The sequence below is a fragment of the Rattus rattus genome, chromosome 2, assembly GCF_011064425.1.
Source record: "Rattus rattus isolate New Zealand chromosome 2, Rrattus_CSIRO_v1, whole genome shotgun sequence".
Lineage (NCBI taxonomy): Eukaryota > Metazoa > Chordata > Mammalia > Rodentia > Muridae > Rattus > Rattus rattus.
In genome coordinates, this window is record NC_046155.1 from 119,133,308 (window position 1) to 119,198,673 (window position 65,366).

The following is a 65,366-nucleotide window of genomic DNA, read 5'->3' on the forward strand; positions in this document are numbered from 1 at the left end:
CATTTTGAACCTCCTGCCTTCAGTGCCCTAAGGCTGGGATTATAGGTCGCCACCACGCCGGCCTTGTGAGGTGCAGGGGCTCAAACTCAGCCTCATCCACGTGAGGCAAGCACTCTACCAAATCACGTGGCCCGTTTGTACACACTGCCATATTCCACATTGTCATATCTCATCACCCAATTCCCTCAGTCCCATGACTAGGAGAGCATGTAGGTGAACCTGGCCACCTCAGGACTAAGCGCTGGCTTGACTTACAGGTCAGCAGGCTCCTGCAGCTCTTCCGTTAGGACAGAGCCAACTGCTTCCTCCCAGACAGACGAGAGCTGGAAAATCAATGTTCAGGATCAGGGACAGAGAAGTTTTGTTAGTTGCTGTCCTACAGGAACTGAAGAACCGGTGTATGTGTTTGGGGGTGGGGGTGGGGAGTGGACAGGGTGGTCCTGAAACAGATCCAGGAGATACTGACAACCTCAGAGCTCTGCCTGCAGTGTCAATGAACCCTCAGTCACAATCACTCAGTGAAGCAAGCGTTGGCCACCGTCTTTCCGGCTATCCTCCACAAAGGTGTGACAGTCAACGAGTACACCAGTCACCAGTGGACTGACTGGTTGGAAGGGAAACAGCCTGAGGTGCACTGAGCAGGCAGCTCAGCTGGGATTCGGGGAATCTGATCTCCTGAGGTATCTCCCCTGGTTCCGTTTTGTCTGCTGCTTAGGGGAGGGCAGGATGGATTCTGGGCCCAAACTTGGTGAGTTACAGTGCCTGCTCACGATCTGTACTGTGAAGGACATTGTGTCCTGGAATGTCTCTCCAAGCGAGCCCCAGTGTGAGTTCTACAAGGCATGACTGTACTGGGCAGTCAGCCTAATATCCTGAGTAAGAACTCAGCTACTCCAAGAAAACAGTTCGCCTGGATGACCTGTATGACATTTCTGTTCCCGAGAGAATCAGTGTAGCACCATGCCAGCCAGGTCTGAGGTGTGCTCTGTAGCCTGGGATGGGGAACTGAGTGGCGCACTGGGGGGTGCTCTTGGAAGACTGGGGAGGGGTGCAGAATCTGGGGAGGATGAGAAGCCAAAATGTACTCTCAGCTGGAGCCTGGCCCTGGTCAGACTACTCAGGGGAAATGTAGAACACATCCTGCTGCCTGTCAGACCCTCTGACAGCCATTGGCCAGCAGTAGGGGGCGGGGGTGGAACTGATATTGTCTCCCATGTGACTTTGCCTCCAGACAGTTTCAGTGTATGCTTCAGAGAGGGGCAGATGGGAGCCACCACCTTCCCTGTCACGGTTGAGCACAGCAAAGGGGTTTGGGTTGTATGACAGCAGCTCAGACAAATGGGAACTAATTGCTTCTTTGGCATTTCTGGCTCCCTAGGAGCAAGAAGCAGAGTACAGGCTCCCATAGCATAGGCCAAGATCAGACAGTCTCTTCCCACAGGGAATCTCAGAGAAGACCTGAATCCCGTCTGCTCCTTTCAGAATCTTTATCAGGAATTTGGTGGGACCAGGGCATTTAATTTGGTCAGAACTGTCAGCTGATTGAATTCATAGAAACATATTTCACTATAGGCCTGGATATATTCTACCATTATTGTTATTATTATTATTATTATTATTATTATTATTATTTATCATCATCATCATCATCATCATCATCATCATCATCATCATCATCATCATCATCATCATCATCATTGGTTTTTCAAGACAGGGTTTCTCTGTGTAGCCCTGGCTGTCCACTCCAATTCAGAGATCCATCTGCCTCTGTCTCCCGAGTGCTGGGGAGATGTGTACCACCACTGCCCAGCTTACTGCTAAATTCCTAAAAGGCAGAATGGAGCAGTGGACGAGACCACTACCTCAGCTCAGAAATCTATATAATCTTCTCCTATTATAATTCCACCATCTACTGCAGGCCTCAGTTCCAGGGTAAGGGTCCTTCCTCATGTGCAGTGCATCCCTGAGGCTGTGTGGGAGGGAGTAGCCACTACCTCCGTCGCCATTCAGAAACTATCTGTAAACTCTAGTGATTCCAGAATCTCCAGTACCAATAGAAGGCTCTTCCTGCCCAGAGACAGTGGCAACCGTGAAGCCACAAAAGGCCAGGTGACCTCAGCATGCTGCACAACAGAGCTCTCTTAATTTTATAATTGTGACGGTTGTCTGGGTTTCTGGGGGTGTGCACACACATGTATGCCCCTGCGCATGTGCATGCAGAGGCCAGAGGATGGTGTTGGGCTACCTGTTCCATCACTGCCCCATCTTATTCCCCTGAGACAGGGCCTCTCACTGAATCTGGAGTAGGGCTGGAAGCCAATGAGCCCCAGTGATTCCTGTCTCTGCACCCCTCAAGAACTGGGGTTACAGGTGGGTGCTTTTGACCACACCCAACTTTTTTTGAGATTATAATTTAATTACAACATTCCTCCTGTCTTTTCCCCTTCTCCAAACCCTCCCCGTTCTCCTTCAAATCCATGGCCTCTTTTCTCATAAATTGTTATTGCATGCATATATGTGTATGTATGTATATGTGCATATGCGTATGTATATATGTGTGTGTATATATGTATATGTGTATATGTATATGTGTGTATGTATATGTGTATATGTATATGTGTGTATATGTATATGTGTGTATGTGTATGTGTGTATGTGTATATGTGTATATGTGTATATATATATATATATATATATGTATTCTTAAATAAAACCTGTGTATCCATATAGTGTTAGTTGTATGTTTTTTTGGGCTGACCATTGGGCACTAGACCATCAATTGGTGTGCTCTTCCCTGAGGAAGATCACCTCTCTCAGTCCCAGCTTTCCTTGGTAGCCTCAGATGCATGGCCTACAGTTCTCTGTGCAGGGTTGAGGTCTCACGGGCTTTTCCCATCCAGTTTGACACATCCACTGGTGTCATGCCTGCTCAGCTCACCTTTGGGCTGTCCTGTTAGTGAGACTTAAGGGTGTAGTTGCTGGTGTTACTAGGAGACACAATCTCATAGCAACCTCCCTGATCCCCTCTCTCTCTCTCTCTGCCACATCTTCTCTGCCACAGCGATCCCTGTGCCTTAGACTTGGGAGCGTTTTGTAGGTGCATCCATTGGGACTGGGCTCCACAACTCTGCCCTTTGATTGGCTGTGGTTTTCTGTAGTGCTCTCGTCTGTTGCAAAGAGAATTTTCCTTGAGGGGTGAAGACACTGATCTATGGGTCTAAGGACAAATGTTTATAGATTGTCATTAGGGAGTATGCACATTAGTGGCTGTAGATTCTCCTCCAATGACCATGGTGTCTCTAACTCTGAGTAGTTGGCTGGGGTTCCAGTACCAGGCATGGTTGCCCTCTCGTTGGGTTGGTCTTAAGTCCAATTAGGAAGTCGTTGGTTACCTCCAAGGTGTAACCATGCCATTTTTTTTTTTACATGTATGCTGGGGATTCAAACTTAGGTCCTCATGATTACACATCGAGTGCTCCTTCCTGCTGAGCCAAACCATGTGCTTAGCCCCAGATGGCTTCGTCGTATGAGATAAGCTCTTGCTCTGCAGCCTCACTATGTGTTTTAAGGTGACCTTGAAGAGTGCTCTGCTGTCTCATCCCCCTGCGTGTTGAGGCTGCAGGCGTGTACCACCACGTCACTACTCTCCAATGCTAGACAGCTTTGTTACCATGTTTAGTTCTTCCCATGATGCCACATGTGAAACCCCTTCTTTCTTGGGACCAGCAGGACAAGCAGAAAACTGAAGAAGCCTCGGTCTCAAGGACAGCATAGGCTGCTTTGCCAGCTCTGGGTGGACCACATACAGATCTCCTCCCTCCTACAGACTCTTTTCTGAGGAGAAAGATCTTAAGACTGCCATCACCAGTGTTAGTTACAGCCCGTTGTTGTAGCAGGTCCTAAGGGAAGCGTGCTGCTCCTAGGATCATGTCTGTCTAAGCCTTAGTCTTGGCTCTTTCTGAGCCTCTCACTGCAACACCACAGCCTTTTGATGACCATGTCCTTGACAAATGAGCTGTCACTCCATCCCATCCTTATGTGGTCATGTGCCACATAACCACATTTCCGCCATCAAGGGAACCAAATACCTGGCAGTATGTAACATTACAGTAGAAATGGAAAGTTCTTACCATCCAGTTACATCACAGCTGCTGGGCTGTAACACACCTCATGCTGTGTGTGTGGCAACGCTGGTGTCAGTCACTGTCAGTTGTATGAGAACATAGCACATGCATGTCCCATACATAATACATGATGACGACTACTAAGGACCACGTGAGAATAACTGCAAAACAGCATGCTGTCTGTCACGCCAGCCACAAACCTCTGTGCCTCATATGTAGTCAAGAGGCCCCAGTGAGCCAGGCATGGTGACACATGCTTTTAATCCCAGCTCTCGGGAGGCAGAGGCATGCAAATCAGTGAATTAGAAGCCAACCTGGGCTACCCAGGGAGCTCTGGGACAGCCAGGATCACATATGAGACCTCTGATGTCCTTGTTGTTAAGAGGCCACTGCAAGGGGCTGACATACACTAAGTTCTTTGGAGAGATGGCTGGAGATTAAGATTGCCTGATGTTCTTCCAGGGGACCCAGGAAAAAGAAAAGCAAAACAAAACAAAAAAGCCCCACCAACCGTGACATCATCTAACAACACATGTGTCAGAACATGTCCCCTGTCAATCAAAGTGAAGCTGCAGTTCTCCCAGTGTTTACCCCTGCTCTGTTTCTTCATTGCACTTCTTAGTGTGTTTGGTAATACATGCTCTGTGATATTTTCTTTTCCTTTGAGACAGAGTATCGTGTAGCCCATAGTAGCCTCAAAGTTCTAGGTAGCCAAGGATAACTTTGAACTTCTGATCTTCCTTCCATGTTCTGAGACCTTGGGCAGAGCCATCTTACTAGATTATTGTGCTGTGGCTTTGATTCTTCCCTCCCTTATGGGACTTAAACTTATAAACCCCTTGAGGGAGAAATTTGTATCTTTCTTGAATGCTATCATAAATGCAGCACATACAATTACCACATAGTGTAGAGAATCGAGAGGCTAACAAAGACCCAAAGTCAGCAGAGCCAGGAAAGCAGGGTCTAAAGCCAGGCTTGTCTGTGTTGCTCTGAGCCCACTGGGTCTCCCAGTCATTTGGCTTCTCTCTGTAGGGGAGAGCTCGCCTTCTGGGTAAGCACGGCGCATGACCGGCTTCACCCTTCTCACTTTTGAGAACAACTGAGGGGAGTTCACCATGTGGAGGTTCTACTTCCTGGGAAACTGAATGGATGTGGCAGCCTCCTTAAGTCTGAGTTACTACTGGGACTCATCTCTTCCGGACCAAACTCCTTGCTATGAAGCCCCAGCTTTTGACTGATGGATCAGGAAGGCCCCAGGTCCCGGCTGAGAAAGTGTAAGTGCAAGGTCTCTGTCTGGAAAGCTACTCGTGTAACTAGCTCTGCCACTAGGTTTCCAGATCCAACACTACTTGAGGTGACTACCTGTGGCACATTGGGAAATTACATGGAGCCTGTGCTAGGCAGCCCTAGAGAGCTTATGGTGAAGCCTTATCAAGAAAAATGTGGTAGGAGTGTCCGGAATTTGAAGCCAAGAGATGTTTTGGCCAACAGATAAATCTTATGCTTCTGAGAAAATCCTCTGTGGATGGCCACTGGGTCCCCAAGGAAGATACTAATCCTCAAAGATACAGTAATAGCTCGACTGAGAGCTAAGGCAGCCACCTGCCATTCAGGGCCCTTATACCCTGGGCACTGGGTAAAAAGCCGCAGCTAGCAGAGCTTTAAAGCGGAAGAAAGCTTGCTACCATGTCACGCAGGGCAGGACTAGGGGCGAAGCCCTTTCATGTCCACTGGCACACAGGCAAGACTTCTAAGGGGCAAGACTTGAAAACCAAGTCCACGAGACCGAAGGAGATATATAATTATGGTTGAATTTGGTTAATCTTACCAGTTAGTTCACAGGGTACAGGATTTCAAAGTGAGATTACGACTAAACTGAAAACCTTAGTTGTGGCTCCTGACTTCAGCAAAAGGCAGCCTCTTTGTTACCATTGGACTTAGTAGTTGGGTATGGCCTTTTTTTTTTTTTTTTTTTTTTTTTTTTTATTAACTTGAGTATTTTTTTTTACGTTTCTAGTGTTATTCCCTTTCCCGTTTCCGGGCAAACATCCCCCTAATGCCTCCCCTTCCCCTTCTATGTGGGTGTTCCCCTCCACATCCTCCCTCCATTACTGCCCTTCCCGAAAAAATCACGTTCACTGGGGGTTCAGTCTTGGCAGGACCAAGGGCTTCCCCTTCCACTGGTGCCCTTACTAGGCGATTCATTGCTATGTATGCAGTTGGAGCCCAGGGTCAGTCCATGTATAGTCTTGGGGTAGTGGCTTAGTCCCTGGAAGCTCTGGTTGCTTGGCATTGTTGTTCATAAGGGTCTAGCTCCTTCAAGCTCTTCGAAGTTCTTTCTCTGATTCCTTCAAACCTTAGTTCAGTGGTTTGCTGCTGGCATTCGCCATGTATTTGCTGTATTCTGTCTTCAGGAGCGACTACAGCTCCTGTCAGCCTGCACTTTGCTTCATCCATCTTGTCTAATTGGATGGCTGTATATGTATGGGCCCATGTGGGGCAGGCTCTGAATGGGTGTTCCTTCTGTGTCTGTTTTAATCTTTGCCTCTCTATTCCCTGCCAAGGGTATTCTTGTTCCCCTTTTAAAGAAGGAGTGAAGCATTCACATTTCGATCATCCATCTTGAGTTTCATTTGTTCTAGGCATCTAGGGTAATTCAAGCATTTGGGCTAATAGCCACTTATCAATGAGTGCATACCATGTGTGTTTTTCTGTGATTGGGTTACCTCACTCAGGATGATATTTTCCAGTTCCATCCATTTGCCTATGAATTTCATAAAGGCATTGTTTTTGATAGTTGAGTAGTATTCCATTGTGTAGATGTACCACATTTTCTTCATCCATTCCTCTATTGAAGGGCATCTGGGTTCTTTCCAGCTTCTGGCTATTATAAATAAGGCTGCTATGAACATAGTTGAGCACGTGTCTTTTTTATATGTTGGGGCATCTTTTGGGTATATGGGTATGGCCCTTTCTAAGCAGGGAATTTGGTTTGGGCCGAATGTGGGCATCCTAAACAGAATGGACGGGAAGAAGCCTTTGTGTCTGTATCTATCAGGGTGTATCTCTCAGCTTTGTCCACCCAATCCTTTATGCCCTTCTGGTCTCCATTTCTCTGAGAAGAATCACCCTGTTAGCCTGGGTGTGGGAGTATAGACTTCTGATACCAGTACATTCGAGGTTGGGGCAAGAGGATCAGGAGCTCAGAGCTAGCCTCTCAACTATCACATCTAGTGAGTTTGAAGCTAGCCTGGGCTATCTGAGATGCCATTTCCCCAACTTTCGGAATACTGCCTCTCACACCCTGTGAGTCCCTGAGCCCCGCTAGGAGTAATAGCAACACCTACTGGGAGCTGCCCAGGCTTCCGCCTTCCCCATGGCTGTTTGACTATTCTTTTGGCTCTGTGAGCGAGCTACCAACATCCTTTCCAGGAAACCATTTTCTTGATTAAGTTGGTCCAAGTTATAGTTTCTGTTGCTTAGAATCCGCATCCCTGATGATGCACATTCTCTCCCTGAATGATGGGTATTGTCTTTCAAAAGCTGCCAGTCTGGGGTCTGGCATACAGTGGGTGCTTACTATATATTGGCTGAATGATTAATGCACAAGAACGACCCAACTCTCACTGGATACATAGGCTGGTATAAGTGGGGGCTCACTGAGAGAAGAGGAAAAAGTGAGAGGTCACCTGAGCAGAGAAAGTAGTAGAAGCATCCACCTAAAGGGTCACTTTCCCTGGAAGGGGAAGTGTCAATCAAGGGAAGGGGCGGGTTGGGGTAGAAAGGGGAGGTCAGGACACTTGCTGAGGAGGAGGAAAGGACCAGCAGGTAGGTGGAAGAAAGATGTTCTCCTGCTGGGCTCCTTGTGCTGTGGCAGTGGCAGTGACAAGGGAGTTTCTGCTTCGCCCCTAGTTCTGCTCTTCCTTCTTGGATCCTTCTTCCTTCCTCCCAGTTCCTCTTCCAAATCGGAGGCTTAATTCCAAAGGGGCTGAGTTCCTGGCCACCCTGCTGCAGGACAAGAGCCTTGAGCTCAGCTGCAGGAAGCACTGACTTTCCAGTTGTGACCACAGACAACTGAGACTGAACCTCAGGCTGGAGCCAAAATCAGATCCACGTTACCCTAGGCCCAGGGACCACAGACAGCCTGCTTGACCCTTCTTAATCAATAATCACACCATGTGAGGGCAACAAACAGGACACACAGCTGCTGCCTTTATTGCATAGCAAGGGGAGCAGGCTAGCTCCAGACCAACCCCATCCCATGTCTCAAGGAAGGGTATCTGGAAAGGGTCCAGGGTGCTGGACCCAGCACAGAGATTCCCTGGGAACTCACACCGGAGCATCTGGAGTTGAGCCCCAGGACCAAGAGCAAATGGTTGGAGGTAGGCATCAAGATAATCTTTTTCTACACAAGCATGTGAATGGATCGCAACCCTCTAGGAACACCTGTGCCCCACCTTCCCCCCTCCCCTGCATGAGGAAGAGTCCCAGTCTTCTAGTCCTTGAGGACAGAGCTGTGACATTTACTGCAACCTCACTTCTTTCAGAACAGAGGACAAGGCACCTCAAGGTCAATCCCCAGCCCCAACAGCTGCTCACAGGTTCTCATGCTGTCTTTCTCCTCCTGAGCTGAGAACCTGAGAGAACCAGGGGAGTGGGCACTAGGGTAGCGTGAAGCCAGAGAGGCTGTTCCTCACCCAGCATTGGTGGGTAGGGTGCAAGGTCAAGATGGAAGGAGCCCTTGGACAAAGAGACAAGCACAAGCCAGTGAAGGGCAGGCAGCAGGCTGAATTGGGCTCAAAGCCTGTGGGGTGGGGGGATGGGCATGTGTGCAAGGCAGCATGGGAAACAAGTAAGTGCAAAGTGACAAGAACATGTACCATCAAAAAACACTGCACAAAGACGTGACGGGCTCCCGAGGGCTCTGGGGCCCGGGGACTCAGGACAGGTTAGTGGCAGGATAAACTGTGATGAATGAAGCTGAATGGAGATGAAACCCTGAGAGTCACAAGGCTAGACCCCACAGGAAGTCTAGGGCCCTGAGGACAGGGAGAGGGGCAGGATAAAAAAGCAAGGGTAAAAAGGTAAATGCCCCAGAGTGCAACATTTGCTTGTGTGGTGACTGGGGCAAGGGCAGAGTGCAGAACTCATGCAGAGGACTCAGGAGCCCCCAGCAGTGGCTAGTGTAAACTTAAATGAGGGCCTAGGCCACCAGGCACTTGGAGGTGGGCCCCGCTTGGGGCCTGGGAGCCCTGGGTGATAAGGGAAGAAGAGGAGGCCAACAGGTCATGTGCCCAAAGCCTTCCAATGAGGTAACTACTCAGAGAGGTCCCCCAAGATAGGCCTCCTTCGGGCACCTTCTCTGGTTAGTCCTGAACTGAAACCGTCTCCATCTGGTTGAAGCTGCTTCCTGGTTGGTCTGCTCTTGGGTAGAGGCCCCCAGCCTCCTGTTGGGGCTACCGCATGCCCTGGGCCTTAGAGCTCCCCTCTTGGGCAGGGGGCTGTCCCAGTAACTGAAGAGTGGCCTCCTGGGAGGCCTGAGGCGTGGCCCTGGAGCTTGGAGCGCTCTTCCTGGAGCCCTGAGGACTGGGAAGACCTTTCTTCTGGGGCTGAGGACTCAGCTGGGAGCCTTTTCTGCCAGCAGATGGACTTTTGGAGCCTTTGGCCTTGGTTTGAGGGTGGGCAGCCTCAGGGCCCTTGAGGGGTTTCAGCCCCAGCATCTCACAGTAGGTGTTGCACTGGTGGGAAGAGGCAAACTGGTCCAGCAGGGCAGGAAAACAGCTCTCCTTGAGGCCTTGGTATCTGCAGCCAAACATAAGAGCTGAGTGGGCCCTACTATGTGCCACAGGCCCATGGTAGCTGGCTTTGGGTGGCTGACGTCTGAGTGTTGTGACAGATTGCACCTCAGTGGCTCCCTCCCAAACTCGAATTTAGAACACATTCATTATAGCATGATTTACACATAGGATTGATTCATCAGGTGGGCCATTCTTTGAAATGTAAATTTCTATAGTCTGCCCCTCCCCAAACCCCCATCTAGGGATCAGGGGTATAGGATATGGAGGATCAGTGTTCCCAGGGTGTTACCAGTTACCACATGGCCACAGGTTCACGTGACTGGTGTTGTGCAGATCCAGCACTTCGGGAATGAAGAGTCATTAGGAGTTGGGGTACCCCAAGGAGACTCTAAGACGTTCTAACCTCAAGAAGCACTCACCCTCGGAGTTTGGTAGCGATCTCTACATCAGTCATCTTCCAGTCAGCCCCTGGGGAAAGAAGGAGGGGTTGATGCCAGCCTGGCAGCTCCTAGGACCCTGTGTCTCCAGCACAAACGTCACCCAAGAAAGGGACTTCCTGTAGTCAGCTATGCAAGTCCACCTTATAGGTCAGACCGCCTGAGCTGGGCTATCCTTGGGTTCTAGATTGAAACTTTCTCCTTCCTCCTAACAGGGTAGCCATCCATCCAGAGATAGGATCCATACAGAGAGGTAGGAGCACAACACTGGGAGAGACGAGCTTCACATCCTCACAAGCACAACACATGCTCTCGGAACCCAGGGAGCGTTCTAGGTAAGGCAGCCTTGGAGAACACATCGTGGCACAGTGGGGATGGGGAGAGTCCACACGTGTCTCAGCATTCTGGTTCCGGCCTATGATCATCTTTCCTCATTTCTAAGCTGAGCATCTCTCTAGGGAGTTGCCTTTCCCTTGTGGACTGGGGATCTTCATGTGCCAGGGTGGAACAAATGTGGGACTCAGACAGATCTAGACTTACACTTCAGCTCTATCTATCACTCCTGAGCTGTGTAAATGTAATAACTTCATGACTAACTCTCAGCTATAGAAGAGAGGACAGCAGGTCTATCCTGGTCTAACCCTCAGCTGTGAAGAGAGGACAGCAGGTCTATCCTATCCTGGTCTAACCCTCAGCTGTGAAGAGAGGACAGCAGGTCTATCCTGGTCTAACCCTCAGCTGTGAAGAGAGGACAGCAGGCCTATCCTGGTCTAACCCTCAGCTGTGAAGAGAGGACAGCAGGCTATCCCTGGACATTAAGAAGCTCCTGCATGGAGGACTCTAACTTCGTGTTCTTTCAGTGTTTACTCTGTCTTGTGTTATATGAATGATCCCTTACACTTGCATGGAACGTTAATTTGCCAAAGGCCTCCCAAATGTAGGGTCTGAGCATTATAAAGACACCGTCTGAGAGAATGCAAGGCAGCTCCAGCCAAGAAAGACTGAATGACCTGACCTGCTTGGGCTCTGGTGTTTGTTGTTTACAAGAGGGTCTGACTATATAGCTCAGGCTAATATCCTGGCTCAGTGTCCCAAGTGCTGTGAGTTAATGTATTGAATAACAATGGCTTGGTATGTCACCTAGCTACACAAACACACACACACACACACACACACACACATACCCCTCAGGTAGCCCAGGCTAACCACACACCCCTCAGGTAGCCCAGGCTAACTTCAAATTCACTGTGTAGCCAAAGATGACCACAAACTCCTGCTCCTTCTGTTCCAACTTGCAGATGCCGGGACAGTTGGCCTGTGTTCCAGAAGGAGTCTCACTTGTTGCCCAAGCTGACAGAAAACTCAAGACTCTTTTGGCTTCATGACCCCTCAGTTCGATGCATGTAGCACCATGTATGGCACTGATGCTCTTTGCTCTATGGTAGTGCAGAGTTTTGGAGGTTTGGGGGTGAGAAAGTCAAGAGCAGGTGGCAGGCAGTTCGGGAAAGCTGGCTGTGGGTTTACATTACATTCCACGAGGAGCCCGAGAAAACAACTTCCTTTTAAATTGTAAGCGGCCTGAACTGCACTTCTTTACGTGCAGCTGGGAACAGGGTGCCATTGGGGACCCCAGTGCTCGGAGATGGGAGGCCAGTCTCGTCTACATATTAAGTTCCAGGCCAGCTGGGGTTGTACAGCAAAACATGCCCAAAAAATTAAAACTATTTTATGTAACTTTGTGTAGGATGATGTCATACAGGTGAAGGCAAGTACAAGACAGAACGAGGCCTGTCATTGGACAAGAAGGAAGGATGGATGGGAGAAAAGTTTTAGAGAGGAGGAGACTGGAGGGAGGAAGAAGAAGCAGCAGAGAGAACATGGAAGCTGATGTTAAGATTCCTCTCTGCACATTTACAGGTTGTTATGAATATTCTTAAGGAATGGATGTGTACAGGCCTTTGTATGTCTAGGTGGGCAATTGTATCTTATCAGTTGGATCAGAGGTTATTGTGTTGTGTGTTCTTTCATGTGGCGATTTAAGTTCAAGAGAGTATGTGGTGGCTGGAGACACTAGGCCACCACGGAATTGGGATGTGTGTGTGGCATGGTGGCAACCTGCCTTGGGAACTAGGTGGGTAGAGAGATTGCTGCCAGGCTCAGAGAGTGGCCATCAGCAGTGTGATAGGGGATGGAGAAAGCGGGTGAGACGCTTTGCTGCCTGAGATGATCTACCAGATATCTTGGGGCACTACAGTGCTGGACCTAGTGCGGGGTAAAAGACAGCATTATTATAATTTTACAGTAACGACTTTGCATAATAAAAAATTGAAATCTAGAACAAAAGAAATCTTTTAAATTTTTGGCCAGTCCTTTAAATGTAACTACATTACTAACTGGCTGCAAGAGACCGTGGTGTAACTCAGGGATGCATGCAAAGGGGCCTCTGTCCAACCTTAGACACGAAATCCTCCTGGAACACACAGGAGAATAAATGCTCTGGGCTCGAGAGCATGCTCTGGGCTCTGCCTTCTCTACATGCTTCCTCACCACTCACCTGTGAGTCCCCCACCCGCGTACCTGCCAGATCTGTGACAAGGAAGCTGCCGTTCGTCCACTGATACAGCCAGTGCTGGAAGGTTTGGCATTTCTGCACAGGCTCCAAGCTGCTGGATGCTGCTGGGGCCCCAGCACAGCCCCACTGCCTGGAACAGTAAGTCTGCAGGGGCTTGCCCAGATCTTCCTCCAGGGTAGCATATGGTATATTGTTTGCAGGCCGATAGATCAAGTAAAGAGGGATGATCCTAGAGACAGCGGAGCCTATGGTAAGTGGGAAGAGTGGCCACAGAGAGTGCACCCTGCCCTCGCTTTCCCTAGAAGGGACCTTCCTGGAAAGAGTTCTCAACTCTGAGTATGAAGGACTGAGGGAGGGTAGAAAATGGGCACTGACTTCAGAGTCAGTAGGGCTAAAATTAAACCCTGATGTGGCCGGGGCAGCCCGAGTTTGGGTGGGAGTCCTGCAGGAAGGACTCAAGGGATGTCAGCTCGGCTTGGTGCCAGCCAGCAGGAGACCAGACACACACGGGCACCTACGGCTCATGCCGCACTGACCTACCCTGCCCCTTGCCACTTCCAGATCTCACCCAGCTGCCTAGCGTACCCACCCTGCGGCTGAAGCTCTGCAATGGGCAAAATCTGGACTAAAGGTGATGGGAAGGGATGGGAGGGGCGGGGAGGGGAGGGGGATTTAGGGGGAGGGACTTTGTAAGTGGATAGTGAATCTTACGTTGTTACTTCTAAATGTGGGATCTCCAAGCTGAGTGTGGGGTGGTTGCGAGGCTATTGGTACCTGGGAGGAACTCAGGAGGGCCCTGGGAGGTTGTGAGATCTCTGCCTTTACACAAGCCCCCTGTGGTGTACTCACTCGGGAACCTCCCCGAAGCCAGAGGCTGCCCGGGCTTCAGCTGCAAAGATTTTGCAGTACTCGCGACTCATGTTCTGGATCTTGCATCCCTGTGGATTAGAAGAAACCAAATCTCATTATCAAGGAGGCTCACAGTCGTCTGGTGTGCCTGTCTGAGAGAGGGGACTGCAGGGAGATTTCCAGGTGGCTGCGAAGGGGGCTGGGGGGCTCAGCTATTCAGGCTTGGCTCTCTGTGCCTAATGCTCTCTTTTGAACCACAACAGGCTGTGGGCTTTTTGTCACATTTAGGTTTCCAAAGTGGTTTCTGAGCTAGGCTGACTGGATCGTTAATGCTAGCAAACGCTGCCCAAGGGACCCCTCCGCAGAACTAGTCTCCCCGCCCACATTACTCTCTTTTACTTCACATAATAAGACTTCAGTGAGTGATCTGAAACAGGAGAAAAGTTTCTGCTACAAAAATGGTGACTTGGGGGCTGGAGAGATCAGTCAAATCAGTGGTTGGCTAGTCTTCCAGAGGACCTAGGTTTGATTTGAAGACTCACATGGTACCTCACAGCCAGGCTCAGGGGACCTAACACTCTTCTCTCGTGTTACATACGTGTTAAAAAAAAAAAAAAAAGTAATGTGTGGTGGCCCACGCCTTTAATCTCAGCATTCAGGAGACAGAGGCAGGTGGATCTCTGAGAGTTTAAGATCAGTCTGGTCTACATAGAAAATTCGAGACCAACCAGAACTACACAGAAAAAGGTAAAGTGTTCAGTGGGTGAGAGCTTTGCTGTGCAAGTATGAAGACCTAAGTTCAAATCCCAAAGACCCATGTAAAAAGTCAGCCTGGGCTATGTGCAATCCTGTAGCCTGGTTGCTAGGGCTTACAGGGGCCAGCCCGGCTGCACGTTCAGTAAAACCCTGTTTCGAGTGAATAAAGCAAAGAGTGACAGAGCAGGACGCCCAGTATCCTCCTGTGTCTTCTGCATGGGCACACACATGCATGCACACATGCACAGGAATTTGAAAAGTAGGTTCCAAATGGTTCGAGACTCTGTAAAGTTCTCTGAGGCCAAAGGTCTGGATTCACAGCTGTACCTCAGCCAGTCCTTGAAGCCCACCCTAGAAGCTTCATGAGCTTGAAATGGAGGTGGCTTCTACCTGTGCATGGGGCTTCCAAAAAGCCAGATGGGGAAGGGAAGAGGTAGAAGAGTACATAAGGGGCAGAAGGGGCGTGAGGTGAGGAGGAAGGTGGGACAGTACCTGGATAGTGACGTCATAGTTTCTGCCCAGAAGAGAAGTCTCACTGCTGGGTCCGAACACGAGCAGGCTGGATACCTTGATGATGCACGTGCGACCAGATTCGAAGATGGGCTCCAGCCCATAGATGACCTTGGCCCGCGAAGCCTTCTGAAGGCCATGTCCACCCCCTCGAAGCTCCTCGCTCACCAATCGCCCAAAGAGCTTGTCCCCCCAGCAGCCAGAGTCAGCCAGACCCTTAGCAAATACCATGGGGGTCATTTCAATCTCTTCTCCAACTGAGAGGGAACAGGAGAAACATGGGAACTTGTATCTCCCTCATGGCGATACAGGGTCCACAGGGAAGGACAGGGCTCAAACAGTCCTATGCTGTTCATCTGCTGAACTCACTTTTTAATCTGAGATTGCTCTTGGGATGCAAAACTCCGAGACCCCCTTCACACAGTAGGGTGCTTTCCTCCTGTCCCTTAGTAGGGTACTTGGGGCAGAAGCTACCTGATTAAATTCCTACCACTTAACAGTGTTCCTATGGTGGCCATCATACTGGGAGTGCTCAGTATGTGCCCGCAGAAGGCCTGTGTCTTCTGTGACATTTGCGGTCAACACGGATTACCAGAATTGCCTCCTACGATGACGTGTTTTCAGGAAACAAACCAATACCTCCTAAGCACCGTTCCCCACTAACTGGAAGCAGAGCTCATTGAAGAAATGATTGGTTCCAAGGCTCAACAGGAAGTGCATGGGATGGATCCAAACCATACGAAACCAGGACACAAGGAAGTGACCATCAGCTCCTGGGAAGCCAGGCCTTTCATCCTAGGTACTTAAAGGCCGAGGCAGGAACACAGAGTTGAGGTCTAACCTAGGCTACTGTGGGTGAACTTGAGGCTAGTGTAGGCAACTTACTGAGACTCCGTCTCAAAATAAAAGGACAGAGGGGGTTTAGAGAGACAGCTCAGGAGGAGGGCACTTGCTTAGCATAGGCCAGGCCCTGGGTTCAATCTCCGCCACTGTAAGACAAAACAACAATGCAGACTACCAAAGAATTGTCAAAAGAGCATTAGAGCCAACCTAAGGGATTTCATTTGGCCAAGAATGAGGACATTTTAGCAATAAAGAGAATTAGTGTAAGGCACTGAACATATCATATATGTTAAAAGCCTACGAGTTCATAATGGTGATTGTAAAGACAAAACAAAAAAGCAAAAACCAAAACAAAACAAGAAAACCTCCCAGTGTCCCTAGAAAAAGAAACAAGCCTCACCAGTCACCCTAGAGGCCTCCCAGAGATAAGCTAGTTCTGAAGGTAGTAAGTATGGGGAGAGCAAGTGCTTCACTTTCACCTTCTCTTAGAAGGTCTGTGTCAAGGCGACCGATGCTCCCTTCCTCTCAGTGAGTGCAGATGGAACAGTGGGACGTTATATCTCCCAAGAGGTGAGAGGCTCGGGCACACTTGACAAAGCGGACTGGGGAAGAGTACTTTTTAACTTTACACAGGGTTGCTGAACTCAGTGTGCAGACAGCACTACTAAAAGTGGTAGATGTAACACTGCTGCCTCTGGGCGGGATGAGAAGGAAATAGACAGTATGCCGTGGACCACTGCTTCCTTTGGTGTTGGTTTTGGAGACAGTGGCTCACTATAGAGCCCAGGTAAACCTTGAACTTGTAATCCTCCTGCCTCAGCCTCCCAAGGGTTAGGGTTACAGACATGTAACCCTACATCCAGTCTGTGGATTACTCTAGCCAAGAAAAACAAAAACAAAACAAACAAAACAAACAAACCAAAAGCATTACCTCTGTACCTGAATCTGACACAACTTCTAATGTAATTGGTTTGGAAGAAGCATATGAATGGAAGGATTTGGTATATGAGGATAGCGTGAACAAAAGCTAGACTGTGAGCGTTCCACAGCAGCTGGGAAGATGGCTCTGCCCATTAAGTCCTTGCCACTAAAGCAGAAAGGCCTGACTCCGATCACTGTCATGGTATACTACCATAAATCCTGGCACTGGAGACACAAAGACAGGAAGAGCCGTAGGGTTTGCCGAGGTGGATAGACCCAGGTTTCAGTGAGTGAGCTTGTCTCAGAAAGAACAGTACTCCTGAGGAGCAATCCTCAAAGTTGATCACTAGCATCTACATACATGCATGTACAAGTATCAACTCACATATAAACATGCACACACAGAGACAGACAGACAGACAGACAGACAGACAGAGACACAGATGGACAGATGGACAGACAGAGACACAGAGAGACAGAGAGACACAGATGGACAGACGGATAGACTGACAGAGACAGAAAGAGACATATGGACAGACAGACTGACAGAAACAGAGAGACAGAGAGACACAGAGAGACAGACGGGACAGACCAACAGAGACAGACAGATGGACAGATGGACATACCGACAGAAACAGAGACAGAGACACAGAGAGACAGATGGACAGACTGACAGAAACAGAGACAGAGACACAGAGAGACAGATGGACAGACTGACAGAGACAGAGACAGAGACAGACAGAGAGACAGGGAGAGATCTATGTATTAAGTGACAAACCAATGGCCATAGAGAAAACAAAGGAGGGAGGAGCAGTAACGTATACACAACACAGGACATGTATCAGACAAATTAACTAGTGGCTCCTGACTCAAACCAACACATGGACACAACTGGGGAAAGTGGACATTGGATGATATTAAAGAACTCCTACTAAGTTCTTGATTTGGTTGAGATTCTCGTTGCTTTGATTTTGTTGTTAAGACAGAGTCTCGTTCTATAGTCCAGGCTGGGTTGGAATTCACCATGCAGATCATGCTGGCCTGAAGTCTGTGATAATTCTCTAGGTTCTGGCTCCAAGTGCTGGGATTACAGGCACGCACCTCCATACCTAGCCCGGATGTGGGTTCAGTATGATAGTGATAAAATGTCACCAACACAAACTACTGAACATGGGGGCTTTACAGCAGACTCTCCCCCAATAGGCAAACCCTCGGAGTGCTTGTCAAATGTTGGGGGTAGCCAGGCATGGTGGCACACACATTTAGTCTCAGCATTTAGGAGGCAGAGGCAAGTGGATCTCTGTGAGTTTGAGACCAGCCCCGTCTATGGAGTGAGTTCTAGGGCAGCTACGGCTACAGGGTGAAATGCTAACTCTGAAACAAATGACCAACTTGAGGGTATATATCTCACAATTACCAAGTAGCTTCTTTCGGAAAATGCAATTTCTTTCCTAGACATTTGGGATGCTTGAGCAAGGGGCTGAGAAGCTGTTGGGCTCATAGCAGACTATCTGTGACTGGACTGCACACAGAGCACTGTGGGAAACGCTGGGTCTTGGTCTTGGTGGCTTGGTGCCCTTCAAGGACTTTGAAGAGGACAGAGCACTGCATTAACTCCTGGGAAGTGCCTGCCCTTCACCCCTGCCTGCCCAGTTCAGTTCATTTCTTCCACAGTCTTTAGAAACACCAGTCCTCCATCAGCCCTCCCAAGCCATTATCTTAAACTGGAGCCAAAGGGGAACCGCATGCAGATCTAGGAAGGATTGTAAACTCCTAAGGTCAGAAACCCTGCAAAGGGCCGGGCTGGAGATGAAGACTTGCCCTCCAACCCAGAGGGCCAACATACCTTCACCTTCCTCTCTGGAGATGAAGCCAGACAATACTGTGTGGAGAAAAAGAGAGCGCTGCTGTCCAGGTTGTCTGTCCAGGCAGAGCCCCACCCCTGCACATCACAGTGCTGTCTCCCACAAAGCAAGACCGGGTCGGCTGAGATCCCGCCCACCAGACACTCACCTTCCGGGCTGAGGCGGAAGTCAGTGGAAGCGGAGCCATGCTCGTTTTGGATGGTACAGCGATACAGGCCACAGTCCATAGGAGACGCCTGCACAATGGCCAAGGCCGCTGGCCCCTCGTCCCCTGCACTGCAGAGAGTGGAGACCCTTCTCGTGAGGGTCATCACCCAGGGCCTTCGACCCAACTCTCACAGGCTGCTGGGAACCCAGGCTCGGGGAGCCCTGGGAAGGTGGTGAGAGGTTCCAGGTCAGAAACTGGTCCTCAATCACACAGGTGACACTTACTTGCTGTGTGACTTTAGACCCATGATTTAAGACCTCTGAGTGAAATGAGGGGATGGGTTTATAATGTTAGTCCCAGCATGACTGCAACTGGGGAGCCCGGTCAGGTGATGGCGGTACTTTGCAGACAGCTTACCTCCTGCTCACTTCGCCCACTAGATGCTGATCCTTCGCCCATGTCAAGACTGAGTCGCTAACGATATTGAAAAACTGACACCAAAGCTTCAGACTACCAGAAGAATCTGGAAACTGTTCTACCCGAATTTTCCGGATCACCTGTGGGGCTGAGAACAGGAGATCTGTTACAAGACAGAAGCAGACTCCTTACCTCCCTTGCCCTCTCTGGCCACGCCCATTGTATCCCAGTATCCTTAGGGAGCAACCTGAGAGAAAACAGCACATTATAAACCCAGCATTGCATAGCCCTGCCTACCCACCACCTGTTTCTCAGGCTTCTGCCGTGCCCCTACCCTGAGGGCACACATCTTAACCAGCGTGGGAGCCAGGGAGACAGGACACAGGGACTCAAGGCTAAGCACACATCACCAGTGACAAGCAGTCAAGAAGGCTTTTGCATTTGTTCCTGCTAGCTCTATGAACCTGCCTTTGAGTCTGCTCTTGACCGTGGGCTAACCTTGGAACAAGTCTTTAAAGGGGGAGACGACTGTGGGGCTAGGATGCCCGTGAAGCCGGGGCCTGTGCTGAGCGGTGCCTTTGTTTGCATGCTTTGTTCTTGTGTGATTTGGTTTTTCAGACAGGGTCTCCCTATGTGGCCCAAGCTGACCTCAGTCTCCAGCCTTAGTTTCTGGAATGCTGGGAGCAAAGAAGTCCCCCACAATAGCTCACCCGTCACTAGCTCTCTCCCAGGCCTTTATCCCTCATGGTGCCACCCTGCTGCCACCGTCATCTCCCTTCCCATCTAGCAGGGAGGTGCCCCCTCATGGTAGTGCTCACAGTAGGGGTCCTAGGTTCACTGCAGCTTCCTGGCAGCCCTCCCCTCGCAGCACTCACCTTTTAACAGGTCTTTAGCTTTCCTTGGCTTAGCCAGCGCTTCCTGTTTGCCTTCATCCACCGCAGGCTCTGATTCCAGACCACTGGCCTTCGGTCTGGTGACCAAGTCTCCCGTTGCAGGCTCTTCTTCTGTCCCAGGCACCTCTAACATGCTGGCCTTCCGGGCCTGGGTAGGGGACCGTCTCTCCCGCCCTGGAGTCCCGGGTGACCCAGGTGCCAGACCCTTCCTGGGTCCCCGGGGGGAGACTGTGGGACTCTCTCTTTCTTCAGCCTTGTTCACCTCACCGTCTGACCCTGCTCTCACCTTAGGGAGGAACCTCTTCCTCCGGGCCCCTAGAGCCAGTTCCTCGGGTGTAGCTGCAGGGAGACCCGTCAAAGTCTCCCCTGGGATTGCTTCTTGGCAGGGCTCCTGGGTTCTGCTCTCTACTGTTTGTCCGACCACCTCCCCTAGCAGTCCAGCCTTGTCTCTTTCCTGGGAGGTCCTCTCCCTGGAATCCTCTCCCTCACCAGTAGCAGATCCTTCCTCACCCACCACAATGGCAGGGATGGTGAGGGGGCTGGGGCTGGGGCATGGGCCCCGGGAGCACTGGGCGGCAGCCAGGGCCTGCTGGCCAGCCTGAACCTCGCGGTCCAAGAGGCCGGTGAGGCGGCGGGAGGTGCAGGGGCTCAGCAGCAGGGTCTGTGCGCTCTGCACCAAGTGGTTGTTCTCCACGCGGTCCAGGATGCGCCTGGACGTCCTGGGACTCAGGCCAGCCACTTCCACAGTGGGGACCAGAGCAGAGGAGGAAGTTAAGCCCCCGGCAGCAGGCACTTCCTGGGACTCTGCCCTGGCTTCGCCTGTCTCTGGACTGGATAGCTTCAGCAGCAGGAGCAAGTAGTTCTTCAGGGAGTCTATAAGGCCAGGGTCACAGCTCCGGGTACCTGAGGACCTCCCGTCCACATCTGGCTCCTTGGCACAGGCTCCCTCACTGCTAGTAGCCATGACTTCTGGTGGGTGACTCTGAGTCGGGGACCCTGGCCCCAGTTGCAGAGTGGGAGCAGAACTGGGCAGGTCCTGGTCCGGGGAGGGGAGGGGGACATCAGTGTTTGTGTGCTGAGAAGCTGTGGTGCTGGGTAGCCCCTCCTGCAGACTATTGGTTAGGTCAGTTCCAGGAAGAGAAGGCAGACTGGGCACCTCCTGACTCAAGTCCGCCGAATGCCCGATAGCGAGATCCACATACAGCGTCTCCTGGAGCTGCTCCTTCTTGGGACATTGAAGCAGGCTGTCCTCCTGCTTGGCCTCACCTAACCACTCTGGCCTTTGGTGTGTTTCTCCTACCAGATGCTCTGAGTTGCCCTCAGTGAGCAACTGTGTTGAGTAGGTATGGTTCCCTGATGGGGGCCCTAGCAGAGTGTCCTCATGGCTTCTGAAGTCTGCCTCTTCAGATCCAAGCATCAAGCCTGACTTTTCTTGGATATAAGATGCTTCTGCGCTCCTCTCAGAACATTCTGTAGCCTGAGGCTCTGTAGGGTACTCTGACGGTGAGAGTTTGAGGGCTCCTGGCAGTGAGCTGAGGCTGGCCACAGACGGTTGCTCTGGTTGGGTTTCCAAAGCTGTGGGAATGCTGCCCACTGACTGTGTCTCCTTTTCTTCCTGTATCCTTGTGTCTCTCGGGTCTCGCTGCCACCTCTCACCTGCCTGTGTCTGTCCTACCTGTGTATCCACCCTTCTCTGTGTCACCAAATCCTTCTGTGAACTCCTGTCTGACTCTGGCCTTTCGCTTCCTTGTGTTACAACGTCCATCGGTGCCTTCTCATTTGTCTGTGTCCTCTGCAAAGTTTGTGCTTCGTCTCCCTGAGTCCTCCCATCCACTTGCAACTTTCCGTCTGTCTGTGTTTTCTGCCTGCCACTGGTTCTCCCATTGGCAAGTGTCCTCCCCTCTTCCTGAGTTTCTGTATCCATGGGCTCCGCGACACCTTGATTCCCAGAGGTGCTGTGACCAACAGAGATGGTATTGGAACTGCTGCTGGCAGACGTGGCAGGGGCCATGGTTGTTGGGGACTCCAGAGCCTGAGAACACATGGCCAAAAGCACACCCTTAACTACACATGTGTTGGACTCTGAAGTATGGCCTCCCAGCTTTCTCTGATCTCATCCAGAACTGCCCTGCAGGGAATCTTGCCACTGGGTTCCTCAGGCATGCTGAAACCCAACAGAACCCAAGCCTCAGTCCTCATCCCAGAAACTAGATTAAGGAATATCTAGAACCCAGGCCCATCTGCCTCCTGACCTCTCCCTGACCTGACCTGTCTTGAAAGGCTCTGTTGGTGGCCAAGTGACCCCTCCTTCACTTGGAGAATATTGTCTTTGTCCTAGGGTCCCCAGAACCTCCATTTGCCTCCCCTTCTCTCTTAATCCCCCTATCTGTCTTCCTTCCTTCTTTCTTTCTTTCCTTCCTTTCTTTGGAAGGTAGAGAGCAGAGGTTCAAACAGGATCATATGCAGCACAGGTTAGCCTCAAGCTCACTCTGTAGTGGAGGTAGGCCTTGACCTATGTATTGATCCTCCTGCCTCAACCTCCTGAGTGGTACTGGGATTACAGGCACAAACCACCATGCTGGCCAGTCCTCCTCACAGGTAACAAGTGACTTAGAATTACAGTAAATTGAGAGTCTGTCAAAATGTATATTGAAAATATTCTCAAGGACAGCATCTGGCAGAAATACCAGGCATGTAGAAATAACAGGATGTCATTCAAACCGAGTCAGAGAACTCTGAATGACACTCTCTACAAGCGCTGCTGTGGAGCACTGCTAGGTCCCACACACTAAGCTCCCCTCTCACCTCTCACCACAGTGTCAGCTTAGCCCCACTAAAAGACAGCAGTGCTGTGTGCTTCCAGAGTAACAGCACTTGTGCTGCGAGTAGGGCAGAAAGTGAGAATGACCCTGGTTCAACAGGACAGAAGGCAAGCACCAACACCCCAAAGCTGTCCTCAGACCTCCACACACACACACACACACACACACACACACACACACACACGGACATACAAACACAGGCACACAGACATATAATACACAGACACACTCATACACATACAGACATATACACACACAGATGCACACACACAGACACACAGAGACACACATATAGACATATACACACATACACAAATATACACACACAGACTTACATACAACACACACACACACACACACACACACACACTATAGGGAGGGATAATAAGTAAAATAAAATGTGAAGCCAGGTATGATAGCTCACATCTTTAGTCCCAGCACTCAGGAGGCAAAGGCAGGTGGATCTCTTGAGTTTGAGACCAGTCTTGTCTACAGAGTGAGTTCCAGGACAGCCAGGGGGCTCAGAGAAACCCTGTCTTGAGAAAAGAAAGAAACATACAGACAGACAGACAAACTGTGGGAAGCACTAAATGTACTTATCTTATGTGAACGTGGAATCCTGAACTAAGGCTAACGCGAGTGGAATTTCCAGAGGGGAGATCAGAAGCACAGCAGCACAGCTGTGTGCAGACGAGGCAGGAAGACTGCAGGTGGCATAAGCTCTTGATGATGTCACTCGTAAGAGCAAGCCACGAGCCAGGCTGGCGGCATAGCTCAAGGGGTAGCGTGCTCACGGAGGAGCACAGCGAAGGCCCTGGGTTCCATGCCCAGCGCCATATAATCCAATTCTAGCCCTCAGGACTTAGAGGAGAAGGATCAAAAGTTCAAGTTCTCAGTTACAAACCTAGTTCAAGGGCAACCTGGGATGCTTGAGACCCTGTTTCAAAAACAAACAGCAAGGCATGGTGGACAGCACAGCCTCTGGTCTCCCACTCAGAAGTGGAGGCAAGCAGAGCTCTGCTTAGTGAGTTCCAGGCCAGCTAGAGTCACACAGGGAGACCTGGTCTGGAAACAAATAGCATGTGCGTGCATGCGTGCGTGCGTGCATGCGTGCGTGCGTATGTGTGTGAAAGAGATCTAACTACGCAAAGATCATCTTTAGAAATAAAACTCTCCACCAGGAGATAGAGAAACAACAGAGGTAGGGAGAAGGGGGTCACTGTCGTTGCTCATCATAAAGAAACAAAAGTCAAACAACTAAACTCCCCTTGGAGAACCTTCTACGCTGAGAGTTCTGTCTCACTGCTCCTTAATAAAAGTCTATGTTGCTCCATTTTAAAAAGAAAAGCATTAAAGACTGCAGAAATGATTCCATGGTTGAGAGCACTTGTTGCTCTTGCAGAGAACCCGAATTTGGCTCCCAGCTCCTCCTTGGGATGACTCAAAAACACCCATAACTACAGCTCCAGAGAAATTAATGCCTCTGGCTTCCCGAGGCACCTACACTCATGAACATATACCTACAAACATACACAACTAAAAATAATTGTTAAAATCATTTAAAACAAACAAAATGCCTTTAATCCCAGCAGAGGCAGGTAGATCTCTTTGAGTTCAAGACCAACCTGGTCTACAGGTTTGTTACACAGAAAAATTCTGTCTCAAAAAACCAACCAAACAGCCAACCAACGAACCAACCAACCAAACAAACAAACAAAAATTAAACAAGAGTGGTAGTAAATGCCTTTACTCCTAGCACTCTGGAGCAGAGACAGGTGGATCTCTATAACCAAGTCTAGCCTGGAGTGTAGAGGGAGTTCCATGCCAAGTAAGGCTACAGAGGGAGACCCTATCTAAGAATAGAATACAGATTTTTAAATTATATGTAGCCAAAATATAGTAAAATTTAGTTTCTTCACTAAAAGCAGAATTTCGAATGGGTGGTGTGAATATGGGGGAAACATTCATACTTGGTGAATATCAATAGTCCAAATGAAGACTTTTTAACTTTAATGTTCTTTAACAGCCAAGATGTATTTGTACTCAGTTATGTGCATGTGAGTGGAGTGCCCAGGCCGTCCAGAAGAGGGCGTCAGAGTTACAGCAGGTGGGATGCCCAGTGTGCGTGCTGGGGTCTGAACTCGGTGCCCTGTAAGAGCACGCCTGAGCCAGTCTCCACTGAGCCGTCTCCAGCCCTCTTACATACCTTTTCATTTTATATTATGTGCACATGACACATAGGCCACAAAAATTTAATCTAAGATGAAAACTTAAAAATTAATGTTTCGGCTGGGCACGGTGGCACACGCCTTCAATTCCAGCGTTGAGGAGGCAGAGGCAGGTGGACTGCTGTGAGTTTGAAGGCAGCCTGGTCTACATGGTGAATTCCAGGACAACCGGAGTTACACAGTCAGACCCTGTCTCAAAAAAGTAGAAATAAGATAAACTCTTATGTGATAAATGAGGTCTGACTCGAGCCAGAGTCCCCAAATCTCCAGGTTCATCTCTCTGGTCCCTCCACACTCACTCACTGTGCTAACTGTAACTACTCCATGGCTTTTCTCTGCCAGACACACGGACCCTGCTCTTCGCCTACCTGGAAAACCGCTCTCATCCCTGAATATCTCATTCATGGTTCCTCTCTCCTCTGAGGACCTTATACCTTCTCCCAACCCCCTAAAGCATTAGCGACTTCGTATCATATGCACACAGCGAACAGACATCATCATACCCTCATACTTCGTGATGATTATTTATCCTATGTGTGTATTCATTTACTGATCTCTGGGCCCTTCTCTATAATGAGGGCCCAGCACAGGCCTAGGCTAGAGCTAGAGACCAACAAATATATAGTAGATGAATGAATACTTCTCTACATGTCTACAAGGGCTGAGCCTTCCAAACAATAGAGTGTGTGCTCAAACAATATATTTCTGAGATTGGTGTGCAATAGGTATGTGCACAGGTGTGTGTGTGTGTGTGTGTGTGTGTGTGTGTGTGTGTGTGTGTGTCTGCACATGTAGGTAAAGGCCATAAGCCAACTTAGGGTATGGTCCTTCAGGAACTTTCACCTTGATTTTTGAGATAGGGACTTTTACTTGGATCTGGGTCTCATCAATTCAGCTAGGCTGGCTGACTGAACCCCAAGGATCCCCCTTTCTCTGTTTCCCCAACGTTGAGATTACAAGCCTATGACCCTCTGCCCAGCTATTGTAAGCGGCTATTGGGAATTGAGCTAGGGTACTCATATTTGTGCGGCAAGCAATTTAGCAGCTGAGCTATTTCCCCGGTCCCCAAACCCACATTTCTTTAGACAGTTATTATACAAGCTGGGGCTGCAGAGCGGGCTCGGCCGTTTACGGGTGCTTGTTCCTGCAGAGGAACTGGTTTGGTTCCCGACAACTACATTGGCTCACAACTGTCTGCAATGTACTCTTGTGCCCTCTTCTGACTGCATGGTTATCAGGCACACACATGGTGCAACACGAACACGTAAACACTGAATCTATTTTTTGATTACACACAGCAAGCCCAGGCGGAATCACACAAGCTTCCCCGTCACAAACAACATCGGCAGGTCTTACTTTCATCCTGTCTTCCCTTCCTGCTTAAATCCTCAGAGAATAAGGGTCCACTCAGTCTCCAGGCCTCTCTGCTGCAGTCTTTTCTTCCTTGTGACTCTTTCACTCTGTCTGTCTGTCTTTTTTTCTTTCTTTCTTATTCCCATGATCTCTCCATCTTCAGTGAGCCCAGCCCCGGTATCTGCCATGAGCCCCCTGGGACTGCTACCTGACTTTTCTGTTGTTTTTCACCAAACTGCCCTCTACTGTGACAATAACACAGCTTTATCCTGTTCTTGTCCAGGTACACAGGTCATCATCCTTGCCATCAGACGAGAAAGATGATTTCTCACTCTTTGGAGTATTCTAGACCTCCTCCTCTTCCTTCGGCCGTTTTTGGGGGGAAAGTGTTAGAACTGTTGGAACCAGTATTTTTCCCCAGCAAACATTCCTCTTTCTCCGATGAAAAAAGAAAGAAACATAAGTTCCTGTTGGTCTCCTAGCTTCTTGCAAATCTGTGTCTTCTTGTAGATCGTGGCAAGCTTTAAACTTTCTTTTTCTTTATCATAACAAGATATCCTTGTGACCTTTCTATAACAAGGCGATTTTATCTTGCGCTTCCCTTTCTAGTCAATCATGTCTACCTCTTGCTTCTGTTTGCTGCACAGACAGAAATTCCAGCCTTGTTTTGAGTACACTGGCATCAGAGACGTCTGGCCCAGAATAACAGAGATGGTCTGACAGACGCGTGTTTCTAGAAAGCTGACAGACTGGCAGCTGAATGGCACTTGTCAGTGGCAGTTATAACTTTTTTAACTGAAAATAATGACTGGAATTACGCTCTCTTGTGTATATATTTCTGTAAATCTCATCCAATGACTTTAATCCCCGGCTGAGCATTAAACGTTTTTCTTCTTACACCTCTTTTCCCCTAAACATTGGCAATTCTCAAGAGGACGGTGACAGAATAATCTTGCTCTTTGCTTGTTTTTTCTTTTTAAATCACAGTACCACTTAGTCCAAAATGGCCTTGAACTCACATGTAGACCAGGCTAGCCTCAAATTCACCATACTCAGCCAAGATGTATTTTATATTTCCTCACATATAATGTCTACATGTGCGTGTTATTTATCTAGGTGGTGCAGACCTTTGATCCCAGCATTCAGGAGACAGGCAGGTGGATTTCTGAGGTTTTTGTTTTTTGTTTGTTTGTTTGTTTTTAATGTACATTATGGATGTCTGAGGGAGGATGTCAGATCCTGGAGTTACAGACAGTTGTAAGCTGCCACATGGGTGCTGGGAATTGAACCCCTGGAAGAGCAGTCAGTGTTCGTAACTGCTGAGCCATCTCTCTCCAGTCCCTGACTTCTGTGCTTTAAGCCAGCCTGGTCTACAGAATGAGTTCCAGGATATTCAGAGCTACATAGTGAGACCCTGTCTGAAAAAAACAAAAACAAAAACAAACAAAAAAGGACCTAGGTATTAGAATCATCTGATGTGAACACACAGGCACACTGGCTAGGAGGAGGGAAAGTTTCCAGAGGTTGGAGATGTGGTTTGTGATAGACGTGACCCTGGATCCCCTAGAATGGGAGTTAAAGGCAGTTCTGAGCTGGGTGCTGGAAACCAAATTTAGGTCCTCTAGAAGAGCAGCAAGAACTCTTAACTACTAAGCCATCTCGATAGCCTTCAAATGCTGATATTTCTGACTTAGGAAGCTATCTTTTTGATTGTGTTCAAGCCGTAAGTTCCACTCAAGCCTCTGACGTTGTAGTTTTGTGTAGGCTCATTTTTAAGGCGTTTCCTGAAGAATTTGGGTCTGTCTTTTGCGCGTACCACTCAAGTGTAGCCTGAGAGTGGAATGATGGTCCCAGCTACATCCTCTCAAACAGATGTGCAGTGTTTGCGAAGTCTGGTCACTCATGAGTCTCAGCGGTCCTTCCCTGAGCCACTCCCTCTTCATGACCTCCCCAGACCTTCTACAGGTCTCTGGGATTTCACTACCCAGCTGTGCTGTATAATTCCACTCAGGAGCCTTGCCTTGGACAAAGAAGAGACCCGAAGGAAAACCAACAAAAACCCTCCTCAGAGCTTCATGCCATGGTCTCAGAACTACAGTCCTGTGCATACAGAGAACATTTTCCTCCCTCAAGGTTCTAGACATCTGGCTTCTGCCACTATGTCACCATGGTCACAAGGGAGATCTAGCAGCAAGTCTGACCCAGAGGGCCATGTCCTCAGTTGGCAGCCAGATCTAACCAGTAAGACAGCCAAAGTGGCAGACGCCAGCAGGTCAGAGGTTGCACACTTGACACAGGCCCTCAGCCATTACCTCACTCCCCAGTAGCATGACACAGAGGTCTCAGTGCTAGGACAGGGGTCAGTATGAACGGCGAAAGCACACCCTAGAACATAAAGAGAGTTAGCACAGGGAGAGAAAGTCTCAGCCCAGCCTCTGCTCTCAACATCAGGCCGGGGAGTGAGACAGGGCTGAGGAGAAAACTGCTCCCGGAGCTGCCTGACTTCTAACACAGTGTTTTCCCATGAGAGCCTTTTCTTTCCCCCTTAGACCCCGATCTCACAGCAGAGAAGAGTCGTAGCCGGTGCCTTTGTATTCACTTTGTAGCTTCCATTCCAGCCTCTGAGGTCGTAGTTCCCTGTTGGCTCATTTTTTTCAAGGCCTTTCTAGGGGCATTTGGGTTTTCTTTTTTGAGATGGTGTCTTGGGGTTGAGGATTTAGCTCAGTGGTAGAGCGCTTGCCTAGCAAGCGCAAGGCCCTGGGTTCGGTCCCCAGCTCCGAAAAAAAGAAAAAAAAAGAAAAAAGAGATGGTGTCTTATGCCTCCGAAGTGAAGGATGGCCTGAACTTCTGATCCTCCAGCTTCTACCTGCAGAGAGCTAGGATTATAGGATTAGCCACCACACCCAGTTTCTGTGGTATTGAGAATCCCACCCAGGCCTTCCTGTGTCCTGGGCAGGACAGGGCCTCTACCAACTGAGTCACATCTCAGCCCTGTGCCACTGTTTATCATAACCAGTTCTTTGTGGGGCTTTCTCACCTCACCCTTTACCTTCTGGAACTCAGAAAGTATTTTAGTTTTACTACTTCCCTTAGATTGGTGCTAAATATTATTATGAAATGCTTTTATGAAATCCAAAAAAAAAGGAAAGAAAAAAAATTTGAAAAGAAAAAAAAAAAAAAAAAAACCAGGCATCATAAGCACTCACACAATCCCACCCAGCATCTGGGAAGCTGAGACAAGAGGATTGCAGCAAGTTAGAGTCCCCGGGGCTCTGGGAGTCCCCGCTCCACCTCCTTAGTACTTGAGCACAGGTGGGCAGTGTGTCTGCCCTGCATCACATGAGCACCGTGGAGCCAACTCAGGTCCTCACACCAGCACAGCAAAGTTCTTTACCCACGGAGCCATCTCTCCAGCCTCTGGCCTCACCACTCTTGATTTCAGTCTCCTCCCAGAGCCTGACCCTCTAACTTCCCACTTTGTTCGCTCTCCAATGCTTTTAAGAAGACACTTGTCATATTTTGCTCTGATGTCTCAGTTGTCTCCTCCTTGGCCTCATCTAAACCTTAACACTGTAGGGGCACAGAGTACAAGACGTAGGAGGGAAGGGAGCATGGAGGAGCTCCTGGTGCTCTGTGGCTTTGTGAGCATGGTGGTAGGGCCAGGCAGCCCTGCAGCCCTCGTCCAGCCCACCTGACCTGTCACCCTAGCTTCACTCTGCTCCTCCTAAAATGGAGCCCTCCTTCCTTGCATCTGGTTTCTTTGTATCTGAAGCTGTTATGGGTGTTGTTTTCCATTTCAAATAATTCCATTCAGTATTTTCCTCTAACGCTGTATCGCTAGTTACAAATCCACAGGGCTAAACAAGTGTAGCCTCTTCTCAGATGTCTCTCCCATTGAAATCTGAGATGGCAGCTCTCCTGCTCATCCGCTGAATCGTCTTTGCACTTATCGTCAGGGCCAGTGTGAACCATCCCTTGCTTCAGTAGAAATCTCCCTGGCTCCACCACGCCTCAGGAGACCCATTCCTTCACACCCCGGACGACACGGCCCCAACGTGAGGCAGGAGTTCCACTCCTTGGGATGGGTGACCATTCCTCAAGACCTACAGGGTTTATCAGGAGATCAGCTCAGAGGACCAGAGAGATGACTGAGCAGTTAAGGGCACTTCAGTTCCCAGCACCCACGTGGTGGCTCACAGCCTCTGTAATCCCAGGTCCCTGGGATCCTAAGGAAAAATATATATATAAATATATTCTTTTTAATTTTTAAAGAGAGGAGAGACATGCTCAGGTCTCTCACACCTGTGCAGGTGGAGGAAGTGCTTAAAATGTTCTTGCTATGGAATTAAAGAGATAATCATGTGGAATTTTATTAAACCATGGAAAAATACTCATGAAATATATGCATATATGTGTATATATACATACATATACATATATATACAAACATATATATATATGTATATATATATATATATGCAGTAAGATGGCTGAGCAGATAGAAGAGCCTGGTGTGCAAGTTTGATGACCTGAGTTCCCACAGTGAGAGGAGAAAACCAACTCCTGAAGCTGTCCTCTGTCCTATACACACACTATGATATGGACTACTCTACACACACACACACACACACACACACACACACACACACACACACAATAACAATAATAACAATAATAATAGTATTAGTGGTGGCAAATGGAAATAAAGAGCTAGAGAGACAGCTCGATGATTAAAGATACTGCTTTGTTTTTGATTTTTGAGACCGGGTCTCTCTCACTTCGTAGTCCTGGCTAGCCTCCAACTCACAGAGGTCCACCTGCCTGTCTCCCAAGTACTGAGATCAAAGGTGTTCAACGCCACACCTAGCAAGCTTGCTGCTCTTGCAGAAGACCTGGACTTGGGTTTCAGAACCATGTGGTGACTCAGAACCGGCCATAACTCTAGTTCAGGGATCTGATGTTCCCTCCTTGGGACCCACACAGCAGGAAAGAATCAACTCCTGTAAGTTGACCCCTCACCTCCACACACACTTGGTGACAAACCCATTACACACACATGCATACTCACACCCACGCATACATGTATATGCACACAAAGAAATAAAATACATATCTATCTACATCTTGAATGTATTTTTCATACCAATATTTAATTTTTTTATCAAAAAAAATATAGACATAAAATAAAAGCCCGACAGGGTTCTGTCAGAAGTAGAAGCAGACGCAGCTTCTGCGGAGCCTGGGCTGCCTGCAGCACTCCCACCCCAGGGAGGGGTGAACTGGCACATCCACCCCAGGTCTACCAGGAGGGCAGGCACCTGGGTGTGGGGTTTCCACTGTTGAGGGCAGAGAAGCCAGCTTCACACACACACTTGGCAGCTAGCCTGATTGATCACTTCCTAAACGATCTCCCTCGGGGCCTCCAAAGGCCATTTCTCTGGAAGGCTGTTGTGCAGCCTGTGACGGTTGGGGGATGTAGAGTAGCCCTAGCAAGACTGATGGCACCAGGAACTGAAATCAAGGTAGGCAAAGCAGTGAACAGATACAGAGCGTGGTGTGGAGTTTGAGATCGGTCCCTCTCCAAAGCCCTCTGATGTACTCTTCCCACAGCCTAACCTAACACCCACTGAAATAAAACCACAGCCCAGTCACCCCTGAGCCCAGGGCCTCTTTCTTCCCTCTTGAAGGCTTTCTTTGTGGGAAAGTCCATCTTCATTGTCTGACAAACTCCCTCCTCACCATCTTGCCCTAAGTTGCTGAATCGATGGTCCCTGGTGTTTCCCTCCCCTGTTCCATCCGTCTGTCTTTCCTGTATGCCTGTGAAACACTCCTTTCCCATGGAAAACCTCAGCTCATGGAGGGAGCCAGGACTCCAGGCTTCCTCTATCCTGAGAAAGTGTCTCAGTTTAGCTTCTGCGCAAGTTAGAGGCTATCACCACTACATCTGTCAGAGAGAAATATGGACAGAGCACAGTGAAACTGGAATTTTTGATAACCAGTAAGATATCCTTACAATAAATATGCTCCGCTTATCTTATCGCGCCCCCACACATCAGAATACTGTCTTCCCTCTCCCTGACCCGTATGTTTTGTAAGGCCAAGGATATGTTTTGTAGAGCGAGGCATGGTGTGGCAGGAGGGGGCACCTTCGTCGCCCATGCTGAGTAGCCACAGAGTAGAATAGAACTCTACTCTAGTACAGAACGTAGTTTATTTGGGGGCTAGGAAGGGGGTTGAGAAGGGAGTAGAGGCAGAGAAAGAGAGGGGACAGAGGAGAGAGTGTGGGTGAGAAAAAATGAAGAGGCCAGCAGGGAACACATGGAGAGAGGAAAGAGGGAGGAGGAAAGAGAGAGAGAGGGAGAAAGGGTCAGAGAGAGAGAGAGGGAGAGGCCAAACAGCCCTCTTCATTGCAAGCCTGGCTGTTGCCAGGTAACTGTTGGGCAGAGCCTAGAAGGACTGCTAATAATAATAAAGGTGGAACACTTTAACCCTAGGGGAATCTTCCCTCCCTCCACCCTGGAGCATGAAACCCCAGCCACCTCTCATCCTCTGCACCCTGACCCTGAAGCTCCGCACTGCTGACCCCATCTGCCTCAGCCTCCTTCACACCAAGCACATTCTCCTCTTGGCTACCTGTTCCCTGGAAACGAAGGGCTCCTGTTCCCAGCTTTCTCCCACCTGCCGCCTGAGTACGCCGCATGCCGCCCCACTGAGTCACATACACCTCTCGTGCCTGCCAAGCGCACAGCTCTTGCAGTGGTCTGCACAGTGGGTATGGATTACTATTTGGACTATTACTACCAGCCTGAGATCACACCTTGCTAAGATATGCCAGATCCCAAAACCTTAAGTAAAACCAGAGTAAACCAGTACTTCTTAGACATTCGGTTTGGGGAGTCCTGGGGGTGGTTTTGTTTTGAAACGAGGTCTTGCTATGCGTCCTAGGCCTTGACTCACTCTTCTAGACTAAGTCTCCCAAGGGCTTGGATTATAATGTACAGTATTTTTAGTTTTTCTGGTTTTTCAAGACAGGGGTTTTCTGTATAGCCCTAGCTGTCCTGGAACTCAGCGATCCACCTGCCTCTGCCTCCCAAGTGCTGGGATTAAAGGCGGTGTCACCGCTGCCCTGCCAACACAAACAACATTTTCAAGTCTTGTAGCTTTGCGTACACTGCTGCATACTTCAGAGCACTCCCGTCTCCTTCATGAAGCACTGAAGCTTCAACGTGGCTACTTATCCCTCTTCCTCCTCCCAGAGAACAGTATCTTCCCCCTCTTCCCTCGGTCAGGAATCTCTCTATTCTCTCAGACAGAAAGTGACACAGTTGGGCTATGCTGCCTGGATGCTCCTATGTGGAATACAGCCATGCCTGCGGCCCCTTGCTCCTGGCTGGTACTTCGTCCTTTCCCCACCCCTTCTATAAATAGCCCACCACTCACTAGATGCCAAGGCCTCAAAGCAAGGGTTTCCATGAGGTCAGCTTCCCAGAGCAGCCTCTAAGCACTCAATAGCCACACTTACCTCTCCTGGAGTCTTGTGGCCCGTTTGTCCTTGCAAGGGGCTCTCTCGGGTGCCATGTCTCCGCCGGGCAGGGGGTGTTGGGACCTGGGCAGAGGCTGGCGGTGAGGCCTTCCCTAAGCTCTGGGCCACAGATTCTGGAGTCTGACTTGAGGAAGAGGTGGTAGTTGACTCCACTTTGGATTTAGGAGGGGCAAATCTCTTCCTGTTCAAAGGTTTAATAGGCGGGGGCACCGTGGAAGACGTGGGCTGGCCAGAGACCATAGGTACCTTCTCCCCTCTAGCCTTGACAGGTACCTTCCCTGAAGGACTTTCTCCAGCTACTCTGGTACTTGGAGGTGGAGGTTTTTCCTCTTCCTGAGACCTGCCTGCCCGGGTGCTCTCCATGAACATGTCCTTCAGGGAGAAATACACCTGCTCTGAGCTGAGGCTTGGAACAGGGGCGGGTGCAGGGACTGGGACAGGAGTGGGGGCCGAGGCGGGGGCCGGGGCTGGGGCCGGGGCCGGGACATCCTGGACCTTGTCTTGAGTACCCAGAACAGAGGCTGTCTTCCTGGTGCTTTCTATCCCAGAAGGCCCAGGCCCCCGTGCTACCCTGTCTCTGGTCTGGTTCTGAGTTGGCTGCACATCCCTGGACTTCTTCTCCCTTCTACTGGAATTGGGTTTGTCTGAGCTGGGGATGCCATTTTCTGAAGAGCACTGGCTCCCTTCTGCCTTCCCTAACCCTGGCTTCTGCCCTGCTGGTTTAGATTCCTCATCCTTCCTTTTCTTCTTAGCCCCAGACTCCTTTGGAGGGGTGTTCTGAGGCCCCAGTTCCATGACCTCACAGATGTAGGTCAGCAGGCCGTGCTCTCCGTCCTCCCCGTTCTCTGGGGCAGGCTCCCCATTGGTGGGTGCCTCACCAGGAGCGAAACTGTTGATCATCCCCAAACCTGGGTGCTGGGCGGACTCAGCCTCTCCCTCCTGCCAAGCTGCTGAGGGCCCTTCCTCCGTTCCCCTGAGTGGCGCCGGGAGGACTGCCTCTTCCGCTCCACTCAGTCGGCGCTTTCTTTGGAAGCGGTCGGGGCTGATCTTGCGAAGTGTGTCAGCCTCCCCTGAAGCCTCTTTCCCGTGCTTCCAGCTCTGCTCAATCTCCCTCATCTTGGCCGCAGCCTTACGCTTCAACTTGGCGAACCAGCGCTGGTGAATCTTGTACTCCGTCATAGTGCCCACCTCTAGGACCCCTGAGCAGGACACGATGCCCTTGGTGTTCCGGGCAGAGGCCTGGTAGATGGCAGCATCTTCTTCCCGACACCTAGAGGTAGGAGCATGAGGCGCCATCTCTCCCGGGCCCTGGGAGGTGAGAGCCCTCCTCCCCACAGCCAGAGTCCCTGGCACTAACAACAGGCTCCCTCCCAATCCAAGTCCTGCCCTACCTTAGGCATCATGGATTTCCTCAGTTACAACGGAGGAAACTGAGGCCCACAAGAGGGTGGCAGCTGACCAAGGTCATGCTGTCCCAAGAGGGATTAGACTCGGGGCCCAGAAGAGCTCCCTTCAGAAGCAGGTGACCACCACAGCCCCAGGAGTAGTAATGACGGCACTGTTGCTTTTCCTGGCTGCTGACCTCATGGAAAAGGTTTCTGAGGGTCAGGGCCTCCTCTGGTTGCACTCATTTGTGGCTGTCAGCAGCACGTCTGCCCTGGCCTAGGGAGATCCCAGACACTGGCAGAAAGCACAGTCCGCCAGGTAGATCACCTCAGTAGCAGAGCCCTGCCCTCTAACTCCAGAGAGCGCCTGGGCATCTGCCCCCAGCTGACTCCGTGTCTGATGGCAGGATCCAGCGCAGGGCCCTCAGGAGGGCAGAGAGCCACGCAGGCCCCTCTCCCTCACCTGTACAGCTGCAGGGTGTGCCGGTTGCCTTGGTGAGTGATCTCGTATTTTGGCAAGCCACAGTAACGGTCCAGTTCTATGTCATCCTTGTACCAGGTCACCTCTGGCTCTGGGTATCCTGACAACAAAGCAAGAGATGGAACAGCAAGTGAGATCCAAAGCGATGGGAGGAGACACAGAGAGGTAAGGGCTTCCAGCTCCCTGAAGAGGCCAGACAGTGCCAGCGCCCAGGCCTGGTCACAGCTCAGCTTCAGAAAGAAGGATCTGTCAAAGCAGAAAGCATTTCCCCTTCTGACTGGAAGGAAGAGAACGGGTGTGTGTGTGTGTGTGTGTGTGTGTGTGTGTGTGTGTGTGTGTGTGTTTCGGTCTTAGCTTTCTAGTAGAAGAGAGTAAGGAATTATCAGCAATTACTAACTGGAAATAAGCATCCTTCGACAGCGCCCTGTTCAGTACCCTCAAGTATAGAAAAAATATAGAAAGGACTCTGCCTCATAGTCCTCCTCTGCAAACCCCACCAATACCATCACTTCTGTGACCCCTCCTTTCATTCCAAGTTCCTAAGCTGCATCCTTTGACAATGTAACTAAAACACCCATCCATCCACCCATCCATCCATCCATCCACCCATCCATCCATCCATCCATCCATCCCCATCCATCCACCCATCCATCCACCCATCCACCCATCCATCCACCCATCCATCCATCCATCCATCCACCCATCCATCCACCCACCCATCCATCCATCCATCCATCCATCCATCCATCCACCCACCCATCCATCCATCCATCCATCCATCCATCCACCCATCCATCCATCCATCCATCCATCCATCCACCCATCCACCCATCCATCCATCCATCCATCCATCCACCCATCCATCCATCCATCCATCCATCCATCCATCCATCCATCCATCCAGTCACCTTTTTTTGTTTGAGACAGGGTTTCTCTGTGTAGCCCTGGCTGTCCTGGAACTTGTCACTCTGTAGACGAGGCTGTCCTTGAACACACAGAGATCCATCTGACTCTGCCTCCAGAGTGCTGGGATTAAAAGCAGGCACCACCACCACGCAGCCATCCACTCGTTTTTGACCCACCTATCCATCCATTCACACCCACCCACCCAGTCACTGTAATGAGGCTAACTAAAGAATCTACCAGTCTCTTCCTTGGGGATTCCCTGACGACTCATGGAGCAGAGCTCCTAACTACATAGTCTCGTGCCTCTTGCTTCCCTGATTGACCCATTGATGAGACAACTAATCTAATCTAATCACTGTGTCTAGAAATGTACTTTTTATTTTTATATGTCTGTGGAGTATGCATGTATGCACATATGTGTGCAAGAGTAGGTGTGCATGCATGTGAAGCCCAGAGGTGAACATTTGTCTTCCTCTAACCCTTCCCATATACTCACCAACACTCAAACTCACCAACACTCAAACTCATCAACACTCAAACTCACCAACACTCAAACTCACCAACACTCAAACTCACCAACACTCAACCTCACCAACACTCAAACTCACCAACACTCAAACTCACCAACACTCAAACTCACCAACACTCAAACTCAACACTCAAACTCATCAACACTCAAACTCACCAACACTCAAACTCATCAACACTCAAACTCACCAACACTCAAACTCACCAACACTCAAACTCCCCGCTCCATTTTATGTAGATTCTCTCACTGGATAGGGGTTTCCCCTAAGGTCCTCTATCTCTGCCTCCCTCCTGCCTCTCCCTCCAGGTTTTTACACTGGGGACCAGACTCAGCTCTTCATGCTTGCAGGGAAAGCACTTTATCGGCTGAGCCATTCCTCTACACCTGGAAATATAGTTCTGAAGGGTAGGTAAGAGCCCTGTTCTGACACATGACCTAAGAGGTAGATGATGCTTGCTCCCAGGGAGAGATAGGTAAAGAAGCTGACGGGAGTCAGCATGTAGCCAACAGACTTCCAAATCCTGCTTCTAAGCCTGGTTCACAACTATAGTTTCAGGCTAGCCTTGGCTACAGAATGAGAGGCTACCCTGTCTCAGAGGAAAATATAAAGAAAGAAGATAAAGAGCAAAGAAGAGAGATATTTTATTTATTCACTCATATATTTATTTATTCGTTTATTGGTTTCTTTGAAACTGGGTTTCTCTGCGTAGCCCTGGCTGTCCTGGAACTTACTTTGTAGACCAGGCTGACTTCAAACTCACCTGTCTCTGCCTCCATCCCTGTTATTATTATTTTTGAGACAGGGTCTTTCTATGTAGGCCTTACTGTGCTGGAACCATGTAGCCCAGGCTGTCCTCGAGCACATAGAGACCTGCCTGCCTCTGCCTCTGAGTGCTGGGATAAAGATGTGACCACTGCACCTGAGCCTGTAGAAACCGTTTGTGGAGACGTCTCCCTCAGTCTTCCAGCTCTGCTCCTGCTTCCTCTGCGGCACCAGAACTGTTCACGAAGGTCACCTGTGACTCGCACATCCTCGCACATCGCTAAATCGATGGTCCATTCTTAGGCCTGACTGCTCATTTCCTAGACTGGCTCTAGCTGATCAAGGAGCAGCAAGGACCCTGCTGTTGTGATCTCTGGCCCAGCCCTCTCCTCTCTCCTGACCTGCACATTGACTTCATATCTGCACTGGAAGGCCTAACAAGCAACAGACAACCGACTCCTTATCCTTATCCCAAGCCGACTGACACGCAGCTCAGTAAGTGGATAATCCCCCCAGTGTGGTTCAGGCCAAAGCACCGAGCCCGTTTACCTTTCTTCTCACACCCACTCTGTCAGACAGACCTACAGGCTCTCCCTTAAGAACAGATCCAGAATCTGACCATTTCCTGTCACGGCCTAGTCCCCATCACCTTCATCCCCCACTTGGGTCGCAGGGAGACCTTCCCCACTGGCCTTGCTTCCTCTGCCTCGGCCTCTCTTCGCTGGAAACACAACAATCGGGAGTGGAGCTTCCCTGTCAGTCTACCCTCCCCCACACACAGGCACACGTCGTCTGCACCCTATCACTGCAGTGGCCCGATCCTGTCTCCCTCTCTCCTTTGTGCCTCAGTCTTGCTGGCTCACCCTACCCCAGCACAGGAGGCCACATCCTGCACAGCTCTGCTTCCTGTCTGACTCCTCACAGGGACCTTCTGACACCTGTGAGAGCCTGTGGCTCTCTCCCCCCAGCCTTGCCATCCCTCTTCTTGTTTCTTCCCTCCTAGAACACGTGCCGCGCGACACATCGAGCTTGCTAATTTGTGTGCGCCCTGTCTGTTAAGGAATGCACACTGTGGAACATCAGCTCCATGGCAGAGGGGACTTATCAGTGTTCTACACTGCTGCGTCCCCAGTTCCGAGAATAGAGCCCGGTAATGCAATCCACAATAAATAAATATTCACCGATGAACACATCGACAGTACCAAGAGTCTGGTCCAGAGAAGGAAGCGAGCCTCTTGGCTGGGGATTTGTCTGGGATGGAGGAACACTGAAGACACGGGTGCATCACCTGCACCTCCCCTTCCCCCCACTAATCAGGACGCTGTAAGCTTAGCTCCTTGGCCATCCCTCCTACTAGACCCCAGACCCACGTGGGCAGGAGCCATCCTTTGTTCACTGCCGTATCTCTATCACCTGCACCAGCGTCTGCTCAGTGGTTACTCCATAACATGAGGGAGGAAAGGAGTGAGGCGGGAGGAAACAAACACAAGGTGGTTGGGGAGGGCAAGGCTGACACGGGAACCCCAGCCAAGGCACACAAGGAAGAGCAAAGGGCAAGCTAGGGAACTCAAACACCAGAGGGGAGCAGGGGAGGCAGGGCTACAGCTGGCTCGGCCAGGAACAAACTGGGCCGGGCTGGCTGTAAACCGAGCCCTGTGTTTCCACTGTGCGCTAAAGCCCTTGGTTACATCACTGTGCATGTGGCCAGGGCCAGCGCAGGCGCTCTCACCATCTTGTGGGATGATCTCACCCACCAGGGCCTTGGAGCCCTCTGCCTCATGACCTGCCCGGGACACCCTCAGCCTCCAGCCCAGAGAGGCCGGAGCGGGACAAAGGCATGGTGCAAGGAGGAGAACACTGAGTGGCCTACACAGCTGCAGCCTCCCCCACAGGACCTCCTTGTGGTTCTGCCAATAGTGGGGATCAAGCCGTCAATTCAGGGCTTCACAGCAAGAATGGCTTTGAAAACAAACTTGTTTGGGGAACATGCTGCTTATTTCCTGGATAATGTGAACTATATTATATAAATACTCAAAAGCCAGAGAGAGATAGGTCCTTAACTCAGCACCACACGTACTTCTACACATGTTACACACACACAAAACACACACACACACAGGCATACACACACACAGGTACAGACACACACACATACACACAGGCATACACACACACAGGCACACAGGCACAGGAACACACACACACACACATGCACACACACACAGGCACACAGGCACACACACACACACACACAGGCATACACACACACAGGTACAGACACACACACATACACACAGGCATACACACACACAGGCACACAGGCACACACACACACACACACTGCACACACACACAGGTACTGTCTCTATCTCATAGCCACACACAGGCACACAGGCATACAGGACACACACACACACACACACACACACACACACACACACACACACACCTCTCTGGGAGAGTTCAAAATAGAACCTAGAACCTGGGCCAGTAGCTTTCCCCTGCCCCTTCTCAGCCTACGGTCTGTTTCATAGCTAGCAGGCTCACCTAGGGAGCCCAGATTGGACCCCCACAGTGTCCCAGCCACTCCCAATTTGAAGAAGCTCTGTCAGAGTTTTAAGAGAACTTTCAGATATGGGATTTTCCCTGGTTCCTCTGAGAACTGTGTACCAGAAGCCAAGCTGAGAGACACAGTCTTTGTGCATGTCTTGCCAACCCTCAGAATGCTCCTAAGGATGTAGTTACAATCCCCAGTGCAGGACAATGGAAACCAGCACCCGAGGTTGGGAGCTCTTGCTGTTCTTGCAGAGGACTGGGGTTCGGTTCCCAGGCCCCACCTGGCTGTGGGCAACCACCTGCAGCTCCAGTTCCAGAGACTCTGGCGCCCTCTTGAGGCCTCCTAGGGCACTGGTACACACATGCTATACACACATGCTATACACACATGCTATACACACATGCTATACACGTACTCTGGCGCACAGATACAGAAAAAAATGCTAAAGCCTTTTTTAAGTAAGGAAAATGAAAAGGAGATCGAGGCTCATGAACTAAGACTTCTGCGAAAGTCACCTGGTGAGGGAAGAGAAGGCCTGAGCTCAAATCCCTCTCTGCTATAAAGTGGTCTATGTGATTCCTTCTTCACACAAGAGGAAGCAAACCCCACAGGAGCTAAGGGAATTACTACCCAGGGCCACACGGCTGGCGCAGGACACGGAGACTTCCCTTCTCCAGCATTCTCTCCAAGGAGGATTCTGGGGTCAATGTATAATAGTTTGCTCCTAAAAGTTATCATATCAGACTTATTTACCCAAAATAGGATTCTTCCTTCCTTCCTCCCTTCCTCCCTTCCTTCCTTCCTTTCTTTCTTCCTTCTTTCCTTCCTTCCTTTCTTTCATCCTTTCTTTTTTCTTTCTTTCTAGATATGTGGTTCTTACATATCTACCTGCCTACCTTAGATGCTTTCTTCCTCTACCTCAACGTGTGAGTAAGCACATATGTGCACACACACACACACACACACACACAGAATGTACCTCAGAGCTGAGGAGAGTAAAGGAGAGAGGCCACCACACTGGGCAGAGATAAGCAGTCTCACCCAGTAGCATTCCAGCCAAAAGAGGCCTGCAGGAGCCAGGAGTCAGATTGCCCAGCCATGGCCCACTGTCTCCATTCTCCCACTCTGAGTGAAAAGAAGTCTGCAGGTCTTGTGCTCCTGCTCTAGGTCCGCAGGGGTTTCCCTCCTGGAACAGCCAGTTCCCTGCTTCTCTGCCACAGCTGAATCTTCCTCTCCAGGACAAGGTTCCAACCAGCGGGAAAGCATCATCCTCAACCTGGCAAATTCCCAGAGTCAGGGCTGACACGTACTACCTTTGTTGGGGGAAGACTGCTTCTCCCAGAGAGAAAGAGAGACTGATGTGGCCACCCTGCCTCCACTAAGGGTCAACAACAGCCTTACACAGAGGTCAGCCTCAGCCACTGACCAGCCAGGAACACCTCCAGACTGAGACCGAGTGTCTAACGCTGTCTCCACAGTTCTTGGCACCCGCCCCTTCCCTTTCCTCCTTACACGTGGTGATACCATGGCGACCTGTGTCTAATCGGCTACAGAAAACTGAAGGAACTAAGATTTGGGGTCTGTGTGGGATAGGGAGGGGACAGCAGGGACTGAAGACGTGGATATTGTGGTTGTCCAGAGCCCTGACACCTGCACAGGAATGATTGGTAGGTGCTCCTCATGGGAGACCATGGCTGGACATTGTGAGCAGGGATTAAAAACAAACAAACAAACAAAAACAAAAAAGCCCGTTGCTCCTGAGGCCCGTGAGATGGATTTGCTAATAAAAGTGCTTCCTACCCAGCCTACCAACCAGAGTATCATCCCTGGGACTCACATAACAGAAGGACAGAACCAACTCCCAAGTCGTTCTCGACTATGACAAACACGCACGCGCACACACATACACACACACACACACACACACACACACTAAAATACAATGTGATTTAAAAATAATTATTCCTTTGGGCTCAGGGGTTTTAAAACACTCACTGTATGAGCCTAGCACCCTGAGCTCAAACCCTAGAATCCAGGATAAAAGAAGAGAACCGACTCCTGAAAGTTGTCCTCTGACATCCACACATGTGCTTCCGTATGTATGCCCCCATGCTCACACACACATTACACACATACATACACACATATACCGTATATATCATACACATATCACACACATATATGTACTGGCTGGTTATGTGTGTCAACTTGACACAAGCTGGAGTTATCACAGAGAAAGGAGCCTCAGTTGTGGAAATGCCCTCATGAGACCCAGCTGTAAGGCATTTCCTCAACTACTGATCAAGGTGGGAGGACCCAGCCCATTGTGGGCGGTGCCATCTGGCTGGTGGTCTTGGGTTCTATAAGAGAGCAAGCTGAGCCAGCCAGGGGAAGCAAGCCAGTAAGAGACATCCCTCCATGGCCGCTGCATCAGCTCCTACTTCCTGACCTGTGCGAGTTCCAGTCCTGACTTCCTTTGGTGATGAACAGCAATGTGGAAGTGTGAGCTGAATAAACCCTTTCCTTCCCAACTTGCTTCTTGGTCATTATATTTTGTGCAGGAATAGAAACCCTGACTAAGACAACACACACACACACACACACACACACACACACACCACATATATCATATACACACATACACACACATACCATACAGATACCATACCACACATGTGCACACATACACACGCACACATCATAGGCATGCATGCACACACACACATACCTTACCACACACATACCACACCACACACATGCACACACATATCATACACACATATCTCACACACAGAATAATACTAATAATAATTCTTCAATTGCTTCTTTGGGTTGAGTTTGAGGCAGAAAAGGCTTACTCCCATGAGGAGATTGGGAGCATTCAAAAAACGTCCCAAGATTCTGTACACCAAGCTGGTGTCTGGTGAGTCCACATTGATTCTGAGAAGCCATGACACCCAATGCCTGCTCTTCCTGAGGCTCCTCATGCAGCAAACACTGCTGCTGCCCCACCCAAGCTGCTGCTGAGATGAGCCAAGTGGAAAAGATACTAATTTTGTCATGAACATGGTCAGGGGTCATGGAGGTCATGTGGCAAGTGAGTACTGTGGCAGCTCCAGAGAGGCACCAGCCAAGTCCACGTGCACCCTACCCTTACAGATCTCACGGTCCTGGAGAAAGAAATATGGCAAAGTAACTGAGTCACGGAGGAGAGAGCAGGGATTCTCCTGGAAGTGCCGAGGCTGGCCCAGGAGCAGGCTGGGAGAAGAAGGCATCTGCTAGGCAAAGCAGCAGTGACCTCGAGGTAGCAGAACGAACATGCAAAACAAGAGAGAGGGAGATACATGACACCACACACACACACACACACACACACACACACACACACACACACACACACACACACACAGAGGGGGCAGAGGGGAGGGGAGGGGGAGACAGGGAGAACAAGCAGCAAGAGAAATGGAACTTTGTAAAGTCCCAGAACTTTGCAAACAGGAAGTATACCGGCACATAGAAAGGGAAGCTCACTCAGAGCCAAGCCTGAGTTAGAAGTGGCAGAAACTGAGAACCAGCCAGAAAACCCCCACAGGGCACAGGATTGGTGACTAGGGGTGGAGGGGGAAGAGGGGCGCTTGAAATGTCTTTAAAACCTCAATGCTGGGCCTGGCGGTGTGTGCACACCTATAATCCCGGCACTCAGAAGCTGGAGCAAGATCTCCAGTTGGAGTCCAGCCCAGGCTAGCTCAAGACCCTGTCCTAAAACAAAAGCAGAACCTCAGAGTGTGTGTGGAGGGGTGCACCTTTAATCTCGACACTCGGGAGGAATTAATAATTGTTAATTACTGTTAATAACAATAATTAATAACCCGGGAGGCAGAGACAGGCAGATCCTTGCGAATGCAAGACCCATCTTGTCTAACAGGTTCAGGTCAGCAGGAGATTCACAGCGAGACCCTGTCTCAAAGAGCAGCAGCAGCGACAAACCAGATAACTCATCCCTCCAATCCCAGATAGGTAGAAGGGATAAACTGCTGTACTTTGATAAATGTCCTTTAGTATAATTTGAAACCTTCACCTACATACATGTATAATTGAATAAAATAAAATTTTATCGTCTTGGAGACAGGGTTTCGTGCATCCCAAGATGGCTTCACAACTGGCTGTGTAACACAGGATGACCGTGAATTTATGATCCTCCTGCCTCCACCCGCAGTGTGTGGGGATCGCAGAAATGCCCTCCACAGGTTTACGCACCGCTAGAGGACAAGCCACAGTCTCGTACGTGCTAGGCAAGGGCTTGACCAACTGAACTACATCCCAGGTCCTGATTCTTTTCAAAGATAACTAAGAACATTCTACATAAAGCGGCTCATGAGAAATCATGGAGTGAAGTTCTTTTCTAAGAAACCATTGGTGCTGCAGCGCAGAAGATGCAGCCAGAGGCAGCGCCACAGAGGCTCAGCCAGGGGCGGTGCTTAAGGAAGAGCAACTCCTCACCCCTTGGGTGACCCGCCTAGCCGATTCCAGCTTCCTCCTCTGCAAGGCTGACCTAACAATAGAACGTCACAGGGGTTTGGAAGAATTCAGTTGCAACACACCGTGTCACACAAAGATAAAGGACACAGGGAAGTCAGTGTCTCTCTAGCAGATTTACTGCTGGTGTCCTGGCAACTGGGACAGCTACCCACAGAATAAATAATCCCAAAGAAGCTGTTTACCTGGCTGGGCTAACCAAGTCCCTTCAGGATCAGGGAGTGTGACATCTGGAAACCACACAAGCCTTTGACTCACTGACAAACAAGCAAACAAACAAACAAACAAAAAACACGAACAAAACGATGTGTTCTTGGAAGCATGGGCCCTTTGAAACGGTGACTGTGCAGCTGAAGGTGAGGCCCTAAGGCACATCAGGATGGGGCAGAGGGCAGCTCTGCTGGGAAGTGTGCGAAAGGGACAGTTCTGGAGCCAGTGTCCCAGCCCTCATAACTTAGTCTCCTTAAGTCCACGGGGCCTCCGACTTAAAGGCCATGAGGGAGCTCAGTGGAAAGCAAACACACAGTCTCGCTTCCAAACAGGAGCAAGGTACCTGCAGGGTGCTGCGTGCTATTCCAATGGCTGTGCAGGTATTAACTCACTCGGCCTCATAATGCAGTGAAGGGGTAGCAACCTGCTTATCACCATATACCAGGAAAGGGGTGGGATGAGGAGTCCAAGACAGGTAGCTTCCAGGGTCTACAGTCGCAGTAACTACACACTACCTCCTCTCAGGCTGCTTACTCCCAAGTCACAAATGGTTCAACTATTCAGTGGGGTGTTTAAAAGATGGCTTCAAAGATCAGTCATCAATACTCTGAGTATACTTGAAGAGGAAGAATCCACAGTTTGGGGGTTCATTGTCTTTATTTTCTGTTTTTTTGAGGGTCTCATGTAGCCTAGGCCTACCTCAAACTCATTATGTAGCTAACAATGACCTTAAATTTCTGATCTTCATGTTCTCCCAAGTGCTGGGATTACAGACCTGTGCCAGGTTCGTGTGATGCTGAGAATAAAAGCCAGGGCTTCACGTATGCTAGGTAGCACTGTACCAACCGACCAACTGAGCCACGATCTCAGCCATAGACACAGGTTTTAAAGAAGAAAGGCAAAGCACACGAGCATGTGCGCGCGCACATACACACACACACACACATCACACACACACTCATGCACTCATGCATGCACACACACACTCACACACTCATGCATGAACACACACACTCACACACTCATGAATGCATGTGCATGCACACATACACACATACACATGCACTCATGAACTCATGCATGCACACACATACTCACACACTCATACATGCAGTGTGCACACACACAGGCACTCATGAGCTCATGCATGCACACATATGCACGCATGCACACATACACACACACACACACACACACACACACACACACACACACGGTTCCAGAAGAAGAAAAAGGGACACCAACCCACACAGAGATTTAAAATGAGGGGGAAAAAAAAGCTAAAGTCAACTGGTGTAGTACACGTAACCCACCTGTCCTCTACGCCTATGCTTAGCCTCCTAAGACCCTGCTCTGTGCAGGAGCCCTGACTGAGACCATATCAATCTCATCATTCATTACCTGTGACAATGCAGGTGAACCTGACATCACTGTCTTCGGACACAGCGCGGGACTTGAGGGTGGTCTCAAACAGCGGCTGGGTCTCCTCTGTAAGCTGAGCAATGATGGAGCAGAAGGTGCTCCTAGGAGAAGCAAAGACCATTTAGAGCCCTCCCTACAAAATACACTCTGGCCTTGCCATGCCAAGTGTGAGTCTTACCACGTTTGCCAGCCACCTGTGGCCAGCGTTCCTGGGCATACCTGAGCAAATCTTTATTCAAGAACGCCTGGGCTTCCTGGCCAGGTTGGGGTGGGCACTAAGGGGCTGAGCGGAATCTCGGCCCAGGGCTATTACAATAGGTAACTGACAATGGGCCAGGCTCCTGGGCAAACCAGAGTACAGTCCTATCCATGCCATCAAACCCTTGCTGGGGGATGGCGGGGAGCTGGCTTCATAGTCCATTTTCACCTCCAGGGAAGCTAGCGTGTAGGAGAGACATACACTAGACATACATACGTGTAGACAGGTCAGGACTCGGAGATGGAGCATGGCGCAGCCACACCCATGAGGGAAAGGCCAGCTAACCCTCAAGGATTTGGAGGTCCTGAAGGCATGGAACCCTATCCTAGAGCTCAGGTTCAGAAGAAAAGTGCCAACACAGGCTGTGGTAGATGAAGAATGAGCTGCCAGTGCCAGGGCCTTGGCCTTGAAGGAGACTCTACGGACCATCAAATGAATTTTGATTCCGCACGGAGTTATAAGCTGGTACTAGCCAGTCAGTGTGGGTCCTCTGCTCCATCTACGGACACCATGTGCTGAACTGAAAACAGACCTGGGAATCGCAGGGCTGCAGAGCCGCAGACTGACTCTGACAAGCCAGAGCTCCCTGTGGTCAAGTCCTTCCTGTAGAATTCAGCTGTATCTACGGGCTTGCGGTGTCTACCCCAGACTCACCAACAGTCCTCAGGGCTTACAGTCCACTCCTTTCTGAGCACAGGAAACAGACCTCGGCACCAAACCCTCCCACGGGCCAGCAAAGACAGTGCATTCCCAGGCGTGAAGCTCAACCACATAGCCAGGTCGTGTGGTGCACAAGCTGTGCCCAGCCCTCCTCCCCTTCCCAGGCACACACTCTGTGAGCAGCGGTTGGGACCGTGAGGGGAAACATCAACAGAAGCAGAAGGAACCGTGGAGGACAAATCGCTCCAAGCTGCCTTCCCTGGGCTTCCGATGACGAGGGAGGACCCCACAGCCATATGTACTTGCCCATGACTCCCCATCAGGTACAGAGGGAGAGGTGAGGGACACAAGCAAACAGTGTATGACCCTACATACTCTGCAGAGAGAAGGCTCCGTGCTCAATGCGTCTTTTCTGGAAACACTACTCTGCACTTGAGAAAGTCTGCATCTCGGGAAGTGTTTTAAATCAAGTAAGACTTTTGCATCGATGGTGTCCAGGAATGCAGGCCCTAGGTACTGAAGAGTTAGCTGAGTCCTCCCTTTAAGGTCCACCCAGGATGGGGAGCTCCCGCTCATGTACCTGAGGACTGGGCCAGGCTTACGAGTTGCATTTGGTGCATCCTCTCGCTGAGAATCAGTGGCTTTCTTTCCCTTTTACGTCATTTAGAAATAGAGAACCTCTTGGTAGCTAGACTATCAGCTCCCTGAACACTCCGATGTAATATCTAGAAATGTTTTTCGTTCTTTTTCTTCAGACAGTGGGTTGATATGTAGTCTAGAACTTGTGATCTATTTGCCTCAGCCTTCCAAGTAACCTGTGCTTTACATCCCTAAAAATGTTTCAAGGGTTCTTTTTTCTTTCTTCCACTTCTTTATTCTTTCTTCTGCTCCCGTTTCCCTCCTCCTCCTCCTCTTCCTCCTCCTCCTCCTCTTCATCTTCCTCCTCTTCTCCTTCCTCCTCTACTTGTTCCTCCTCCAAGACAGGATCTCTCCATGTGGTCCTGGCTATTCCAGAACTCACTCTGTAAACCAGGCTGGCATGGAACTCACAGAGATCCACTTGTCTCTGCCTCCCAAGTGTTGGAATTAAACACATGCACCACTGCACCTGATTTGAAGATGTTTCTTGCTGCTGTCATACTAATAGCAATTTCTGGTTTTGGAGAACTTTCTAGAAAATTCTAAGCTAAATATAGCCAACTGCTGCAAATCCTTATTACATTAAATACATTGTTTTTGTTTGGGTTTTGGTTTGGTTTTTGCTCATCATTTGAAGCAAACTTGGGGTTTTATTTATTAAATGTATTAAATCACTTTGTGTGAGAGAGAGCAAGTGTGTGTGTGTGTGTGTGTGTGTGTGTGTGTGTGTGTGTGTGTGTGTGTGTGTGTGTGTGTAGAGAGAGAGAGAGAGAATGAGACTGTGTGAGGAGGAGGAGGGGTGGGGCCCAAGGAGGCCACAGCACACATGTGGCAGTCGGAGGCAACTTGTGGTGCTCTTTTCCTCACCTTTACATCATCAGTTCTAGAGATTGAGCCCCAGGCTTGAAAGCCATGCGAGAGCCTCGACCCACTGTGGAGTCTTTCTACCTCGTCCTACTCTGGAACCTTTGTTCGTTTGTTGAGACAGGGTCTCAGTGTGTAGCTCGGGCTGCCTGGAATTTTCTATGTAGACCAGGCTGGGTCAGGAAAAGCCACCCTATATTGTCCTGTTCTGTTGACCACCTCGAGGCTTCTGGTTGCCACAGCTTTCTGTCCCTGTCCTCTACTCTGTTGTGAACTCTCCAGGCGCCTGAGAAACCAGGAAATCCACACACATCTGGTAACTAACGGTCTTTACGACCATGACACTTCCAAGTCCTTCCAGTTCCATGATTTGGTATCATGGGCTAATATGCACCTTGAAAGGATCCCAGAATCGGTGGTTTCCATGATGTTAAAGGAGCCTAACCCTGACCTGGTGTGTGCTGCTTGCCTTCCTGTGAATAACCCGCCCCCGGGCCCAGCACTTCCACATCACTCTGAATCGTGTGAGCTAGTCTCCCTTCCTCCCCCACCAAAGCTTCCTCTGTGCTCATCCCCATCAAGGACCAACCACACTAGCTAAGAACTAACTAATCGTGTCTGAAGACATGAGGAATTATTCAGAAACCAGCTGGCTAGTCAGGAATCTTTCTCTGTGTGAAAAATAAACGTAGCCAACTCTCCCCGATCTCCCATTCTGGGATGGGGCCCAACTGGTGAGAAGCAGCCAGGGAATGGTCCGGCTCTGATGCTGATAGTCAGTTCAGCCGGGGCGGGAGAGCGGTCCCTGTCCGCAGGTGAAAGGGCAGCTCCTCCCCCAGCAAACCTTGACCAGAGACTCCCTCAGGCTCGGAGCCGGCTCCCGAGAGCCAGAGAATGCACAGGACAGCAAGGTCGCCTCTGCTCTTGCAGAGTTCTGGGTCGCTGAGGGTGGGGAGGGGCCGATGAAAAGGAAAATGTAAAGGAAGAGAAGGTGGCAGGCGAAGTTACAGGATGGCAGGGCAACGTGTAAAGACGGGGTCGCTAACACAGGAAGATGGTAAGGTATCCAAAGCTAGGCACCGGGCTCCGGCCTGTTCCATCCTCGGTGTCCGTTCAGAGGGCAGAGGGCGGCCCATGCAAGCATCAACGCTGGTCCCTGTGCGACCCCGGCCCATGTGAGTACCCTCTTACGCCCTCCCCATCACCATCCAGACCTCCCTTCACCCCATGCAGCCTGGTTAGTGAACCGAGCAGTCATCCAGTGGCCTCTCAAAAGCAGTCGGAGAATGGAATGCAATGTGCGTTTACCTTCCAGAGCTGGGGTGAGACAACCGGTTGCTTGATAAGCTAAGCAAAAACAGTAAATGGAATCATTAGGCCCAAAAGCAAGGAGAGGAGGAGGAGGCAAAATCAACAACAGTCACAAAGTATTAATCAGCCACCATCTGAGACCCAAAGGCCTTTCTATTAAAAGGGACCAGCTGTCTTAGTTGGCGGCTCCTGTTAGCAGCAAGTGTCCTCACCGCTGGACACCAATATATCTGAAACTGAGAGCTCGTTAAGTGCAGCGGAGTCCAGGAAATCTGTTAGGCAGGACGGAGGTCCCTGGGGGCTGTACTCTGAGAGAAAGGTGTACATCGGGCGTGAGTCTCTCTCCCAAGAGGGACGCCTACGTCCATCCCCCGCCCGCCCGCCACAGCATACCAGCCTTCGGGTAGCTGAGGCTTCAATTCTTGCCTTTGAGAAAGAGCAGCAGCATTCCTGGAAATCCGGCACAGACAGGTGGCTTGGAGATCACCCACCATTAATAGGTTAAAGTCTGGTTAAAGAGCAAGGCAAACCAGCTGGGAGAGCGACGAGGAGGGGACACCAAGCAGTTAATTCAGCGGGAGCCAGAGTCACCCAGCTCCCTCGATCCGGCATCCCATCCTGCTTAGAGACCGGGCACACACGAGAGCCCACATCCTCCTTTGGGGGAAGGAGACTCATGTGTGAGTGGGGCACCAGCCCTTTGGTGCGAGCCATCTTGACCTCTTCCTCCAGTAGATCTCAGGTCTTTGGGAGATGGCAAGAGCCACCCCACCCAGGCTCACCCCTTCACTCTTCAGAGCCCCCTAAGTCTGCTCACTGGCCCTCAGGAGAGCCCACAATCCGATCTCCCCATAACCCATCCTCCTCCATTGCACGTGGGGTTTCTTTGGATGCCACAGCATTCCTCCAAATTCCTACGCTCCAGACCCGCCATCTTGACCTCTTCCTTCTGTCCCACAAATCCAAGTATCACTTCTTTCTCCTTTTCTAACACTCTCTCCTTGTTACTGTGCTCGGATCTAAATCCAGACGGCTCCACACTTAACAGCCCTCGTTATCAATAATCCCCTTGTTGTTTGGGTTTGTTTTATTTTTGTTACCCCGTTTGCTTGTCTGGTTGGTTTTGGGGGGACAAGGCCTCATGAAAACCCAGGCTGGCTTCAAACCTACCGCGTAGCCAAAACTAGTTTTGAATTCACAGTGATCCTTCTGCCTCAGCCTCCTGGGGTTACAGGCAAACACCACCACAGTTGGCGTCACATGCTACTCTGTAGAAAATGCCGCAGCAGTATGCCCACTGCAAGTGTGTCCAGACTCAGCTCGATGTCAGATCCTCAGTGGTCTTCTTACCATCCCTGCCAACATCCAGGCTCTACTACAGCCAAACCCATCCCTAACTGGCAAGGCCACACCCAAGGCTACCATTTCTTGCCTCCCTTCTGCTCAGTTAACTCTTGCCCACACAGCCTTTTTGTAGCTGTAGGTCTTTTTGTAGCTGTAGGGAGCTGCTGTTGCAGAAGGATCAGGAAAAGGGCACACACACCACAGGCACCTTTGTTTGGAGCCTTAAAAGTCTGTATGGACACAACCTCCCTTAGTTCCGAGGTACTGGCCAACTCTAGCCTTCCCTGACCACACCACCTTTGTCCCTCTCCTTGGAACTGAGAGATTTCCCCTTGAGTCTGGACCTCCTCCCTGGGAAAGAGAGGCATTGGGCCAGTTTTCTAATTTACGACGGAAAATGGCAGGTTCCACCTCCACGTGGGCCAGAGGCTGAGCGGGAGACAGGGAGTCCTCTCCGTTCCTCCTGCAGCTTTGCTTCCTCGCTCGGCTGTCAGTCAAGCCTCACCTTGCATGTTTGTTTGTTAAGGCTTATTTGTTTAAGGTGTTTTGAACTTATTCGACTAATTAATTAATGCAGGGTTTTCAAGACAGGGCTTCTCTGTGTAGCCCTGGCTGTCCTGGAACTAGTTCTATAGGCCAGGCTGGTTTTGAACTCACAGAGGTTCACCTGCCCTATCTCCTGGGTGCTGGGCCACCATTGTCTGGTCTGTTTTTATTATTTTAAGTTTTTGTGTGTGTGTGTGTTTTTGTTGTGTGTGTGTGTGTGTATGTGTGTGTATGTGTGTGTGTGTGTGTGTATATGTGTGTGTATGTGTATGTGTGTGTGTGTGTATGTGTGTGTGTGTATATGTGTGTGTGTGTATATGTGTGTGTGTGTGTGTGTGAATGTGTGTGTGCGTGCGTCTGTGTGTGGGTGTGGGTGTGTATGTGTGCATGTGTCTCCCATGTGCAGGTGCCCCACAAGGACAGAGGCATCAGATCCTCTAGAGCTGGAGTTACAGGTGGTTGCGAGCCATGAAGCGTGGGTGCTGGCAACTGAGACCAGGTCCTCTGAAAGAGCAGCATATGCTCTGAAGTGCAGAGCCATCACTCTAGCCTGATTTGTATTATTTTTAGTTATGTGTATGGGGTGGGGAGGATGCCCAAATGTGTGCAGATGCCATCAGAGGCCAGAGGATGGCGTCAGATCCCTTGAGCTGTAGTTACAGTTGTGAGGCTCGACCTGGATCTTGGGAACCAGATCTTGTGTCCTTGGGAAAAGCAAGTAAGCTCTCTTAGAGCCATTGTATAGGGCTTTTACCTTACATGTTAATCAGGCCAGAGAATCTGAGGGGCATATAGGCACCTGGTCACCTCAGCCCCAGGCTGGTCTGGGGCTATAGAACTGGCTCAGTGGCTAAGAGCACTGACTGCCCTTCCAGAGGTCCTGAGTTCAAATCCCAGCAACCACATGGTAGCTCACAACCATCTGTAATGAGATCTGATGCCCTCTTCTGGTGTGTCTGAAGACAGCTACAGTGTGCTCATATATAACAAATAGATAAACCTTTAAAAAAGGGGTGGAGTGGGTCTGTTGAGGCTGACTAATCTGGAGCAGTGGAGCTTCTGGGTTTGTGGAGGATGGGGTGGGTCAGGGAGCATCAGAGACAGCTAACATTGGAGCTGAAGGGTTTTAGAGTTCTTGTCATTCTTCTGTTGTAGAATAGGAATAAACAGAATAAACCTAGAAGAACGGGACAGGCATGGAAGATGGGGGGGGTCTCCCATCTGGCTACTTTCCTTCTATGCTGGGACATAAAAGATTTCCAGAAATTTCTGACCCAATGCCTTAGTTTCCCTAACACCCTAGACACCTGCCTTACCCAAGGGGAATGGCAGAGGTTGTTTTAAAGTGGTCGGGAGCAATGTCTCAGCCCTTCTGTTCCTATGAGGCCAACAGGATCAGGGCCTTCGTGAAACAAGAGGCCAGGGACATGACAACTTCTGAGGTCACACAGAAGCTGATCAGTCAGTACGCTTATTCTCACTTCAATTCTTTAAAGTACCATAGCCTACCTACAAGCTGCCCTCCTTGAGGGGTGAGCTCCTCACAGCTGGATGAGATTGTCTATCAGATAGGACAGCCACGTGGGAATATCTGCCTTGGACCTACGTGAGCCCTGAACATCCTTGAACTGAAATGAAACTAGAAACCCCTCTAAAGACCATGGGGCAGGCAGGAAGTGTGGGGCGCATAGACTCTGGAGTCCCAGCCACGTGGCTCCCAGGGAAAGCCCTGCCTCAGAGCCCATGGAAAGGACCCCTTAAGAGCTTCACAGCAAGCCAGATGGTGGTGACATATACCCGTAATCCCGGCCAGCCTGGTCTACAGAGTGAGTTCCGGGATAGCCAGAGCTACACAGAGAAACCCTGCTCCTCAAAACAAACAAAACAGCAGCAGCAACAGCGACAAAACCAAAAAGAGCTCTGCAGACCCAGAATATGTTGGATCCAAAATGAAGGAGGGCAGAACTCGCCTTTCGGCCAGGACCCTGGGATGGAGCTGGGCAGAGCTAGCGAAGTCCTCAAGGGACCCCTTTTCTTCTTTGTTTCTCGGGCTCTCTCCACCTCCACAGGCGGTCAGTCATTTGAGGGGCAGCCGACCTCGCAGCTCCCTCCTCCGTAGTTGGGGGAACCGTCCCTCCCCCAGCCTGAGCTCAGCCCACTTCACAGGCTCTTCCAGAAACCAAGCAAATCTGGCTGCTCTTGTCGGGACCCACTGGGGTCTGTAGCCAGTTGGCAGGACGAGGAAAAGTACAGAGAAACCTGTCCCAAGTCCAAGACGAGAAAATCCTCTCCCACTGCTCCCGTCCCGAGCCTTCAGATACCCAACAAGAACAGTCTTCTAACCGTGCCCCTATTCAGCTCCAAGGACTCAAGCCACACAAACTTTTCTTACGTCCCGCCCTCTGGCTGGCACACTCTAAAAACAAGCTTAGCCGGGAAGCAGCCTCCAGCCTTGTTCCTAACAGCCCAGAACCCAGTCCCCTCGGCCTGGCTTTCAGACCATCCTTCCTTCCCTTCCTCCGCTGCTCCCTCTCCAAGAAGAATCCCGCTTCCTCTCCTTCTCCTTGTTCTCTGCTATTGACAAAGGCCAGATGCAGGAAGAAGCAATGCCTAGATAAGTCACAGTGACAAGTGAGAGGCATGAGGCTCTCTCTGGGTAGGCAGCTCCACCAAGGACTACAATAAATGTCCACATCTCCCTGCAATGTCCCGCAGGGCCAACAGTTGAGGAAATGGTGCCCCATCACAACCCCCAGCAACCCAGGAGCCCGGTTGAGTCTGACTTAGTCACAGTACCAGCCCTCAGTCCTGCCCCAAACACGTGACGCCATGGTGCTGGGTTTTATGCAGAAACAGGTTCCGGTTACATTTGAACTTTTCCAACTCCAAGGTCATTAGGACTCAGTCGATCCAGGAGGAAGTGCCCAGGGCTTTTCCTGACTGTGCTTAGGGCCTGTATTTGTGGTGTTTGTTTGTTTGTTTGTTTTAAGCAGAGAGCAGAAGTCTGTAGACAGTGTCTCAGAGAATGGCATTACACAAGCCAAAGTCTGGTGCTAAGCTTTAGCCTACTCTAGGGTCCACCCTGTTACATTTCCTTTCGGAGAATGGGCTTAAGAGAAGGGGGAAGCTGAGCTGCCCGCAAAGGGCAGGGAGTTTCTGTCTCAGTCTGTGTGTGTGTGTGTGTGTGTGTGTGTGTGTGTGTGTGTGTGTGTGTGTGTGTGTGTGTGTGTGCTTGTTTTACAGCCTCTGCGTCTTAGAGCGTCTGATGGAGGGAGAGCTTGTCTATTGTCTGTAGCCTCTTCGACTAGGAATAACCTAACTCCTAAAACAAAGCCTCCAGACGTCTTCACTGCAAGGCCAGCAAAAGGCTCATCCGCCCCACCCCTCCTGTGGCAGCCCAACCCCTACTGGGTCCCCTCTGGGCAGGGCAGTTGACTCCCTCAGAGTTTATCCCTCCCTGGTTCCTCTGACAGGGCCAACAGCCACCACCTGACACCCCTTCCTCTCAACCAGACACAACACAGAGCTGGAAGGCCAAAGCCCTGGGCCTAGGGGAGGAACTTCAGTTATCACAAGGCTGATCTCTAACTCTGAGCTAAACAGTCTCCACTGGCGCCCCCCCCCCACCCCCCCCCCCCCACCCCCACCCATCAGCAGCTTCCCCTCCTTTGAAGCCTGAGGAATTTCAGCCACCCTGGATCTCTTTATCACTCGCTGTGGAATTCAGCCCCGGGAGTAGCTTGGTGTGGGTGAGGGAGATAAGGAAAGTCTTCAGGCCCCTGTAAAATCACCCCGAACGGGGGCTTTCTTCCCTACGGCCACACATTTGAGGCCCTCGGGCCCTCAAGCCCTCCAGGGGTCAAAAGGGTATCACGAGGGTCACTTCTAGCCTGGTTCTGTTCCCAGACCTCAGGGCCTTAGGGTTGAAAAAGTTCGAAGGCACGTTTCACCCAGGCCTCCAGGTTTCAGAGCTCTTTTGAGAGCCTGACCACACCCGGCCACCACCCAAGGGAAAGAGCAGCCTGGGGCAACCCAGGGCCCAAAGCGACTCACCTAGCCTCCGGCCGCACGCTGAGCAAGTAGCTGCGACTGGCTGGGCCGGGAGTCCACACCGGCCCGTCGTCCTCGCCATCTCCACCGGCTCCTGCTCGACCACCCAGGCCCCAGCCCCGGCCCACGGCCCTCCGCGACCCCATGGCACCGCAGCCCCTGCCTCCAGCCCCGGCTCCTGCCCGACGCTGACGCGCACCCCTATTTATAACCCGGGGCTGCTGTCACCTGCTGCTGTCCCTCCCCCGGTCTAGGGCGGCTACTCAGCTTGACCAGGGAGCCAGGGAGGCCTGCAGAGAAACGCTGTGAATGCAGACTCTGAGAAAGAAAGGGTTCCTAGAGCCCCAGCCTCCCTTTAACTTTTTTTCTGGTTCCCTCCCAGTTTTCAGAGAAACGTGTAGAAAGGAGGGTAGCATAGATCGTAGATCTCCTAGGGAAGGAGGGCTTAAAATAGATCCTGAAAGGAGCCACACTGACGACCACCGGCTGGTGGTCCTTGGGCCACTACTTAGACATATTCTGTCACCTCTATCAGTGACCTCCTTCTATCCAAAGGATCCCAAGATTCCTGTGGACACATTCTGTGTCTCCTCAAAACCCTTACCAGTATCTAGCATATATTAGTGGCTCATCAAAGGCTTAGAGAATAATCCAACATCTTCAGCCCCTTCAGGCTCCATTTCCTAAGGTCAGAAGAGGGAAATGGGCCAAGTCCTGATGCTTAGAAAAACAATTCTATCTTTCAACCTTTCCAGAGCAAGCTGCTAAGCACAGCTTAAACCTGGTGCTTATATTTTGGGAGTGACCACAGTGGGTTTATCTGTCTCTGACCACAGACCCAGCCGTACCAATTAAAGATCTTCACCAAAATATTTATCTTCTCTCTGTCCTGGCTTCAAGGCAAGTGCTGGGACTACATGTGTGCCTTCATTCCTGACTTACCAAACGTTCTTTAACAAAAAAAAAAAATGCATTAAACCAGTTGGGAGGAGTGGCTGACTAGTTGGGTGAGGGTCCCATGACCCTCTGCACCCCTCCTTTTCTGAGCCCAGCTGAGAGGATCTTTTGTAAGTAGACATGGCTGAGCTTAGGAAGATGGTGTCAGTTTGGTTTGGAAAACAGTCCTGGACAAGACAGCATTTGGGAGTTTCTCCCTCTTTCTGCTATACAGGGCCTGAGGATCAAACTGGGGTCATCAGATCTGCTTCGAAGCAGAAACTTTTTTTTAAAATTAACATTATTTCCCTATATTTTCTTTTCTTTCCTGACTCTAAACTCTCCCTTGCTCTCCTGCTTGCTCTATTTCAAATTCATGGCCTCTTTAATTGTTGCTACAAATATTTAATTGTTGCTACACACCCCTCCCCACCCACCCACCCCCACACACATGTATGTATGCATTCCTAAATACATGAACACAACCTGCTCTGTCTGTATGTTACTTGTGTGTACATTTTCAGGGCTGATCATTCGGTACTGGATAACCAGTTGGTGTTCTCTTCCCTGGGGAAGACCATCCCTCTGGCTCTCGGCATTCCTTAGTTGCCTATAGTTCTTTGTCTAGGGTTGAGGCCCTGTGAGCCTTCTCTGTTTCATGATGGCATGTTTACTTGTATCATCCCTGTTCCCTTCATGTTTAGGCAGCCGTGCTGGTAAGACCTCACGGGTATAATTTCTGACATTTCTAGGAGATACAATGTTACAGAAACTTTTTGTTACTACAATTTTTCCACTCCCCCTTCAACAAGGATCCCTAAGCCTTAGGTAGAGGGTTGTGCTGTGAGCACACGCCCCTGTTCATCTTCGTTCTTGGGTCTCTGGAGATGCGTGTGTTAAGAGCCCTCCAGCCACAGTGCCAGCCTTTCAGTCTTTGCCAGCTGGGGTCACATGATCTCAGGCCTCAAAGAGGTTACAATATAACTAGATAGACCAACACATAAGACACTGCAAGGGGCAACAAGCAAGGGGCAGAACTAGAGAGAGGGGCATAGAAGCGTAAAGAAATAGAGCGATTAGTTTTATCTGGGGATTTGGTTAGGAAGGAATTAGAGCTTGAACATGATTGTAAAAATAGGTGCTCACCAAGTAGACTATGGAGGGAGACGCTATTCCAGATAGAGGAAGGCATGTGTGTAAACACAAGAGACATGCATGTCACTCAAGTGTAAAGGAGACGGAGAAACACAGAAGCAGTCACTGGACATGGCCTAATTTATTTAGCACACCGTGGGGCTAGACATGAGTCACTGTTTCTCTACCTTTTCTAAACATCTAAAGCCCTCTCCATGCAAAAGGCAAAATGGGGGGCGGGGGTATTTATATATATATATATATATATATATATATATATATATATATATATATTGGTGTATAAACATAGTATGTCTATATGTATGTCTGTGTACTACGTGAATGTACCCATGAAGGCCAGAAGGGGACCTTGGATACCCTGAAAGTGGAGTTATAGATGGTTATTAGCTGCCATGTAGGCTCTAGAGATGGAACCCAGGTCCTCATGAACATCAGTCAGTTTTTAACCACTAAGCCCAGCCCAGAAAGGCAAAAATATCTCTCTCTCTCTCACACACACACACACACACACACACACACACACACACACACACACACACACTTTTTTGGTTTGGTTTGGTTTAGTTAAAACTCATTTTTCTCGTGCTCCCTTTCCTTCTTGTTTAGACTTTTCCCAGCTTCTGTGATCTGACAATCTAATCAGTCTTTTTACTGAAGTCCCTGGTGATGGGGTAAAGCTAAGGAAGGGGTGTCAGAGAACTCAGGGATGGAGAGATACGAAATGTCTTTCCTCTTAGGTTTGCAACGCAGCAACAGAAGAGAGAGCATGGAAAGTGTTGTCCAGTGTGGACCAGCTTAGCAATCCAGACACTCATGCAACTTCCTGGAGCAGTTAGTGACCTTGGGCCCTTGGACTTTAGATTTTATTCTGTAAAGGGAAATAGGTGTTCTGTTTATAATCCTTGGGCTTACAGCTGCTCATTTAGAACACAAGGAGGTTTTTGTTTGTTTTTATTTGTTTGTGTCGTGTGTGTGTGTGTGTGTGTGTGTGTGTGTGTGTGTGTGTGTGTGTTTATGGGTATTTTGCCTGCATGAATTCCATGCCTGGGTATCATGTGCATGCAGTGCCCATGGAGGCCAGAAGAGGGCATCGACTTTCCCAGAACAGGAATTACAGTTAAAGTTAGGCTGCCATGTGGATGCTGGGAACCAAACCGAGGTCCTGTGGAAGAGTAGCCAATACTCTTTTCTGCTAAGCTATCCCTCCTGCCCATTTGTTTTCTGAGAAGGTCTCACTGCATACCTCTGGCTGGCCTGGAATTCATGGGTCACCCATTGCAGCCTTCCAGGAATCACACTTGTTCACCACCACCGTGGCTCTCCAGCACATTTTCATTAAATAACCATAATTACCATGTGTCAGGCTTCATGCCAGATGTTAAGGGAACAGAAATGAATGTGTTGTAGTCTCTGCCCTCATGAGACTCTCACACCTGAAGAAAAACCAGAGTCTCCACAAATCCACTGCTAGAACTTTGGAGGCGGTGCTGAGAGCTGAGAGGAACAGGGGTCCAGCTTTGCAGGAGGAGACAGTACTGTGGAAGGCAGTCAGGGCCTGCTGTTAGGTATGAATGCTGATAGAGGACAAATGGGCTTCATTGTGGGGGATCCTGCTTCCCAGTGTCGCTGTAAGAGTGCACATGTACATATAGATATGTTATGCTGGGAGACCACAAGTCAACGCTGGGTGTCTTCCTCAACTGCGCTCCATGTTTTTGTCATTGTTGTTTTTCAGGACAGGGTCTCTCAGGGTAGCCCTGGCTGTCCTGGAACTCATTCTGTACACCAGACTGGCCTTGAACTCACAGAGATCCACCTGCCTCCGCCTCCTGAGTGCACCACCATCCATGGTCTCCTCACTTTAGATTTTCAAGATCAGGTCTCTCACTGAGCCTAGAGCTCTCTGATTCAGCTGGACAGTGCCCCACAGAGATCCTGCTCTCTCTACCTCTGCGGCACTGGGAGGCAGAGACATGGACTCCTGCAATCAGCATTCTGGAGGTTGTGGCAAGAAGACCGGGAGCTCATGGGCATTCTCAGCTACATATCAAGTCTGAGGCCAGCCTGGTTACAAGAGACCCTGTCTCAAAAAGAAAAGAGAAGGAGGCTGGAATGATGGCTCAACAGTGACAAACACTTGCTGCTCTAAAGGGACAGCCTTCAGTTCCTAGCGCCCACATGGTGTCCTACAACCACTTGTAACTCCAGTTTCAGAGATCTGATGTTTTGTTTTATACCAGCAACAAGCACGTACATTGTGCACACACATGGTGCACACAGTGCACATACATGTTACACATAGTGCAAACACAGTGCACATACGTCATGTACATACATGATGCACACACATAGTACACACACATGGGCACACACATAGTATACACATGGTGCACACACATGGTACACACATGGTGTGCACACACAAGGTGCACACACATGGTGCACATACATCGTGTACACACACAGTGCACATGGTGCACACACGTGATATACATAAATATAAATATATGCAGGCAAACATTCACACACAAAATAAAAATAAACAAATATTTAAAAAAATACAAAAACTCCAAAACAAAATAATAATGGTCATGCACATCGAACGCTGTGTATACCAGGCTCTGGTCCCTCTGCTGTCCTCTCTGGTGATTCAGCCAGCATCCTGGTGGCCAGTACATTGACCTCTTCCTCTCAGAGACTTCACCCTTCCTCCCTTGAGCAATGCAATCAAACGCTTGCCATTCCAACATTGTCACCACGAATTCCTCTACCTCTAAAGTTCGAGCCCATTATCCTTCCCCTCCCAGGCCTACACTTGTCTTTGGGGACAGCTCTGGACCTCCCTCCCCCAGTCCCTACACCCGCTCTTTCCCTTAATTTTTATCCAGCCCACCCCTCTCCACACACAGGAACATAATCTTCAGTGGACAGTAACTTCACCTGTGTGTGGCTTGTTTTTTGTCAACCTGACACAAGCTAAAAGTCATCTGAGAGGAGGGACTTCAATTAAGAAAATGCCTCCATCAGATCAGGCTGTAGACAACCCTGTAGGCCACTTTCTTAATTGGTGATTGATGGGGGAAGGCCCAGCCCACTGTGGGTGGGGCCGCCTCTGGGCTGCTGGTTCTGGCCTCTGTAAGAAAGCAATAAACCATGTAGGCGGTGGGAAGCAAGCCAGTAAGCAGCACCCTTCCATGGCCTCGGCATCAGCTCCTGCCTCCAGATTCCTGCCCTGTTTGAGTTCCTGTCTTGACTTCCTTCAGTGATGAACAGCAGTGTGGCAGTGTAAGTCAAATAAACCCTTTCCTCCCCAGCTTGCTTTTTGGTCACAGTGTCTCATTGCAGCCATAGAAGCCCTGACTAAGATAACCTATTTGACTCAGGAATCTTGTGGCCCTGGCCCTGACCTTCTTAAGTCCATCTTGTAGGTACCTAACCTAGAATCTGGCTACAGACTCCCTCTTACTCAGGGCAAGAGCACTGTTTATGGTGCCCAACCTGAATCTAGTTTTTGGCAGCTTGACCATCCATTCACATTCTACTAAACTGACCCTTTTCCTTTCTTTCTTCTTGTCTAACTCTTCAAGCAAGACCCAGGGAAGTGAGGTACGATGGCTCCCATCTGTCATCTCAGCACTGGAAAGGCTGAAGCAAGAGGATTGCCACAAATCCAAGTGCAGCCTGGGCTACATAGTGAGTTTTAGTTGTACTAAAACAGAAGACCATGTCTCCAAACACACAAACAGACAAACAAACACAAAAGCCCAGGGTCTGGGGAAGGGGCAGCAGTAGGTAATTATCAAGATGAAGCAAGACCTCGGACCAGGAGATACACCAGGAACACAAGGCTTTCAAGCAGAGACAAGCAAGGAGCAAAAGACAAGCAACAAACAAACACCGGGAGGAGCCAAAAGCCGTGGGGATGCCCCTCCTGCCACAGGAGGAGGAGCCAAAAGCTGTGGGGATGCCCTCCTGCAACGGGAGGAGTTCCAAAATCTGGCAAGAGAACTGGAGAAATGACGCAATTAAGCAATTAAGGCTGAATCTTGCACATGACCCAGGTTGAATCTGCAGCACCCACAGGGTGACTCACGACATCTACAACTCTAGTTTCAGGGGATCTGACAGCCTCTCTGAGCACCAGGATAGACAAAACACTCACAAACATAAAATTATAAATCTGGGGCTGGAGAGATGGCTCAGTGGTTAAAGAGCTCCGACTGCTCTTCCAGAGGTCCTGAGTTCAAATCCCAGCAACCACATGGTGGCTCACAACCATCTGTAATGAGATCTGATGCCCTTTTCTGGTGTGTCTGAAGACATCTACAGTGTACTCATATGTAATAAATAAATCTTTAAAAAAAAAATTATAAATCTGTTAATTAAAAAAGAAATCCAGCTCTTGCTCCTTGTTCTTTCCCTTTTCCCTTCTTCCCATCCCCGCTTCCCTCCACGTGCTCATGGCTGGCCTCTACTCCTCTTCTCTTCTACTCTTCTTCTCTTTAAACCTTTCCACGTGGAAAAAAAGAAAAGAAATCCAACAAAAATCGAGCTGTTTCTTGTGGCTGAGATGGTGATTCCTTCCAAACTCTCCTTTTCCATCTATGACTAGAATGAAGTGTTGTCTTAGGATGGCCCTCCAATGTAGCAAACTTTCGTAAATAGCAATAATTAAAAACCCCAGAAATCAGGGCTGGAGGGATGGCTCAGTGGTTAAGAGCACTGACTGCTCTTCCCGAGGTCCTGAGTTCAAATCCCAGCAACCACATGGTGGCTCACAGTCATCTGTAATGAGATCTGATGCCCTCTTCTGGTGTGTCTGAAGACAGCTACAGTGTACTCATATATAATAAAAAACAAAAAAACAGAAATCAAGATTCTACCTTCTCCTTTACCTTTTTCCTTCCAGTCTGGGGTGTGGGGAGCAGGGGCAGTAGGTGACTCATACCTGTAATTCCAGTACCTCAGAGGCTTTGGATGACTGTTATGAGCTAGGGGCTAGCCTGAGCTACATACTGAGACCCTGTCACAGAAAACAAAAGGGAAAAAGCTAAGTAAGAGAAATGCTATGAGTTCAGGGTGAGCTTGGGTTACACAGGGAGTCCTTGTCTCAGAAAACTAAACAGACAGACAGACAAACCCCGCAGGACAAAGCGAGGTTATTGGGCAATAACAGCAGCTTTGAGAACAGGCTGCCATTATCACCCTGCCACATGGCCTCTACTTCAGAGTGGATCATAGTTCCCTTCCAAGACCCCCAAAATCTGAGGCCTTCTCAGCAGTCAGCTCTCAGCTTCCTGTCCTTCCTGCTGGGCTTCTCTCCCTACAGTCTATAAAGGCTATCAAGTGTTTGCTTTTCCCTGAGATATTAACCCTTCCTTTCACTACTGAACCTCTCAGAAGACACCAAAGGGAACCCACCCCATCGAGCTGTGATGGACCAGTTAGCTGGCCTAGGTTTCAAAGCACAGACAATGCCTTCTGAACAAAGGCAAAGCAATCCCATGGCTATGCCCAATAAGAATGGCAGGAGGAGAGCTAACTGGATCTCCTTGGACCATAGTGCCCCAAACTGGGACGGGGGTAAGTTGAGGGCAGAATATACAGCCACAGGATCCAAAGAGGGTTGGCAAGAAGGGAACTTGGCATCATTAAATATCCCTCTACCTTGATCTCTATGCTGCCATCATACATTCTCAGCTCAAGCTAGAATGTTGGTCCTGGGGATGCCCAGTCCCCGTACACAGCTCCAGTCTGTCCACTCTGAGACAGCTCAATTCTGGGACAACAGAAGCCCCGCAAATGTGCAGACACAGCACCCATGGGATATCGTTTCATTGTTCTTGAGACAGGGTCTCACTCTGTGGTGTCTGAATAACATGGACTTTGTAATATAGACCAGGCTGGCCTCAAAAGGTGTGCTGTCATGTCTGCTCTTTTTAAGTGTGTGAGGAGCATGCGTGCATACTTGGCCTCGTGGGGCATGTAGAGGCTGGGGGTTGTCCTTCCATGACTGTTCTGTGAGTCTCTTAGTGAACCAGAAACTCACTGTGCTGACTGGCTAATGAGACCTCAGGACCCTCTTGTCAAACAACACACACACACACACACACACACACACACACACACACCCTCACTGGGACTCCTTTCTCTTTGTTCTTATCCAAAAGCCAAGTCCGAGCATGAGAATTCAACAAAACCCAGAACCCTGTTGTTCTATCCATGAGATTCTTTTACCTCACACTGCAGGCTAGCTATCCTTCCTTCAAGCTGATCTGCAGTGGTGTGTGTGTGTGTGTGTGTGTGTGTGTGTGTGTGCGCGCGCGCACACGCGCGAGTGTGCGTGCCACCCCACCTAGGCTAGGCAAGTATACCAGCACTGAGTTACTGAGTTATCTCTGGCCTGTTTCTTGCTCTCTTTCTTGGGACAGGGTCTTACTAAGCTATACAGACTACCTTTGAACTCATTCTTGGGCTTGGCAGGCCTTGAACTTTCCATCCTCCTGCCTCAGCCTCTGAGTGGCTGAGATTGTGGGCCTGTGCCACTGGGCCGTGTCACAGTACTCTCAAATGCTTGTCTGATCTTTCTCCAAGAGCTTAAGTAGCCCTCAGCTCTGGCAGCTGAACCTCTGTTCCAAGAGGGCGGAGCCGCTGGGTCCTGCCCTTGTGGGATGAACCAGAAGTCTGGCATGTTCCTATGCAGGGACTGGAGATGTGGCCACAGCTGTGTTGGA

The 65,366-nt window shown here is 49.9% G+C and overlaps 1 protein-coding gene across 2 annotated transcripts; it reads right to left on the reverse strand.

Moving 5' to 3' along the window:
- Window positions 1-8,314: 8,314 nt before the first annotated feature.
- Alpk3 (alpha kinase 3) lies at window positions 8,315-56,687 on the reverse strand. Of its 2 annotated transcripts, XM_032895980.1 has the most exons (15): window positions 56,545-56,687; window positions 50,599-50,637; window positions 46,848-46,969; window positions 35,928-36,045; window positions 34,542-35,349; window positions 34,059-34,472; window positions 20,116-22,165; window positions 19,241-19,388; window positions 18,824-18,951; window positions 18,657-18,692; window positions 15,029-15,303; window positions 13,781-13,869; window positions 12,937-13,160; window positions 10,342-10,390; window positions 8,315-9,926 (listed from the first exon to the last, which is right to left on the reverse strand). In XM_032895980.1, the coding sequence occupies exons 1-15, from the start codon at window positions 56,685-56,687 to the stop codon at window positions 9,581-9,583; spliced, it is 4,989 nt and encodes a 1,662-aa protein (XP_032751871.1). In that variant the 3' UTR covers window positions 8,315-9,580. The 2 variants fall into 2 exon arrangements, with proteins under 2 accessions (XP_032751871.1, XP_032751870.1); XM_032895979.1 differs by having other exon boundaries at window positions 34,059-35,349.
- Window positions 56,688-65,366: the final 8,679 nt, after the last annotated feature.

Coding starts and splice junctions, on each gene's coding strand:
- Alpk3 (XM_032895979.1), bottom strand. CDS start 56,687: ATGGGGTCGCGGAGGGCCGTGGGCCGGGGCTGGGGCCTGGGTGGTCGA. Junction 19,389..20,115: donor AGCTAAAGACCTGTTAAAAG/GTGAGTGCTGCG, acceptor TCCTGTTCTCAG/CCCCACAGGTGATCCGGAAA. Junction 15,304..18,656: donor CTCCAGAGAGGAAGGTGAAG/GTATGTTGGCCC, acceptor GTTCCCTCTCAG/TTGGAGAAGAGATTGAAATG.